Consider the following 71,755-nt stretch of genomic DNA (forward strand, 5'->3'; position numbering starts at 1 on the left):
GATAAAACTATACCTATGGCCGTTGGCCACAATGCTAAACAGAATGCTCATATTCAGAGTCGGATACTGACAGTCAGGTGTTGGAAATAAGTTTGTGGGTTCTGGATCCAGAAGTATCCAGTTGACAGGTTGGAGACAAGATACTGAATGATATACAGTCTGCATCGACAGGTGCTGTTTCTCCAAGGTGTCGGGTAGGAGTTGTTCCCACCTACCTGCTGATGGGACCTTTTCCAAGCATGGCATGTATTCTGCTATGGAAGACTTTCCCCACAAGCACATTTATATTTACTCTTCGCCACCTGTAGGTTAGGGTGACCAGGCCCAAGGCAACCTCCAAACTCGCCAGGCCTTACATGAACACTGGAATATGCACCTTTTTCAGTGACACAGGAAAATCAGGGATGTGCATAATTTGGGTGGGTCTGGCTATGTTGAAGGCAGCATGTGCAACCATTAACTTCAACTGGGAAGAAGACAACCTTGAGAATTGCAACTGATTTCATTTATGAATAATTTCCTAGGTGATTTACAATAGGGTTGGTCATAGGAAGCTGTCCTGTATAGAGTCAGGTCATGGGTGGATCTAGCTCAGATTTGTCTACAGCATCCTTTCTCAGACATTGCACTGCAGTAGCCATCATTCCTAGCCAGCATGGTGAGTGGTCAGGGATGATGAGAGTTGTAGTTCAAGAACATCTGAGAACCCAAAGTTGAGAACCTATGGCCTTCTAGCTGTTGGATTCCCAACTTAACAGAAGACCCAGCCAGTGTGACCAATGGTCTGTGAATATAGGAATGGGAGTCCAGCAGTAGCTGGAGGGCTTCAGGTCCCTCAGCCCTAGGCTACACTGAGAAAAGTCCTTATCAGCCTAATCTGGGGGAGCCAGAGAATAAATATGGGACAATCCACATGCATATCACCTTACCTAGCACTGTTGCACCTGACTGTCTCAAGAAGCAATGGAGTGCACCTCCGGGGTAAAGTTAAATCACTGTATTAGCAGCACCTAAGTGACCTCCCCAGGATGCAAGCCTGGGCATCATAATCGTAATTTTATTTATACACCGCCCATCTGGCCGGCTTTCCCCACTCTGGGCAGCTTGCAGCATATATAAAAACATAATAAAACATCAAACATTAAAAACCTCCCAATACAGGGCTGCCTTCAGATGTCTTCTAAAAGTTGTGTAGTCCTTTTATCTGCTTGATGTCTAAGGGAGGGTGTTCCACAGGGAGGGTGCCACTACCGAGAAGGCCCTTAGCCTTTAACTTTGCTTCTCACAGTGAGGGAACCAGCAGAAGACCCTTATAGGTGGACCTCAGTGGGCTGAGCAATAGAGGTGGAGACGTTCCTTCAGGTATACGGAGCTCCTGGGCTGCCCCGACGACAAGACTCCCCTCTCGACCTCCCTGATTTGGTCCAAAGGAAAGCAGAGCAATGCGTTTGGCACCAGCTCAGCTGCAGCAGTTTCCAGAATGAGACCTACAAGATGCCATGCAACCATCTTAGGGATCGACTCTGGATTTGTGTAGGGTTTACTCCTTGGCCTTTTCTTCTCCCAAAGATATTCTGCAAGGCAGCAGAGATTTAGGGTCAAGGAGAAGGATATTTTCTTTCTTCTAGATGGGCTACCCTCTCAGGTTGGTGAGCCCCATCTGACCATCACTTCCCTCTACTGTACGTGCAGAAACTGCCTTTTTGACCATAGGACCCACTATTGGTTCTCATCCACACAATCTGCTGGAGCCTGTCTTTGCAAGTCCCTAACTCACAGAGGGTTTGAGACCCATCAGGTGTCCTCAATAGAAAAAAGACACGTCACGGAACTGAGAAATGCACAAAACAAATGGAATTCTGTGAAAATCCCTGAAACAAGAAGTAATTGACTATAAATATTATCTTGTGGAAATCAACTAAATAATAAAACCAAAAAGCTTAAGGAAAAAATTAGAAAAACCTAAAATAGAACAAAGCCTTAATGGGATGCCGGCTACAAACCTCGTTCCACTGAACTATTCAGTTTCTTCAGAAGGAAATAGAAAAATCATAAACTTTAAATGACCGAAATTCAAACAAGGGTAGAACCCCCAAAATTCTGACGTATTGTAATCCTAGCTCGACCTAGGAAAAGCAAAGCTCAGTAATAAAGGATTGAGGACTCAAAAGTACAGTTTCTAATACTGAATTTACAAAAAAGGTTTGAAAACCTAAACAACAAGTTTTAAGCAAAGCTCAGCTTGAAGAAAGCAAAGCACAAGAATAAAGGGTTAAGGACTCGACTGTGAAAATTCTAGTGCTGCTTTTACAAAAAGGTTTAAAAACCTAAGTGGCACAAATTCAAAGAAAGGAATACAAGATAAAGCTGTTTTAGATTTGAACAAACTCAAGAACAGGGCTGAAACGCTCCCGTGGTCTAGATGTTACTGCTGATGTTAAAGACTAGTTGATTCCCATAAGATAATATTTATAGTCAATTACTTCTTGTTTCAGGGATTTTCGTGGTATTTCATTTGTTTTGTGCAATCAATCAGGTGTCCTCAGCTGCTTTAGCCATCCAGTCGAAGCCATTTCCTGGGGTGTGGCTGGTGTTGCATGCTGACAGATCAACACACATTTGACTTATGCATGGGTACATTAATTTATCCAATTAAAGCCTGGAGCTCTCAAGAACCTTAATTTTGAATGTATTCCTGACAAGGCAGGAGAGTTTTCCTTTCTCCACCCGTTTCGTTTCTAAAAATCTACCTGTTTGACGAAGCCCACCTCTTCGTGACAGAACTCTACTGCTGTGGGGGCAGCTCAGGTACAGAAGAGGAGAAGCACGTTCACATGTGCCGTCTGCTTAGAACAAGCCGCCACAACGTGACGCTTTTGCCAAGCGTACATTATGCTATTTCTGAGCCTTGTCCCAGATACAGATAATTGTCCCGTCTACGGGGGACATGGGCCCTGCTCGTTCTGTAAGCAGCTTAGCTTTAAGACGGGGCAGGATACAATCAAATCCTCCTTGAGATAACTGGGCACACACCTGCTGCTGTGAAAAGCCCTTGGCAAGGCAGCGTGACATGAACACCGAAACCTTGTTGGCAGACCCACATTTGACACGGACCAAATCCTATTCCTGCCCAGCCAAAGGAGGACAGTCTGTGTGACTCGTGCCTGGAAGTGCCCAGCAGGAGGTTACGATTGGGGTCAGCCTCTTGTGACGGTCTAATGGAAGCTACATTTGCCGTGCTGAAGGGCACCTTTGGATTCGATGATAAATGAATTGGCCTGCTGTGTTTGGGGCAGAAAGTTGTGGGGGAGCCACAGAAACGGGACCGCCTCTCCTGGTATGCCCCATAGAGGAACTTACGGTCTTCAAATCAAAACATCTTGAAGGTCCCAGGCCACAGAGAGGTTAGGCTGGCCTCAACTAGAGCCAGGGCTTTTTCGGCTGCGGCTCCAACCTGGTGGAACACTCTGTCACAAGAGACCAGGGCCCTGAGGGACTTGACATCTTTCCGCAGGGCCTGCAAGACAGAGCTGTTCCACCAGGCCTTTGGTCAGGGCGCAGCCTGACTCCCTCCTCTGGCAATCTTTACAAAACTTTAGTTTATGGTTGCCATCAATTTTGATTTTAATTAATTTTTATAATGGTTTTATAATGTTGCACTACTTTAGAGTTGTTAGCCACCCTGAGCCCGGCTTCGGCTGGGGAGGGCAGGATATAAATAAAATTTATTATAAATTTATTAAAGTACTGCCTTACTTGCTTTTAACAACTCCCCATTGCTGGATCAGTCAGAGCAGGGCAAGTGGGGGAGATCCAGAGTTTATATAGCTATACCTTGGATCCCGAATTCCGTTTGAATTGAGCGTTTTGGCTCCAGAATGCCACTAATTCAGAAGTGAGTGTTCTGGTTTGCAAACATTATTTGGAACCCGAATGTTCCACACAACTTCCACAGCTTCCAATTAGTGTTCCCTAAATAGAATGTCTTTTTGTGTTATTTTCACTATACTATGCATCATTACGTGCACTTTATCCTGATATAGACATTTCTGCACACACCGCTTGCCTGGAGAACCGCACCTTAAAATTTGCAGTAGTCCAGCACTTGTTGTTTCTGGAAGTGTGACTTAGGAAGACTTGCCTTTAAGGGCGACCTGAAATCCAATTTCTGTAGCTGCCTGTCCCATTCATTTCCAAAACCCCGTTTAGCCTGAGACACAAGGAAAGCACGAAAGAGCTCTGTGCAACATGGGAATAAATGATCCTTCTCAACAACCACTTTGAACCCTCTCGCAAACCATTGTCTGTCTCCAACCTCCTTTTGAGGGAGGCATTTCCCACTTAACCCAATCCTGGCCTCCTCAACGTTTTCCCCTTTTCTGTACCATCTCACCTTGGGAGCATTGTTTGCAGTGCAGATTTCTGAAGAGGCGCTTTGTTCTTCTGGGCCGCTCGTAGCTGCCCATTGCACAATGTGATCGTCATGCGCCATCTCACAATAGGGACTTTCAGAACTCAATGAATAGGGACTGCGCCCTGCCTGGGCAACGCTTTGTTGAGAAGCCTGTGTAGCATGAGATAATTGTGGTGCCTCTTCTGCTGCCAGACTCTCCTCAGATCACAGGCTGTTCCATCCCTTAAACGCAATTCTCCAGCCACTGGAATATTCCCGCATCATCTCTTGATTGTATAGTTTGGTTTCCCTACACCTGACCAGAGCACTTTGGGCTGAATCTGTTCCCTAAGAGAAGGCCAAGCCCACAGAAGTTTTGCACATTGTTTAGGCACCGGTGTCTCCAGTTTAAAAGCTCTTGGGTAAGAACATAACCTGATTCTGCTGGATCAAGCCAATGGCCCATTTAGTCCAGTGCCCTGTTCTCACAGTGGCCAAACACATGCGTGTAAGAAGCAGTGACTACATTATTACATGAGCAACGTTCCACAGCATTTGATATTTTCGTTGACATACATTCATTTGAAATAAGATGGGTTTCTGAAGCAATTCTATATCCTCCCACCACGCTGATGAAGAATTCTACGAAACAGTAGTCAATATCCGGAATCACTGTTCAGTGTTGGACATCATATTTGCTGAATACACAAAGCTTCACAGCTTGTCTTTCATTGTACAAAGTCTGGTAAAGGTAAAAGGACCCCTGACGATTAGGTCCAGTCATGGCTGACTCTGGGGTTGTGGCACTCATCTCGCTTTATTGGCCGAGGGAGCCAGTGTACAGCTTCTGGGTCATGTGGCCAGCATGACTAAGCCGCTTCTGGTGAACCAGAGCAGCGCACGGAAACGCTGTTTACCTTCCCGCCGGAGTGGTACCTATTTATCTACTTGCACTTTGATGTGCTTTCGAACTGCTAGGTTGGCAGGTACCTCGGTTCATTTAAAGATTTTCAGAGACTTTGGGACTAAAGATTTCATTTTGTACTTGTTATGGTTTGAAGGAATTCTTAAAGATTGTCTATTGCATATGTACATGGTCATCGTGTTGCCTGGACATGGCTGACTTTCTCTTTGCAACACAGGGGTTGGTTTGGTTACTTATTGCTGTACCTGGGATTCTCAGCAAAGGCATGATGCAGAGGAAGAGGATGGGGTATGGCCTAGTACGCAAGAGTAGGAACATTTCTCCCAAATAAATGACTGTGCATTGGCTGCACTATGAAGGAACTGTTTGCAAAGGTCCCCAGTTCCCTCACTAGTTGCTCTGTACACGCTCAGAGGCCATATATTATGTGTTTGCCTACTTTAGGAATGGGACGCGGGTGGTTAAACCACAGATCCTAGGACTTGCCAATCAGAAGGTCAGCGGTTCGAATCCCCGCGATGGGGTGAGCTCCCATTGCTCAGTCCCTGCTCCTGCCAACCTAGCAGTTTGAAAGCACCTCAAAGTGCAAGTAGATAAATAGGTACCTCTCTGGCAGGAAGGTAAACGGCGTTTCCGTGCGCTGCTCTGGTTTGTTTAGTCATGCTGGCCGCATGACCCAGAAGCTGTACGCTGGCTCCCTCGGCCAATAAAGAGAGATGAGCGCAGCAACCCTAGAGTCGTCCACGACTGGACCTAATGGTCAGGGGTCCCTTTACCTTTACCTTTACTTTAGGAATGGAACCTGCTGCTTGAAAACTCCCACACCCATCCTCTCCAACATTTTCACCCCCCAAATCGGGATGTCAGGAGCAGCACATCTGCCAGTCCAGAGCATCTTCCAATCCAGGGCTCATCAGCAGACTTGCAGCAGAGTGAGTGCTGGAACAAAAAACAGGGCATTCCAGGATCCCAACTGAAGCCAGGATTGGCTTCTGTGATCTAGGATGGCCACTCGAGGGGTATGCATACTCCCACAACAACGACAGTCGTACCTCGGCTCCCAAACGCCCTGGAACTCGGAAGTTTTGGCTCTCGAAAATCGAAACCCGGAAGTGACTGTTCTGGTTTCTGAACGTTCTTTTGGAAGCCAAACGTCCGATGGGGCTTCCAATCAGAAGCCATGATTTAGAAGTCAAATGCTTTGGAAGTCAATAGGACTACCAGAACGGATTCCATTCGACTTCCAAGATATGACTGCGCTTCCCAGTAGTGCAATTGCATGATATTTGGAGCACAAGTGACTTAAAGCAGCCACCTGTATGAAATCATTCTTCTTTAACAGGATAGGAAAAACCGGCGCACAGCCCCCACCCCCTCCAACATCCCGCTGTGCATGGGAACCAGAGCTAAAGTGTGGGTCTGAGGATGTTGCAACAGATGTAGAAAGCCATCCCAATCCAGTGGTGATTTGGACTTGCTTCTACTGAGCTGAGCAGGTGTTTCACATGAGCAGCATGCCCTGTAAGCTCAAAAAGAGAGTAGGCCCAAGTCACTGGGGAAGTGCTACCCAACTTGTGGTAAGTGCAAGGAATCGACCCTTCACTGTGGTTGCAAGTATGCTCTGGAACTCCCTGCCCATTGATACTAGACGGGCGATTTTCTGTACTGGTTTCAGCACCTGCTAAAAGCATTGTTGTTTCATAGAATCATAGAATCATAGAGTTGGAAGATACCACAAGAGCCATCGAGTCCAGCCCCCTGCCAAGCAGGAAACACCATCAGAGCACTCCTGACATATGGTTGTCAAGCCTCTGCTTAAAGACCTCCAAAGAAGGAGACTCCACCACACTCCTTGGCAGCAAATTCCACTGTCAAACAGCTCTTACTGTCAGGAAGTTCTTCCTAATGTTTAGGTGGAATCTTCTTTCTTGTAGTTTGGAGCCATTGCTCCGTGTCCGCTTCTCTGGAGCAGCAGAAAACAACCTTTCTCCCTCCTCTATGTGACATCCTTTTATATATTTGAACATGGCTATCATATCACCCCTTAACCTCCTCTTCTCCAGGCTAAACATGCCCAGCTCCCTTAGCCGTTCCTCATAAGGCATCATTTCCAGGCCTTTGACCATTTTGGTTGCCCTCCTCTAGACACGTTCCAGTTTGTCAGTGTCCTTCTTGAACTGTGGTGCCCAGAACTGGATACAGTACTCCAGGTGAGGTCTGGCCAGAGCAGAATACAGTGGCACTATTACTTCCCTTGATCTAGATGCTATACTCCTATTGATGCAGCCCAGAATTGCATTGGCTTTTTTAGCTGCTGCGTCACACTGTTGGCTCATGTCAAGTTTGTGGTCAAGTTTGTGGTTGGCGAGCCAACCCACACATGCAAATTTGGCATGCCGTTTAATATGTATTTTTTTTTAAAAAAAGTTTGTGTGAAAAATGGCTGATCTTATTTATATTTATAAGCCAACTTGTTTTTAACATCTGATTTAATTGGTACGTTTTAATCTCTATATAATGTGAAGCATTTTGAGGATTAAGCAGTATAGAAATCCTGTTTAAAGAAAATACAGTGGTACCTTGGTTTGCATACGTTTTGGATTACAAACACTTCAAACCAGGAAGTGTGTGTTCCGGTTTGCAACCTTTTTTTGGATTACAACCCAATTTTTTTGGATAATGAACAAAAAATTTTTGGAGGCCCCATTGGTGAAAGTGTGCCTTGGGTTACAACCTGTTTTGGTTTACAAATGGACCTCCGGAACAGATTATGGTTGGAAACCAAGGTACCCCTGTAAACGGGCAAGAAGTGTTTTATGTAGATGAAGCCCTGCACTTTAAAAAGAGTAATGGAATCTTAGAGTTGGAAGGGACCCTGGGGTCATCTAGTCCACCCCCTGCAATGCAGGAATCTCAGCTAAAGCATCCATGACAGATGGCCATCCAACCTCTGCTTCAAAGGAAATAATAATTCAAAAGGTCTACACTGCAGCCCGGAGAACAGAAAATATTTGAGAACCAGGGCATTCTGCAGAAAATCCTGTTGTTAAAAAAGCATTTAAAACGACAGGATGGATCAATGCAGACTTAGGCCAGGATGGTTAAAAGGAAAGGGGGAAAAAAGGATTTAAATCAACAAATGGTTTTGCTTTCACATACAGCAGACGGAAGATTCTCTTTTATTTTCAACCCTCTGTAAAATCAGAGCAATAAAACGTAGTACTCCCCTCTCGCTCGCCTCCCTCCCTCCCTCCCTCCCTGCGCATGCCATCATACCCAGCTAACTTAATTAGCAACTTCGGAGTAATCGTGATAATGAGCTAAGTCAGCGAAAATGTCGTTGGGGCTCTTGCAGCTCAGGTTGCAAAAACAGGCGTTGATCCACATGACTTTCTTGGAGAACCCGGTCCCATCCGGGCACTCGAAGCTCACGTCGATGGTCTTCGACTTGTACGGAGTACAGCAGCGATTGTCCACACAGACGCCGCAGTATTTCGGCCGGTAAGCTGCCTTGCTCACGCATCCAGAAAGAGTATAGTTCATCAGCTCCTGCCTCCTGTACACTGCTAAGCATTTCTTTCCAGGCTAGAAACAACATGAGAGAAAGCGAGATGATAGCAATCAACTTGATCGATTAAACATTTTTATTTACGCTTCCAGTAATAATAATACTCATAATAATTTATTATTCCTACCTCGCCCATCTGGCTGGGTTTCCCCAGCCACTCTGGGCGGCTTTCAACAGAACATTAAAAACAGAACAAAACTTTGAAAACAGAATAAAACTTCTCCGAGAACTATGAAGAGGCTAGAAAGTGCTAGAAACTCTCAGCTCTCTTCATCGCTGACCATTGGCCATGCTGGCAAGTGTCCAACAACATCTAGAGGTTTACAGGTAGACTATCCCTGGGTTATGCAGTCTTCATTCCCAGTTGCAAAACCCCTTGATTAAAACCACAACTCCCAGAAGCCTCTGTGCCTCCATGTCAGGGACCGTGCTGAGGAGGGCTGCACTGAGGAGGAATGGTGGGAGCCTCTCCCTCCTCCTGCTCCTGCTCCGGATCCTGAATCTTCCCACAGTATAGATTTGGAACAGCGGTTTGCAGAGGGACATAGTTCAGAAGGCAGAAGCTGGGAAATACTGAATGGGGAACAGCTAGGAGGAGAAGCACTGGGAGAGCATTCACCGCTCAGCACAATGTCAAGAAGAGCAGATAATGTGGCGGCACAGAAAGCACAGTGGTTGTGAGATCAGGTTACAAGATGCGGTAGTGACGTGGGTGACTAGGGAGGAAGTGGGTGAAACCCTTAATTAGGAGCACCGTCATTCCTAGCAATGGATTCCTTGTTCTCTCTCTGTGATCATCAAAGTTTCTAACTGGTAAGAGACTCCTTTCTCTTTGTTTTGCTTATCTACTGCCAAAGAGGGGGGGGAGGAAGCTGATTCCCTGAAGCCTCATACCCCATCATGTTGTCCATCTCTTTGGACAGGACAGAGCTGCAATTGGATAGCCTAAGTAAATAAGGGATGCAGGTGGCACTGTGGGTTAAACCACAGAGCCTAGGACTTGCCGATCAGAAGGTCGGCGGTTCAAATCCCCGTGATGGGGTGAGCTCCCGTTGCTCGGTCCCTGCTCCTGCTAACCTAGCAGTTTGAAAACACGTCAAAGTGCAAGTAGATAAATAGGTACCACTCCGGCGGGAAGGTAAACGGTGTTTCTGTGTGCTGCTCTGGTTCACCAGCAGCGGCTTAGTCATGCTGGCCACATGACCCAGTAGCTGTATGCTGGCTCCCTTGGCCAATAAAGCGAGATGAGCGCCACAACCCCAGAGTCAGCCATGACTGGACCTAACGGTCAGGGGTCTCTTTACCTTTAAGTAAATAAGGAAGTGACCACACCTGGGAAGGGGAATGCGGAAAAACACTAGAAGCCAAGGACTTACTATAGAAATGACATCATCTGGAGATGCCATAAAAAGCTAGTGGCTGTTGCGGAGAAATTGTGGGAGCTTCTTGTGGGTGGATGGGGAAACAAGAGCAATCCTACAAGCAGTACCTTAGTGTGCTTAATGTGGTGAAGCAAGAGCAACAAGGAGGATTTCTGCCTGTATTATCCCATACCTTAATGTGCTTGGCGATGTCCTCTTCACATGGGCGCATGTTACAGAGCCGGCTCTCTTTTGTCAGACGGCACTGGTCATTCTCGTTCGTGATTCTTTGGGACGTGCCCATCCCGCAGGTCTTCGAGCAGGGACTCCAGGAAGAGGTGTGGAGGATGCAGTTTTTCTGCCACGACTCAATTTCCCCTTCGTAAACTGTAAAAAAGAGAGGAAAGGAACACATGGCATTAGTTCAGCTTAGGCGCCAGCCTCAGGAATTCCCTGTGAAGAGGAATTGGTTGTTAAACCACTCTAATTTAAAAAAACACACATAAATATAATAGGCCATATAGTAACAATTGCAAAGCTATTTACTAGAAACTACTTCTCAAAAGGGGATGCTGGTGGCACTCTGGGCACTCCACAGAGCCTAGGACTTGCTGATCAGAAGGTCAGCGGTTTGAATCCCTGCAACGGGGTGAGCTCCCGTTGCTCAGTCCCTGCTCCCGCCAGAAGCGGCTTAGTCATGCTGGCCACATGACTCAGAAGCTGTACCTTGGCCAGTAAAGCAAGATGATCGCCGCAACCCCAGAGTCGGTCACGACTGGATCTAATGGTCAGGGGTCCCTTTACCTTTACTTCTCAAAAATTAGATACAGCTTCTTATAATGTCAAAATCAACATTGTGACATAATATATTAAAATGTAGCTTTCCAGTTGACCACCAAGTCCAGTATGTACAAAATACAAGTCCTATATTGTCAGTGCTGTAGTACATTCTTTTCTAATTTTTTTCATCTTCTCTTGTATTTTTCTGTCTGTCGTATTGCTTAGAAGAGTGGCATGAAATAATCTTCTAAGTGTCTAATGAAGATGATTGGGTTGGCAGACAAAAGAACCTGGCACTAATGGATGCTGGCACAGGCAGACGAGACAAGGATTCCTAGATATTCCCCTGTTTCGCCCGAAGGGGCTTCATCAGCTGTGCGTGGTTCTAAATCATATAGACACTTTGTAATATACATGAGGAGATTTCACCCCTCCCATACCCAAGAATCTCCTGAGAATCTCCTGAGGTCTCTGCTGACTCTACAGAGAGGAGGAGCAATGTACTGCTCTCTACTTAATTAGTCAAGTGAGTGAGTCTCTGTGTGAGAGAGAGAGTCAGTCAGTGTGTCGGGGAGAGAGTGCAAGAGATCGTGTTTATAGATAAGATTGCTGCTAAGAGCAGCTGCAGGCACTCAGAGTATAGCATTGATTTATGCTCAGAATATTTAGCTCTGTATATAGTTTGTATCATAGCTATAGTTATAGAATAAAGGAGGATATTTTACAGAGCTGCTCTCCGAGTGGTTTATACTCTGCAAGACTCTGCAAAACGCTGCTGCGCAACGACTGTATAATTGTGGAAGCGAATCCGGTGCTCTCAGCTCCAAGCTGTGAGTCCACAGCACTGTGACCTGTTCCTGTGGGAAAGGAGGTCTCTGGCAGTGCTACCCAGCTCGCCTAGCCCAGTCGGGGCTGTAGTGCATGAGTCCAGTTGGTACACTGGCTCAAGGGCGATGCTGACATCGGTTATGGGCCCAGTCGTCTGACCAGTCGTTGTTCCAGTCATCCCAGTCGTCCCAGTCGCCAGAGGTGTCTGTTGCTGATCGCTGGACGGCGGAACGGAGGCTGCATGCTGGACTGATTTGTGGTGCCTAGAAGCAGAGCTGTGTGGGAGCAGAGTGCTCAAGCTGCCGCTGTTGCTGTTGCTGCTGCTTGAGGTATGTTGCTGACTGCCAATTAAAGAAGATAGCATCCCTGTTTGCCTGTTAATTGCGCTCTGAGTGGGAGAGAGAGTGGCTGAAGAAGTCCAAGGCAAAAATTACAAAAATTCCAAAGTAACATACAAAGATAGAAAAAATGTACATACCGATATTATGTATATGTAGGCATTCTGGTGGTTTTTGGTTTTTCTTTTTTCTTTTTGTTAAACCACTCTGGCAATTGTAGCTCTGTGAGGGGACTTGGGGTCTCCTAACAACTCGCAGCACCCTTAAAAAACTACCGATCCCAGGATTCTTGGGGGGGGGGGAGCCATGTCTGCTTGAAGTGGTACGATGCTTGTTTAAATGTAAAGTGGATTCTTGGGTTGTGAACGTGATCCATGTGGGATGCACGTTCGCAACCCGCAGCTTTTGCAACCCGCGTCTGTGCACGCACGGGTTGCGATTCGGCACTTCTGCTCATGCACAAAGCGTGGTTTAGCGTTTCTGCGCATGCACAACACCAAAACCTGGAAGTAATCCGTTCCAGTACTTCTGGGTTTTGGCAGTCCGTAACCCGAAAAAACACAACCTATAGCATCTGTAACCCGAGGTATGACTATATAGTGCGAATGTGGCTTAAATGTGAGCTAGATGAAGCAGTGGTCTGCCCTTGTATAATACAGTGGTACCTCGCAAGACGAATGCCTCGCAAGACGAAAAACGCGCAAGACGAAAGAGTTTTCCGTTTTTTGAGTCGTTCTGCAAGACGAATTTCCCTACGGGCTTGCTTCGCAAGACGAAACGTCTTGCGAGTTCTTACGAGTTTGTTTCCTTTTTCTTAAAGCTGCTAAGCCGTTAATAGCCGCTAAGCCGCTAATAGCCGCTAAGCCGCTAATAGCCGTGCTTCGCAAGACAAAAAAACCGCAAGACGAAGAGACTCGCGGAACGGATTAATTTCGTCTTGCGAGGCACCACTGTACAGCTTTTCTACCATTTTCCCTGCTGGAGGAAAACCACCTTGGAAGGGTAAATGTTGAGCTGGGAAAGGGCCAGCAGGTAAAAAATTCAGCACCTCTTCTCAATTCCCTCCAAGCCCAGCCCTCAAGTGGCTGTTGGTTTCAATTTGTTTTCTTTTTGTTGTAGAGAAAGGTTGGAACAAGTTATACCTGGGACTCCATGCTGCAGGGAGTTTGCCCCTAAAAGCTGTGGGGAGCTTCCTTCCTCCAAAGTCTTAGAAAGTTGCCCCTCCTCACGTGCTCCACACACACACACACACACACACACACACCCCGCCAATACCTGCAGAGGAGATGTGCCGTGGGGAAGTCTTTCTGATTTTCTTGGAGTCGTCGCAGACCCACTGTTCGCAGCATTGCCCCTTCAGCTTAATCTGTTTGGGGTTGGGGCACCAAACGAGGGGTGGCTTGGAGTCTCTGCAGGTGGGGACACAGCCCACTGCTCCTCCGATACAGGTGCAATTGTACTTGCAATTGGGCTGGAAGGACTGTCCGTTCTTGTACCTGACCCCATCGAGGATGCAGTCGAGGCCGACAATTTCTACAAAAGGAAGAGGGGAAATGCATAAAGAGAGAGAGAGAGAGAGTTTCAAAAGCCCAGGCTCACATGACATCTGATATCACAGCAGCTAGCAGGTTTTTAAATACACAGATTTTCCCTCTTTCTTTCTTTCTTTCTTTCTTTCTTTCTTTCTTTCTTTCTTTCTTTCTTTCTTTCTTTCTTTCTTTCTTTCCTTCCTTCCTTCCTTCCTTCCTTCCTTCCTTCCTTCCTTCCTTCCTTCCTTCCTTCCTTCAGCACCAGACAAGGCCAGGTTATCTATTTACTTATAAGGGACGCGGGTAGCTCTGTGGTCTAACCCACAGAGCCTAGGGCTTGCCGATCAGAAGGTCGGCAGTTCAAATCCCCATGGCGGGGTGAGCTCCCGTTGCTTGGTCCCTGCTCCTGCCAACCTAGCAGTTCGAAAGCACATTAAGTGCAAGTAGATAAATAGGTACTGCTCCAGCGGGAAGGTAAACGGTGTTTCCGTGCGCTGCTCTGGTTCGCTTAGTCATGCTGGCCCCATGACCCGGAAGCTGTACGCTGGCTCCCTCGGCCAATAAAGCGAGATGAGCGCCGCAACCCCAGAGTCGTCTGCGACTGGACCTAATGGTCAGGGGTCCCTTTACCTTTACCTTTACTTTTGTAAACTGCCCACTCCTTAAATTATCAAGGCGGGATACAATAAATTAAGAAACTTGCAATGTAAAATTGTAAAAATGCAGAAATAACATAAATTAGTCAAATTTTATGTTGTGAAGCTCCCTGAGACCTACGGGTATAGGGCCTCATAATAATAATAGCAACAATACAGTCAAACCTTAGTTGTCAAACCTAATCTGTTCGGCTTCCGAAACGTTCGACAACTGAGGCACGGCTTCCGATTGGCTGAAAGAACTTCCTGCACTCAAGGGGAAATTGGGTCAGATGTTCGGCTTCTGAAAAATGTTCAAAAACCGGAACGCTTACAGTAAGGGGGGAAAGTATTTGATCCCCTGCTAAATTTGCCCGTTTGCCCTCTGATGAAGAAATGACCAGTCCATAATTTTAACGGTAGGTTTGTTGTAGCTGTGAGAGACAGAATAACAACAGGAATAACAACAGAATAACAACTGGTCATTTCTTCATCAGAGGGCAAACGGGCAAATTTAGCAGGGGATCAAATACTTTCCCCCCTCACTGTACTTCCAGGTTTTTGATATTTGGGAGCCAAAAAGTATGATAACGGAAGCGTTCAGGAACTGAGGTTTGACTGTAATAATAATAGCCAGTTAAATTTTCTAATTAAAACTTGGTGAAACAATGACGTTTTCAGAAGGCAGTGAGATATATGGATTGTAATGTTAGAATTCCTGCTCCATGGTTGCAGTCATAGGATTATTGTCTGTCACATGACGATGTATGTTTTGACTCCACAGAGTGGGAAGTGATGGAGACAGGATGTTTGTGTTACTGTGTTCTGTGAAGTGGGACTATTGTCCTTTGTTCTTTCTTTCTTTGCTGTCTGATGCTAGAGAGAGAGGGAGCCATGTTGCAGTGCTCCGTGTGCGTTTATATGTAAATAAAGTAGATTAGCCAGAATGCTGAGTTGCTGAAGTCTGTCACGCAAGGTGTGCAAACTCTGCAGATCCCTAAGTGTGCCGGTGTCTGTTGGCATCGGTTGCTGTGATGTTTGGGCTGAAGAAAGCTTTTGAAGCTCCCGAATGATTGACCAGGAGGGAACATGCCAGTCGGGCATGTGTCTCTGCCAGGGTCCTACTCGAGTGTAGGCTGAGCTCCTGACATGTAAGTACCCATCTGATTTACACAGATTTCTTTCTTCCCTGGAGAAAAGGAACTTCTTTACATAAGAACTGCCAGATTAAACCAAAGCCCTATGTGGTTCATCACCTTCCTTCCTTCCTCAACAGCCAACCAGATGCCTATGGGAAGCCCAACAGGCAGAGCACGAGGGCAGTAGTTCTTTCTCTCTGTTGTTTCCCAGTTTGCAACTGGTACCCAGAGACATGCTACCCCTGATCATGTAAGGAGCATCTAATCATTGTGACTAGGAGCCAACGGCATTATCCTCTAGGAATCTTAAAGCCAGCTCCATTGGCAATAATAATAATAATAACAATAACAATAACAACAACAACAACAACAACAACAATAATAATAATAAAAATAAAAATACATTATTTATACCCCGCCACTCTGGGCAGCTCCCAACAGAGTTAAAAACACAACAGAACATCAAACATTAAAAACTTCCCTAAACAGGGCTGCCTTCAGACGTCTTCTGAAAGTCAGATAGTTGCTCATTTCCTTGACATCTGGTGGGAGGGCGTTCTACAGGGAGGGCGGGCGCCACTACCAAGAAGGACCTCTGTCTGGTTCCCTGTAATCTCACTTCCTGCAGTGGAGGAACCACCAGAAGGCCCTCAGAGCTGTACCTCAGTGTCCGGGTTGAATGATGCTACAATGCTACATCTCCAACCTTTCAGTTTCATAGTTGGACCCCAGCTTCCAATATTATGAGGAAGGGAGAAATCCACATTCATGTGCTGTTAGTACTTGCCTGGTGAGATTCATGTGTTTTACATGCAGTACCATGCAGTACAACGTGGCTTAGTTAAAGTGGTGAAAATTCCTAAATTATTGGTACAGGAACACAATAATGGCTTGTAAAGGCCATGCAGTCTGAGCTTGGAGCAACCAGCCCAGACCTCTTTACATGCAGGAGTTCACATGGTAGACCGAAGGAACAATATCTTGGCTTCCTTTCTCCCAAGGTGAGGGGAACTGATCTAGCTAAGCCTGGCAGGACAGCTTATTCTATGGCATTAACCCCTTCATGAATTAATTAGACTTAAGTATGTTGGTTATTCCACACTTTTGAGCAACTCATTCAGAGTGAATGGCAATCTACTGGCAACCCAAATTTCCCTTTGTTCCGATTTGGCATTAAAGAGTGGGTTTTCCTGGGGTAAGGGGTGGGGGGTGGGGAACCTCCAAAAAGTGCTCAGACGCAGAGCTTTAAAAGTGAGGACTGTTATGTACTGAAGTTCTCACCCTGGGCCAGCAGGGGGATACTGTAGATAGTTCAGGTCCACATATGCAAATAAGGGATCAAAAGTGACGTTCAGTGATTGGATAGTTACAGAAAATGGTTACTGCTGCGTTCTAGTGGAGCTCTATATAAGCAGGCTGGCTGAACCATAGAATCATAGAATAGAATCATAGAATCATAGAGTTGGAAGAGACCACAAGGGCCATCGAGTCCAACCCCCTGCCAAGCAGGAAACACCATCAGAGCACTCCTGACATATGGTTGTCAAGCCTCTGCTTAAAGACCTCCAAAGAAGGAGACTCCACCACACTCCTTGGCAGCAAATTCCACTGTCAAACAGCTCTTACTGTCAGGAAGTTCTTCCTAATGTTTAGGTGGAATCTTCTTTCTTGTAGTTTGGAACCACTGCTCCGTGTCCGCTTCTCTGGAGCAGCAGAAAACAACCTTTCTCCCTCCTCTATGTGACATCCTTTTATATATTTGAACATGGCTATCATATCACCCCTTAACCTCCTCTTCTCCAGGCTAAACATGCCCAGCTCCCTTAGCCGTTCCTCATAAGGCATCGTTTCCAGGCCTTTGACCATTTTGGTTGCCCTCCTCTGGACATGTTCCAGTTTGTCAGTGTCCTTCTTGAACTGTGGTGCCCAGAACTGGACACAGTACTCCAGGTGAGGTCTGACCAGAGCAGAATACAGTGGCACTATTACTTCCCTTGATCTAGATGCTATACTCCTATTGATGCAGCCCAGAATTGCATTGGCTTTTTTAGCTGCCGCGTCACACTGTTGGCTCATGTCAAGTTTGTGGTTAACCAAGACTCCTAGATCCTTTTCACATGTACTGCTCTCAAGCCAGGTGTCACCCATCTTGTATTTGTGCCTCTCATTTTTTTTGCCCAAGTGCAATACTTTACATTTCTCCCTGTTAAAATTCATCTTGTTTGTTTTGGCCCAGTTCTCTAATCTGTCAAGGTCATTCCCTTCAGTTCAGTTCTGTTCTGGCCTGTGAATAAACAAGAGCTGTTTGAAGAATCGCTGTGTCGTCTGATATGTTCACCCACAACTTAACAAGGACTATGCCTATAAAGTGTGGGGCAAAAGGTAACTGTGGGTGAGCCCTTATACCGAGCCGAAGAATTGATCCTTCTAGCTCAGTATGGTCTACACTGAAGGACTGTGGTTCTCTCCAGGATTTCAGAAAGGGGACATTTTCAATCCTACCTCAAGAGGCCAGAGATCGATTGAAGCAGGGACATTTCATAAGCAAATGAGATGTTCCAAAGGTGAAATACAGCCCTTTTTAAGGTAATGTGAAATCCACGGTGCAGGTTATGGCTTGTGCCACCGCAGCCTTTCAAAACCAACGCCTTTTGTCTTGAGTTCACAGGTGTTTGTACAAATGCTTACAGTATAGAACTAGTAGTTTGTTTTGCTTTATTTCTCTCCCACAGGAACACGCACAGCTCCTGTGGTTTTAATAGAATATCCTGTTTCAACTGCAGACAAAAATGGGACTGAGCCATTGAGTCTCTGTTTTTTCCATTTTTACAACAATGATCCTGCCCATTTGGGAGTGTGGGTGTGTGAGGGAGGTGCTGTGCTTGTAGGATTTTGTTTTAAATAGAGGGGGAAATTCCCAAACTTGAGATCGAGTTGTAAGCAGATCTGCATGTTTCCTCCCCACTCCTGGGTTTGCCAATGTTTTGCGCTGCTTCAAAGCCAAACCAGGTTTTCAATACCCCAGCGATCCTGTTCTGACATTTGGAGTGTTTACTGTGTAACCTCAAACCTTACAAATTGGTTGGGAACTTGAATTTTCTGGAACAGCGTACAATAAATATTTTGGTCTGAATTTAACCGAGAGCTGGACCACCCAAAGAAGCAAAGAAATGATGCTAAGAAGAAAAAGAAGAAGCGTGAAAAGATGAAAATATACCAACAGAAGAGCGATGGTTGTACAAATTGATAGATCTCACAGAATTAGCAAACACTACAGGCAAAATAAGGAACTGGGACGAGAGGAAGACAAGGGCAGGGGGAGAGTGGGAATACCTTACAGAATATCTAAAAAGAAATGACATTACAGTAAACCTGCAAGTAGGGATAATTCTTTGAACAACAGTAAGAAAGGACGGGAATTAAAAAAGGGTGGAGAAATTAATGGAGATGCAGCAAATTAAGGCTTTGTTAGAATGCCACTGAAGTTCAGGTTGGAAAATCTGCGCAGAAACAATGTCAGATGAAATATGTATGGTGTACAATGAAAATTGGAAAATGCATAAATCAGTGGTTTTCAACCAGTGTCTTGAACTGGGGTGCCTTGAATGATGGTCAGGGATGCTGCAGGCAACACTGACCTCTGTTTCTCTTTCCTTCCTTCCCTCCCTTCTTCTGATGCCCTCTTGCATCTCTGGCTCCCAAAGGCTTGCACAGCTGTTTGTTGCAGCAGCCCTGGCTACAAGCTCGCCAGGCGAATGAGGCCTCTGGAGCTGGCCAGGGGGTGCTTCCCAGGGCCCCGTGGGGCAGTGTGAGGAGGCACCTCTTCTTTGGGGTGGGGAGGGGCAGCTGAGAGACAAGGGTCGGCAGTTGCAGCTGCCTAGAAGACTCCCGCCTAGGACTTGCTGATCAGAAGGTTGGCGGTTTGAATCCCCGCGACGGGGCGAGCTCCCATTGCTTGGTCCCTGCTCCTGCCAACCTAGCAGTTTGAAAGCACGTCCAGGTGCAAGTAGATAAATAGGTACCGCTCTGGCAGGAAGGTAAACAGCGTTTCCATGTGCTGCTCTGGTTCGCCAGAAGTGGCTTAGGCGTGCTGGCCACATGACCTGGAAGCTGTACGCCGGCTCCCTTGGCCAATAAAGCGAGATGAGCGCCGCAACCCCAGAGTCAGTCACGACTGGACCTAATGGTCAGGGGCTCCTTTACCTTTACCTTTAAAAGACTCCCAAGGATAGGGGGCTGAGGGAACACTCCACAAGGGAGGGTGTTCGAAAAAGGGTGAGAGGCTGCTGGCTCTGCAGGCAAGAGATGACATAACTGGGCTCCTGAGCCCCACAAGTGTGCCACAGGAAGAATGTAGTTGGTTAAGGGAGTCGGGGACTCAAAAAGGTTGAAAACCTCTAGCATAAAGAAAAAGAAAAAGAAGCAACATTGCCAGATGTTGCTAGAGTGGAACAAGGCAAATCCAGAAGCAAAGGATCAAAAAGTGGTGGCCCAGCTAGAGGAAGAAAACTGAACGTTGCTTCACAACATCATTGTTGTGGTTATTCCTATTTTATTTATTGCATTTACAGTGGCACCTTGGTTTTTGAACACAGTCTGTTCCGGAAGACCGAGTTCTGAAACGTTTGCAAACCGAAAACTCAATAGCCGACAGCTAGGCCTCAGGATCCTGCACTCAGCAGAAGTCGCGTGGCATGTTCGACTTCCAAGGCGTGCTTGAAAACCGAAGCGTTTACTTTCGGGTTTATGGCGTTCGAAAACCGAAATGTTCGTTAATGGAGACATTAAAAAATGGAGGTATAATAATAATAATAATAATAATAATAATAATAATAATAATAATTTATTTATACCCCGCCCATCTGGCTGGCTGGGTTTCCCCAGCCACTCTGGGTGGCTTCCAACACAATACTAAAATACAGTAATGCATCAAACATTAAAAGCTTCCCTAAAGAGGGCTGCCTTCAGATGTTGTCTAAAAGTCTGGTAGTTGTTCTCTTTGACATCTGGTGGGAGGGCGTTCCACAGGGCAGGTGCCACCATCGAGAAGGCCCTCTGCCTGGTTCCCTGTAACTTGGCTTCTCACAGTGAGGGAACCACCAGAAGGCCCTTGGAGCTGGACCGAGGCTGTTTAGGGCTTTAAAGGTCAGCACCAACACTTTGAATTGTGCTTAGAAACGTACTGGAGGCCAATGTAGGTCTTTCAAGACCGGTACCACTGAATATCCGGCCTTTCTCAGTCTACTTTAAGAGAAGAAACAGCCTGGGATACGTTCAGACCGACAGGAAGCCCCATGACCCGTATCTCGGGCAAAAAGAAAGAGGTACATCACTTACGTGAACACACTCCTATTTCGTACCTAGGTCTGTCTCTGCTGTAGTCACAGTACAGCCCCCTGTGGACGTCGCAAGTGTCTGCCTCTGTGCAGTTCTCCCCCAACTGCTTGGCACACGTCTTGCAGCACTCACAGCCGTCGGTCATCAGGCTGATGCCCGCCGGGCAAACGGGTGGCGTCTTCGGACATTCGCACGGCCACTTACAGTACTGTGTCCGCACGTAAGCCTCGGTCGCGGAGGAGGTGACAGGGGGTGACATGGTAGTCGTGGTCGTGGTGATGTTCTGGGCAAAGACCTGGGTCAGAAAAGAAGAAAAAGCTTAGCAGGGAAACTCATGAAGTCTTCAGGAATCCAGCGACAGGTTCACTAATCTCTCCTGCTTCACAGATCTACCCGGTGCTGATACTGACTGGTATGGAGAACATAGAAACCTAGGACTTGTACAGTCAGGCAATTGGCCTACCTTGTATTGTCTACACTGACTGACAGCAGCTCTCCACGGTTTCAGGCAGGAGTCTTTCTCAGCCACACCTGGTGATGCCAGGAGTTGAACTCAGGACCATCTGCTTGCAATGCATATGATATGCCACTGAGCTATGGTTCTTCTCTGCCATGTCTTTTCCCCACTGCCCATGACAGCCATTTTGTGCTGGCACCCACGGCACTATTATCAAGGTATTTCCACAAGGGCAGGGGAGGGAAATAGTACAGATATTAATATTGCAGAGCTTGAGGCAGCTAAAACAGCTAAAAACGAACCTAAAAAACTGCCTAAAAACTGACTCTTTATACAGTGGTACCTGGGGTTACAAACGCTTCGGGTTACAAACACTTCAGGTTACAAACTCCGCTAACCTGGAAGTAGTACCTCAGGTTGAGAACTTTGCCCCAGGATGAGAACGAAAATTGCACGCCGGTGGTGTGCTGGCAGCGGGAGGCCCCATTAGTGAAAGCATGCCTCAGGTTAAGAACAGTTTTGGGTTAAGAACAGACCTCCGGAACGAATTAAGTTCGTAACCCGAGGTACCACTATATGCCCCAAAACTGACTCTTATTGGGGTAAAAATTGTCCAGACCCATAAATATGATACAAAAGCTTCACTCATATGCTTGTCCAAGCATAGGCTCATCTTCTTAGAAATACTCCCAACAGGCCTAGAATCAGAGGTCTGTCTCTCTCCACACAGACTCCATTAGCCTGTTTTCTCTTCAGGAGAGAGACCTCATAAGCACATCCTCTGTTCTCTGTGACTCCCAGACAAAGACTCAAGGACCAATTCCCCAAGATGGCAATTTGCAACTGAACACTTCTCTCACAAGACCTAAGGTTAAACACCACATGAGAGCTAACAGAGAACACCAACAGTTTATTATCAACCCATCTAGGTGCTTAGAGAGCCCTTCTTAGCTTTAGGATATATATACCCCAATGGAATTTTCCAGTTAAACTTTCAACAATACACATTCTAACACGCAGAGAGTTATTTCCATTTCAGTGTCAACTAAACAATTACGCTTAACAGGGAAGCACTGCTTCTATCCAATATTATGATGCTGAGCAGGACAGATCAATAGGCTGACCCAGTTTAAGGATGCTTCCTATGTTCCAGCCTGAAATTTGGTAGTATCCATCAATTCGGTAGCAACATCAGGATGCAATGCATTGCAATTCATACTTTTGTTTGTTTTGCATGATGGCCTGGAAATTTCATCACTTCGCGATGGGAAGGGGTGCAATGCCACAATTGTTTGCCGTTGGGTAGATTGCCCTGAGCACATGTTCCCCAGGTCATTGGGCGGTTCCGGAGGGATCAGTCCAAGGCCTGACCTATATCCTCTGCTTATTCCTGTGAGAAGATTACTCCTGACCTGTGAGTTTGGACGGCTCCCAAGAGGAATAGCTTCTTGCACCTGTCAGGGAAAGCAGTGCCTTTCTGCTGAACAATTACCCCAGGAGTGAGTTCTCAGGAGATAGAACTGGAATGGACGTCACTGTAGGAATTGAATATAGCTTGGCGTTCTCGCAGGCAATTTTCGGTCCCTTCCCCCTATTCATTGGTCTGTCTTGCATGCTAGCTATGGGTTTTGTTCACTGTCCTGGGATCTAAAGTTACTAAAGTGTTCTGCTTTTGCTTTTTCACCCTTAAAAGGTCCGGCCTTTAATGCCAAAATTAAAGCTTCAATTGCAAAGTTAATCATGTCACTTTCATAGGGACTAGAAAGGACATTTCATTCCCATTGCTTAAAAAGCAGGAGTTCCCACAACCACAGCCATGGAATTTGTTGGTTCCCTTTGTTAACAGCATTTAGTTAATCGTTTTCAGGTTCTCTTGAAGCTTTTCACCCAGTCTTCTGAAGACCATAAGTGAATCCAAGGTCACGTAGAACATGCCATTCATTTTGATCCCCATTGATTACCAAATAATACTTTCAAATAATAGTTCTCCGCTTTTTCTTACTTAAACAAAAGCAAAGTATTCTATCCTTCCTCCAAGGAGCTCATGTGATGTAAGAATAAAACAGGTTATATCCACTTACAACAACCCTGCATGGTGATAATTTAGAAATTATTTATAATTCACAAATAATTTACAATTTACTCAGTGTTAAACCACAGAGCCTAGGACTTTCCGATCAGAAGGTCGGCGGTTCGAATCCCCGTGACTGGTTGCTCGGTCCTTGCTCCTGCCAACCTAGCAGTTTGAAAGCATGTCAAAGTGCAAGTAGATAAATAGGTACCGCTCCAGCGGGAAGGTAAACAGCATTTCCATGTGCTGCTCTGGTTCACCAGAAGCGGCTTAGTCATGCTGTACACCGGCTCCCTCAGCCAATAAAGCGAGATGAGCGCCGCAACTCCAGAGTCAGCCACGACTGGACCTAATGGTCAGGGGTCCCTTTACCTTTAAGTATATAGAGGGACCTTAATTAAGAAGAAGCCTGCAACAGAATCATTCCTCAACCACCCCATACGCAGACAAGTAACACTGGGGATGTTGATAACTAGCTATGAGAAAGCTGTGTGTAGATCTTAATTAACAATAATAACCAGCATCTGATCTTGCTCAATGTATTTTGCTGCCTGAGGTCAGAGGCAGCCCAAGATATAATGCTGTCTGATGCAAAGGACAAGATGGCAGCCTCTGATTCCTCATAGAAAACCCAACTGGGCTGACAAGGATTCATCCTCCACAAATCTGAGAGTATTAGACTGTGATAGGGGTTGCAGGGCAGGTGAGTTTAGGGGAATAGTAGGGGAAGCCCCCTATCTCTCAGTATCTGCCAATGGTGGTGGCTGCCCCAACCTGCCTAATGGTAGAGCTGGTAGTGCTTGAGATAACAGACAAGATGGCGACCTCCCCAATTCCCTCAACCGTTCCTCATCAGGCTTGGTTTCCAGACCCTTGATAATCTTGCTTGCCTTCTTCTGCGCACGTTCCAGCTTGTCAATATCCTTCTTAAATTGTGGCACCCAGAGCTGGACACAGTATTCCAGGTGTGGTTTCACCAAAGCATGAATAGAGCAGTACTATTACTTCCTCTGATGTGAACACTGTGTTTTTGTGGATTAGAAGGAAAGCACAGTTGCCATCTCTTAAAACTGACTCCCTTCTTGTGCCACTAGAAAGCAAGCTACATTTAGCAAATGACCCATTTTTGTTGCAAAGGGACAAAGCAAAGGGAAAACTTATTTTGTTGTTCACTATTGTGCAAAGCACTGGAATGGGACAGTTGAAAATAATTGGCAATGATTACCCAGTAGTAAATAGTAGTATGACAAAGAGATACTTGCTGCAGGCTCCGTTGCCTTTTCTTGAGGCTCCACCTAGTGGTGCAAATATTTTCTGAGCCTGCAATTGCAAGTTTCACTAGCGGTGATGTCTGCAACCCTCCTTTTAGCAACCAAAATTATAATAGAAAAGTATGACCATCACCTAACAGCAGCAGATGCAACCCCCCCCCCAAAAAAAAGCATGAACCAGCCAAGCTAAAATCAGAATTACAAAATGTTATACTTCTGGAGGAATAAGACACCGTTCAATGTATCAGGGATGGGGAACCAACAGGTATCCTGATCTTGTACTCCCAGCTCCCATCACCTTTGCTATAGGCTTACTCACACATTACACTGAACACAGGAACAAGCTGTCTGGATGAATGCACATGTGTTTGTAACACTTGTTGATTTGTACAACTCTGTACATTTTCAAATGCCTGAGAAACAAGTCTAGATCTAGTCCAGAGATCAACTGGGATAAAAGCAGTGCTTTTTTGCAGCCAGAACTCACCAGAACTCAGTTTTGGCACCTCTCATTTGGTTGTCATTGCCATTATAAGAAAACAAGGGAGGCGTTCGTGGTGAGTTCCGGCACCTCTTTTTCTAGAAAAAAATTGCACTGGATAAAAGAAGGCTTGCAGGGAGAGAAAGGTCTTCAACAGGCACCGAAAAGGCAATAGATAAAGGTAAAGGGACCCCTGACAGTTAGGTTCAGTTGTGGACGACTCTAGGGTTGCGGCGCTCATCTCGCTTTATTGGTCGAGGGAGCCGGCGTACAGCTTCCGGGTCATGTGGCCAGCATGACTAAGCCGCTTCTGGCGAACCAGAGCAGCGCACAGAAACGCCTTTTACCTTCCCGCCAGAGCGGTACCTATTTATCTACTTGCACTTTGACGTGCTTTCGAACTGCTAGGTTGGCAGGAGGAGGGACCGAGCAATGGGAGCTCACCCCATCAGGAGAATTCGAACTGCCGACCTTCTGATCGGCAAGCCCTAGGCTCTGTGGTTTAGACCACAGCGCCACCCGCATCCTGGAAAGGCAATAGAGACTTCCTAATATGTAGTGGGACTAACTAATAAGTCCTGGGACTCAGCTACATTAGTAAAGAAACAATGATTTGAAGGCACTATAAACATGCAACACCAGATGGCGCCAGAGAGCAGGACATTTTTATACACCTTTTTCCATAGGGGTTTTTGTTATTATTGTTATAACAATCTAATGTCTGACTTATTTATAGAGTTCCCGCCCCCCTGTGTGTACATCCATCCCTGGATTACTTAAACTAAACGGCTAAAACTATCCTATCTAAGCTTCCCTTTCAAGCTACAAAGGGATGTATCCTGCTGAACTCACAAATGTGGGGAAGAAAGGATAATACCTAATAAATATATCATCTCCTAGCATGTATTCACATCCCAACAGCCAGCCTAATTGGTCCAGATGCATAATCTGGAGGATTGTAGGATCCTCAGGAGCAATTTTTGGGACCACCCAGCGAGGCTGTAAGAAGGACAAGTGAAACGAGAGAGAGAGAGAGAGAGAGCTTTTTATTTCTTTAAAAAGCTACATTTGTTGATGCAATATATAGACTGGCCTATAGAGACTTATGGCTGGATTAGCCCAAGCTGCTATTTTTAACTGAGATGCAAGATGGTTTCTAGTTGCATTGTGCGGTAAAGATGTCTGTGGGAAGCATGTGGGAAAGTCTTTTTTGAGTTCCAGATTCCCACATACATCTAATTAAAATGAGTAATGAAGGACCACATACATTCTTCTTGGTCGAAAAGTTGCTTGGGTTGGCAGAAGCACTTAGTGCTTAGCATTCTTGTACGTTTTCCCAGAAGAGTCACCAAACTTATTTTCTTCTTTCTCTGTTTGGTCAGGGAGAAGGAATTCAGCGTTACGGGCAGGGGGAGACGGGAAGAGTTTGCTGTTGATTCTCCTTCCATTTGGGGTTTCTTCGCCAACAGTATTTGATTTATGTAGGAACTGGGGAATACCTGGTTCACTTTCCCACGTTGACAATTTGCAGCCCTCATACCCCACAAACATCCCGAAGAAAAAGGGACATCCATTTTCCCCCAACGGGAGCACAGCGGCCATTTTGGTTACCGTGATCTCTCCTCCCAAAAAGCACTTTGGGGGGACATGGTATTGTGTGCCACCCCAAAATATACATTTTGGGGCACCATGAGAGCACAACACTGAAAAAAAGTGTATTTTTTGGGCTCCGTGATCTTGTGTGGATGACTCACACGGGAAGACTTGCATCCTAGTTTTGGGACTCAACAGATTGGCCCTCCAACCTCTGCATGAAAACCTCCAAGGGACTAGAGTCCATAATCTCCTGAGGGAGGCCATTCCACTGTCAAACAGCTCTTTCTGTCAGAAAGTTTTTCCTGACGTTTAGTCGGAATCTACTTCCTTTTAACTTGAAGCCATGGGTTCAAGTTCTACCCTCTAGGGCAGGAGAAGGTGAAGTGTAGGTGGGTCCCCATGAGGCAACACACAGTGGTAACAGCAAGAGCCTTTATTGAACTACATAACTGGGAAACACGGGCAAAGCAACCGCTTATATACGTTCCTGAAAGCCTGGGCTGCTCCCACTCCCAGCGTGATTGGCTGTCTAAACTTCCAAGCTGCGAATCACGACTCAGAGTTCAAGGGCCAATGGCAGTGGCCCAAATCCTGAAATGTTCTGTGATTGGACATCTTGTATCGAATCAGGAGCTCAGAATCCTTAGTGCAGACTCAGGCTCAGGCAAACACAGACCACTGAATACATAACAGAAGGCAAGTTTATTCCCTCTTCCAGGTGACAGCCCTTGAGATATTTGAAGATGGCTAGCATATCTCCTCTCAGTCCCCTTTTACAGGCTAAATGTCGGAGGGTATGGGTCAATAATAATAATTAATAATAATTAATTATTATTATTGTTGTTGTTGTTGTTAATAATAATAATAATAATAATAATAATAATAATAAGTAGTAGTAGTAATAGGCCCTTGAAAGCCTTTCCAGGTTACACCCCCAGCCCAAGGCAAACCCTTCGCTGGTCCTACTTTGAACCTTCCTGCCTCCTCCTCTGGCTGTGGGATGACCCTGAATTCCCATGATTCCTCTTGCTTCCCTGGTTGGAGAGCAGAAAGGGCTGTTTGAGCATGTGCAAGAATCACCCTAATGTAGAAAAGCAAGCTTTACGTCCATTGCTCCATCTCCTCCTTTTTTGACAGTCTGTTGCATGCAATAAGCATCACCCTATACAGCCATTTCCCCTACCTGTTCAGATTCTTCTTCTGTTGAATTTCCCTGAAGATATGTGACTGGGGTAAGTATTTCCTTAACTTAAGTGTTCCCTCAAAGCTCAACGACTTGATTACATGGTTGTCTGCAAAAAGTCAGGGGCTGCAAGGAACGAAGGACGTTGCCAGGGTTTCAGAGTTGAATTTTGTGATGCCGTTCCTCATAGCCCATTACCAACTATTTTTACTACGTATTTTGCGGTTTCTGTATTGTGATTTTATGTTGTGAACTGTCCTGAGCCCTCTCAAAGTTGCCCAGAAGGAAATGTAGCCCTCCGGCTGAGAAAGGTCACCTACCCTTTGTACAAGGCTTAAATATCTACCAACTCAAAATCAATGGGAAGGTTGGACGCAATGAATTTTGACTGCATCTCACCCAGCATTAGGGCAGAAGGTTTAAGAAACGTTCTCCACTTTTAATGCCCTGTTTCTAGTCGAACTGTTTATCTAGGTAGAACACATGCAGCTGTATCAACAAGAAAGTGCAAGCTGAAAGCAAACAGTACATTTTTTTTATTTTTATTTTTGTAATTCTCCTTTTCTTCACCTTGTAAAGAGCACTGAGATCTGTGCAGAAATAGCCCCGGCTGGAAATTTAGTCAACAAGGCTGCCTTGGCGGACTCTGGAAAAGGGCTCAGAATTGTGGCTTTTGGATTTTGCTTATTAGTTCTGGACTCCGTGTTTGAAAGAGAAACAGTGGGCAGAATTCTGGCATACCCAGAGGGCTGTGGAGTAACTTGGTTTTTATCGCATCTCAGTTCCTTTTGCAAATGGAAACATTGCACTGGTTGCGAGGAACACAGAGTTTCTCTTTCGCTCCCACCCAGGAAGTGAGAGGCTGGGAGAAGAGAGGGACAAAAGTTAAGATGTATCTGTGAGATAGGATTCTGTGCTTATCCATCTCTTCTATCTTTTCTCTATTCTTTTTTTTCTCCTTCATTTTTACTTTTGTGTGTGTGTGTGTGTAATTAGTTTGCCTTTTAATGAGGGTGAAAGAGGAGAGCGCAAAATATGGCCCGAAGCTCAACATCAACACTGGGCCCATCACCTCCTGGCAAATAGAAGGGGAAGAAATGGAGGCAGTGATAGATTTTACTTTCTTGGGCTCTGTGATCACTGCGGATGGTGACCAGCAGTCACGAAATTGAAAGACGCCAGGTTCTTGGGAGAAAAGCAATGACAAACCTAGACAGCATCTTAAAACACAGAGACATCACCTTGCCGACAAAGGTCCGTATAGTAAAAGCTATGGTTTTCCCTGTAGTGATGTATGGAAGTGAGAGCTGGACCATCAAGAAGGCTGATCGACGAAGAATTGATGCTTTTGAATTATGGTGCTGGAGGAGACTCTTGAGAATCCCATGGACTGCAAGAAGATCAAACCTCTCCGTTCTAAAGGAAATCAGCCCTGAGTGCTCACTGGAACGACAGATCCTGAAACTGAGGCTCCAATACTTTGGCCGCCTCATGAGAAGAGAAGACTCCCTGGAAAAGACCCTGATGCTGGGAATGATGGAGGGCACAAGGAGAAGGGGACGACGGAGGACGAGATGGCTGGGCAGTGTTCTCAAAGCTACTAACATGAGTTTGATCAAACTGCGGGAGGCAGTGGAAGACAGGAGTGCCTGGCGTGCTCTGGTCCATGGGGTCACGAAGAGTCGGACACGACTAAACAACTAATCAACAACAAAGTTTGCCTTTTATTGTGATGCGAGAAGTGTCATAAAAAGCAAGGGTAGGCAAACTAAGGCCTGGGGGCCAGATCCGGCCCAATCACCTTCTAAATCTGGTCTGCGGACGGTCCTGGAATCAGCATGTTTTTACATGAGTAGAATGTGTCCTTTTATTTAAAATGCATCCCCGGGTTATTTGTGGGGCATAGGAATTTGTTCATTCCTCCCCTCCCCCAAAAATACATTTCTGCTGCCCCCACAAGGTCTGAGGGACAGTGGACCGGCCCCCTGCTGAAAAAGTTTGCTGACCCCTGATAAAAAGAAAGAAAGAAAGAAAAAGAAACATTTAAACATAAGGGGGCAGCATTGAGGCAAAACTGAGGCCACGCTTTACTTGAAAGACTAGACTGAGAATGAAGGAGGGCAGGGTTGCAGGTGAAAACTTTTTGCTGGGGTATCTAGTTGCTTTGGTTCTTCTTTAAAAATAAAAATTCACAGGCCACATCTTCCTTGAGTTTCACTTGAGAGCATAGCAGGATATGGTGCTGCTAATGTATTCTGGTCCAAAACCGGCAAGATGCTAGCTTGATATTTGTGCTCTAAAGTGCAGGAGTTATTTTGGCACACAGGCTGCAAGCTCAGATATGGATCAGGATAGTAGCAAGAGCAGGAGAGTTTCAATCTGCATAGGAAATTGAAGCAAATAGGGGCATTGATCCATAGTGGGAGACAAAGCGTTATATCCCCCTAACCCTCTTCTCCCCACATAATATATCCCGCCTTTCCCCCAGAACCAGGACTCAAAGTGGCTCACAATTCAAACTCCCCTCCTAGCTACAAGCATATAAAAAGTGGCATTAAAAAAAATAATGAATTGCTTGTGCAATTAAAAAGCCCATATATACATGGCTCTCAGTCCAGATCAGTCCCAATTGCACTGGTGACCTTGAGGCAAGAGGACAACGATTAAGGCTATAGATACAGAAATTACAGAACCACAGAGTTGTAGAGTTGGGCTGGCCTCTTTTGAGCGAAGTGGGAGCTCCTCCACAGCAGCAGGGGGCGCCACAGCAATGCTGTAGAATGGAGAGTGAGAGCTGGGGGGGGGGTGCACCATGTTTTAGCATCGCACAGGGCACCACTGAAATTTGAGAGCTCCAAAATCCTGACCACTGCTTTACCTAATGGTAGGGCAAGAGATGGATATTCATCATGGTGTTCCATTGCACCAGAAGTGGTTTAGTCATGCTGGCCACATGAGCCAAAAAACTGTCTGTGGACAAACGCCTGCTTCCTCGGCCTGAAAAGCAAGATGAGCACCACATCTCATAGTCACCTTTGACTGGACTTCAACATCCAGAGGCCCTTTAGTTTTTTTTTTACCTTTACACTAGACAGAATCTTGGGTATAGACTAGGGCTGGGCAATATTTGGTTTTCAGCACCGTAATATATCAGCAGCGGATGCCTGATTGTTGTCTTCCAAAGCAACGACTCTATTCTGAATTTAAAAATGGAAAGTGTAATTCTGGTGGTCAACAAAAGAAGTTTAAAGACTGTCTCAAGGCAAATCTAAAAAAAAATGTAGTATAAACACTGGCAACTGGGAAACACTGGCCTGTGAGTGCTCCAGTTGGAGAACAGCCTTTTACCAAAGGTGTCATGGTCCTTGAAGACGCTCAAACTCAGGATGAAAGGGAGAAACATGCTAAGAGGAAGGCACGCTTGGCAAATCCACACCATGATCAACTTATCCCTGGAAACCTATGTCCCCACAGTGGAAGGACGTGTGGATCCAGAATTGGCCTCCACAGTCACTTACGGACTCACTTTTAAAACCATGTTTATGGAAGACAATCTGACTCGGCTATGAGTGATCGCCAAAGAAGATGTTGTTGTTTAGTCGTTTAGTCGTGTCCGACTCTTTGTGACCCCATGGACCAACCAAAGAAAATATCAGCATCTAATTACCACAATATGCTGATAAATCACGATGTCTGGAATGCAGCTCAGCTGCTCCGGATATAATTTATCAATATCACCCAACTCTAGTATACACCAGCGGATCCAAGTTCAGATTCCACACTCAGATTCCACACGCTGCTCAAGACACTACCAACCCTTTCTGAATGGTTGTGTGGATAATGAAACAACTCTCCTTTCTTTCTCTTAGAAGAAAGGACTGGATCCAGCTTCGATTAACACCAAGTGACCTTTCCCGCTGTTTGAATGTGGGATGTTTCAGCGGAGCTGAGGTTACGTACAGGGGAAATTTGGCACAGAATGAAAGGAGATTAGCAAGCATGTTTGAAGTCCGCGGAGTGGGAGGTGCTGCCTTACGCTTGGGTAAAAATAAAAATAATGCCACATATTTACTCCGTCCCCCCTCCCACTCACCGGCAGGATGTCTAGAGTATTTTCTGCTGAAATTGTTTAGTCTGCTAGATCGCAGACGTCCCGGAAGCGAGACATGTTTCGTTGCAAGAGTCAGCATGCTCCTCTGCCTCATTGGGCAAATAATTATCTATAAAAGAGAATAAACATTGTGTACCTAATAGCTACATGTGTGTAGATTGGAGCCCAGCTGAATTCCTAAGTCCACTCCCCTTATTACGTTAGCAGGGCATATCGCTCTTTTCGCCGCTTGGTTTCCATTTAATAGTTTGGGTGCAATCAAATGCATGTCTACTCAGAAATAACCCCTGTTTAATTCCCCTGCATTTGTTTCATGATGAGCATGTATCGCAGAAACAGCCAGTTTGAGGTCCTCCAGATCACTGGCCATCATCCCTAACCATTGGCCATGCTGGCTGGATTCATGGGAGTTGTAGTCCCTTGACATCTGTTGGCTACTTCTGAGATTTCTGCTCGCGAATGTGTTTTATGTCTATATATTTTTACGCAGAAAGCTGATTTGGATGCTTTACGTGAGTCACATACTCAAGTCATGCCACACACCATTAAGGAATTAAGTATATTCTGAGGGGAGGGAAAGTACCCATTTTACAGGTGGGGAGGTTTGTACTTGAACTAGTCTCCAGAGCCTCTAACATTTCCCCAATGAAAGTAAGGACATTCTATTCCATACCCTCCAACATTTCTACATTGGAAATTGGGGTGTCCTAAGGAAAACCGGGACCTTCCGGGATCAAATCAGAAACCTGGGCAGCTTCTGTAAATCCGGGACTGTCCCTGGAAAATAGGGACACTTGGAAGGTCTGTAGTCTCTGCATCAGCCTGTGATATCCACGGCAGAGAAATCAATGGCACGTCCAAAACTCAAGGAAGTGAGCCAAGCCCAAGGCTGTGGGGTCTTGCTTTGCTACTGTTCCCCCTGAAGAAAGAGGAAAGATGCTGGACCACCTCTGGGGGACAATGGACCCCCCCACCCACTGAGTTGCAACAGCTGGCCTTGACATCAGACTTCTGGGTGGGGAGTTTAAAGGGGGGAGATTGTTGGCTTGGGGTGAATGATTTTTGGACTAGGGAGGATGAGGTTTTGTTTATGTTTGTTCATTTGTAAATTAGTGGTTCTCAGTATTGTAATAATAATAATAATAATAATAATAATAATAATAATAATAATAATAATTTATATCCTGCCCTCGCCAGCTGAAGCCGAGCTCAGAGTGGCTAACAACAGTAAAAGTAACAGTTTACATAAAATCACAATCAATTAATTGAAATGCATTCTAGAATCAATTCATTCTAAAATCAATTCAGAATTAAATTAATGGCACCCATTGGGCTAGAGTTCTATGAGGATTACCAAAGGAGGGGGTCAGACTGTGCCTTGGCCAAAGGCCTGGTGGAACAGCTCTGTCTTGCAGGCCATGCGGAAAGATATCAAATCCCGCAGGGCCCTAGTCTCTTGTGAGAGAATGTTCCACCAGATCGGGGCCACAGCCGAAAAAGCCCTGGCTCTGGTTGAGGCCAGCCTAACCTACCTGTGGCCCAAGACCTCCAAGAAGTTTTTGTTTGAAGACCGTAAGGTCTTCCATGGGACATACCAGGAGAGGCGGTCCCGTAGGTACGAGGGTCCTAGGCCGTATAGGGCTTTAAATGTTAAAACCAGCACCTTAAACCTGATCCTGTACTCCACCGGGAGCCAGTGCAACTGGTATAGTTCCCATGAGTCCAGCCAGCACGGCCAATGGTTAGGGATGATGGCCAGTGATCTAGAGGACCCCACCCTGGCTGTTTCTGCTATACATGCTTATCATGAAATAAATGCAGGGGAATTAAACAGGGGTTATTTCTTTGTTTGTTATTTGAGTTTTATGGTTCTTATATTATATGAACTACTAATGTATTCCCCCTGCTTTCCTCCTCTATGGTAATATATATTGAATATCCTTTCCCCACCTCACCCCTTTTTCCTTTTTTTGATGCAAGTCGCTTGGAGACCTTTGGGAGACAGGCGACGAATAAGTCTAATCAATGAAGTGAAATGAAAAATGAGGAAGGGTGAAGTTGAGTCTGTAAAAATAGCTTGGCGTCAGGACTTGTCCCAGCTTTGGGATTCTCAGTCTATAAAGAAGGTAATATGCAGGGGCGCCGACTTATAAAAAATATTGGGGGGGCCCATACCGGGGTCCTGCCCCAGGAAGTTTTCTAAGAGCCGCTCCCGGCCTGTTGCTGCTGCTGCCGCCGGCCTCGTGGCCCCCTCGCCAGCTGAGGGAGGGAGAGAGACCGAGAAGGAGAGAGATGCGTGGTGGGCAAGGCAAGTGCCCGCCGCGCCTCGCCTCCCACTGCCCCTCGTGCCGGCCGCCCCCTCCCCTCCCTTCCCCGCGCGCGCGCGCTCGCTCACTTGCCCTCCTCACCCCAGCTCTTGGCCGTTCGCCCCAGGAACTCACTGCTGTTGGGGTTGTAGATGAACCTCCGCCACTCGGCCATAGACTGGCTGAAGGGCTTCTTCTCCTCCTTGGCCATAGCGAGAGAGAGAGAGAGAGAGGCTGGAAAGAGAGAGGGAGCTCAGCGGTTCGCGGGCGGCGGTTTTTCCCCTGCCGAAACAACAACGGCTCCTCAGAACCGCTAAGTAACTCTCCCTCAGGCGCCCGGCGGGAGAGCAGAAGAGAGGAAAAGGAAAGCGGGGCTGGGCCAGTCGCACGCACCGAGCAAAACTACTCGCGCCGCCTCTTTTACTACCGTAATAATTATTTGTTTTAACTCATTACTGAATGTATTTTAAAAGGTAACTATCGTCAAACAAGGAAAATAAAAAATACCAACATAATTTTGTGATTTTACAAAGCATAATATAACTAATAATTTTCTTAAATTATTGGGGGGGCAGAGCCCCCCCAAACGAATTTTTGAGGGGGCTCGGGCCCCCTCAGGCCCCATGGAGTCGGCGCCTATGGAAATATGTGAATCCGCAGACATCTTGAACACAGAGCAATGCCTCTCTCTCTCTCTCTCTCTCTCTCTCTCTCTCTCTCTTACACACACACACACACACACACACACACATGATGAGCCACAGGAGTGGAAGAACACTTGCTTCTATGCAAAACCAGGGTTGTAAAGACTGCGGAGAGAATAATTGGTTGCACTCTTCCCACCTTGGATCAAATTTATGCTGCTAGGTGCCATAAGAAAGCTGCAGAGATAGCGCAGGATAGTGCGCACCCCTGAAATGATCTCTTTCAGCTTCTGCCTTCTGGAAGAAGGTACAGGGTTATAAAGACTAGGACTAGCTGCCTGGGAAACAGTTTCTACCCAAATGCGATTTTGGTTTTAAATGCAGTGTAAGAAGTCTCTGTGGGAGCATATTGTATTTAATTATGGGGTATCAGAGTTTTTAGGGGGTTAACCAGGCTGGGATAGCTGGGATAGCAGGCTTATTGGTTTCCGAATGTCTGGTGTAGATTTTCAATTTCGTTGCTCTATATGGGACAATGACAATAAAGATTATCGTATCGTAACCCTGGAGAGCCACACCCAGTCAGGGGAACATTCTCAGCCCGAGATCCACATTCCATCCTGGGCAACTTGCCAAGGGCCACATGCCTGTGGTACGGGGGCCAGGGGTGAAAGAGGGCAGAGAAATGGATGCAACTCTCTCTTTCGTTCACTAGGGTGCATTCCAGCCAAGTAAAAGCCAGAGGTTTCTACTCTCCATCGATCCCAGAAAGAGACGTGATCGCAATTCAAGGACACAGCCCACTCAGGCAAAGGAGCTGACAGAGAGTGCAGAACAGAGCCTATGGAGGGCTAAGGATTGGGTGTGGTGGTAGAGAGAGTCCCAGGGGCCAAACACACCCAAAGGACCACATTTGTCCCACTGGTCTGAGGTTCTCCATCCTTGGGGTGGATGATGCAGAGCAAGAAGGACCATTGGTCTGATTGCACAAGGCAACTTCCTAGGTGGCCTTGCAAGAAACTTCGTTCTAAGAAAGCACCGGCAGGATGCATGCCACTTCTCCAACCGCAAAGCACTGAGCCCAGAGCAGCTTGCCAAGGTATTAAAAACAGGCAAGCCACAATTCCATCAATAGAGAATCCTGTCAAAAATCACAATGGCATGAAAGCAAACACTGAGAATTCAATAGCAAGTGATGCAGTTCTATACGTGATTGCATGGGACACAGGTGGCGCTGTGGTCTAAACCACTGAGCCTCTTGGGCTTGCCGATCAGAAGGTTAGCGGTTCAAATCCCCACGACAGAGTGTGCGCCCGTTGCTTGGTCCCAGCTCCTGCCAACCTCGCAGTTCGAAAGCATGCCAGTGCAAGTAGATAAATAGGTACCACTGCAGTGGGAAGATAAATGGCATTTCCATGCGTTCTGGCTTCTGTCACGGTGTTCCATTGCACCAGAAGCGGTTTAGTCCTGCTGGCCACATGACCCGGAAAGCTGTCTGTGGACAAACGCCAGCTCCCTTGGCCTGAAAGTGAGATGAGTGCCACAACCCCATAGTCACCTTTGACTGGACTTAGCCGTCCAAGGGTCCTTTACCTTTACCTCTATAGGTACTCATCTTGATTCAAAAGTAATTGATCAACGAGCACCAGGTGGACTTAACAACTCTGGGAGAAGCCTTCTTAGAAACCATAGAAGTGTAGAGTTGGAAGGGACCTTTGAGGAATGCAGGAATCTCAGCTAGATCCTACATGGCAGGGGGCCATGCAGGCTCTGCTGAAAAACCTCCAAGGAGGGTCTTCACCTAGTGCTCGGCCTCGGCCCAGTATATCTGAAGGAGCATCTCCACCCCCATCGTTTTGCCTGGAAGCTGAGGTCCAGCACCGAGGGCTTTCTGGCGGTTCCCTCACTGTGAGAAGCCAAGTTACAGGGAACCAGGCAGAAGGCCTTCTCGGTAGTGGCACCCGCCCTGTGGAACGCCCTCCCACCAGATGTCAAAGAGAAAAACTACCAGACTTTTAGAAGACATCTGAAGGCAGCCCTGTTTAGGGAAGCTTTTAATGTTTAATAGGTTATTGTATTTTGGTGCTCTGTTGGAAGCCGCCCAGAGTGGCTGGGGAAACCCAGCCAGATGGGCGGGGTATAAATAAATAAATAAATAAATAAATAGTGCAGCAAGACAATCTCAGGGGATCACAGCTCCAGCCACAATGGAGGGAGGTCTGGTCGCAGCCCCGGATGAAAGACAGGCTCCCTTGCAAACATTCTATGGCCCATTTAGAATAATAGAGTCATAGAAATGTAGAGTTAGAAGGGACCCTGAGGATCATCTAGTCCAACCCCCTGCAATGCAGGAATTTGCAGCTTTCCCATATGGGGATCGAACCTGCGACCTTGGTGTGATCAGCACCACACTCTAACCAACTGAGCTACGCAAGGATACACCATAATAAGCACTACAAATAAGCTTAACCACACAACAACCTCTGGTTGTCAAAGTGGACTGCTAAGCACTTGAAGACATCATTAGAGTATTTCCCTTAATGGGAATTCAGTTTATTCTAAAACCGGACTGCCTTCCATTCGGAAATTTTGTGTGTGTTTCAGAATGAACTCTTACGTTTTGAGAATAAACTTAGTGGGGCTGAATTGATGGCCAGGCTAGAAGCATCTCTCGAATGGCACAGAAGAGAGGTGCTAAAAACAGTGACCCCTGAATATAGATATAGTTTACCTATGAGATGGCCTTACCCCACATGTGCCCACTCGACCTCTTCAGCTGGAGGAATCGGGTCTACTACTGTTACCACATAATACCTGCTCTGCATTTGTAAGAACTCAATCGTTTGCTGCTGCAGCACCTGAACTTTGGAACTCCCTGCCTCTTGATCTAAAGCAGGCATCTTCACTGTGGTTTTTTGGGCACCTGCTAAAAGCATGCTTGTTTAGGCAACCACTGAGCCTAGAGCTTGCCGATCGGAAGGTCGGCGGTTGGAATCCCCGCGACAGGGTGAGCTCCCGTTGCTCGGTCCCTGCTCCTGCCAACCTAGCAGTTCAAAAGCACGTCAAAGTGCAAGTAGATAAATAGGTACCGCTCCGGCGGGAAGGTAAACGGCATTTCCGTGCACTGTTCTGGTTCGCCAGAAGCGGCTTAGTCATGCTGACCACATGGCCTGGAAGCTGTACGCTGGCTCCCTCGGCCAGTAAAGCGAGATGAGTGCCACAACCCCAGAGTTAGTCGTGACTGAACCTAATGGTCAGGGGTCCCTTTAACTTTACCTTTATCTTTTTGCAAACAGCTTTGAGGGTGTTTTGGGTTGTTTTCTTAACACTCAAGCAGTGTATACATTTAATGAAATGAATTTTATACACGGACACAACTGTTTTTGCCATTTAAAGGGATATTTCTAGAAATAAAGGGTAGAAGCAACGAGGGAGAAAAGCAGAGTGGCTCACGATGACTCCGCCCACAGAGCCAGCTCAACCATAGAGAACAAGTGGAGGGGCAGCTGTAGGGGAAGGGCCATAGCTCAGTGGTAGAACATCTGCTTTGAATGCAGACGGTCCCGGGTCTGACCCCTAGTGGTAGGACCAGCGAAAAACAGCTTCCTGGTAAAACTGGAGGGCTGAGGTGGATGGACTGAATATAAGGCATCGTCCCAGGTTGATGCTCTTTTTGATCAGTGCCCAGGAGGGAGAAGGAGAGAGGCTGTGCCATTGATAGAGGGGCTGCAAAAACAGCTTTGCAGAGGCTGCTTTCATTGGGTCAGTGTTGCTTATGTCCCTCAAATCACAACTGAGAGCCTTTTCGGTCTCTGCCGGCTGCAGGTGGGAATCGGGAATCCCTGATGCTTATGGAGAAAAGCTTGCACTGGGGATTTTCATCAAGATTGTGGCTGGCATGAAGGATTAAACCTCCTCTGTCCGTGCACTGCAGTCTCAGTGCAAATGGCACTCTCCCATGCCTGCATAGCTGTCAACGTTTCCCTTTTCTTGCAAGAAATCCTATTCAGAATAAGGGAATTTTCCTTTAAAAAAGGGGAAAGTTGACAGCTATGCATGCCTGTCATTAAACAAGGTAGCAATGACAGCCTGTTTGCAAGTACAGCCGTACCTTGGAAGTCAAACAGAATCTGTTCTGGAAGCCCGTTCGACTTCCAAAATGTTTGGAAACCTCCTGCAGGAAGCTCCTGCAGCCAATCGGAAGCCACGGAAGCCCCGTTCAATGTTCGGCTTCCAAAAGAATGTTCAAAAACCAGAACACTCAGTTCCAGGTTTCAATCGTTCAGGAGTCGATTTGTTCAAGGTGTTTGAGATCCAAGGTACGACTGTAATGCAATTAGGGCCATTGATAGGATGCAGAAAGGACCTTAGTTCCCTTGTTCCTGGGACTGTGCCATCATTCATCATCATTCCTATGATTTTGAAAGCTCCAATTTCTTTTTTTAAAAAAATCAAAGGTCTCCAGGAGCTATTCTTGGATTGGCCCTTGTAAAGAGTTTCCGTTTTTCTCGCTCCTAAGATAGACTCTTCCTGCTGCTTGCTGCTCCACAATGGGTCAGTTTAGGAATGGCGGTATAAAGAACTTACTGGTGGCTGCTGTTCTTGTTCCTTAAGTAAAATCTGTCTAGTAGTAGTACACATCCCTAGCCCTCTCTTGCTTGCCAATGATGGACGGCGACTGAATGTGCTTTGCAGAGCCCCAGAGGACCTGCAAGGCTGACACTCTGCCTTGCCAGCTGGCCTGCCTGAGCATCCCAGGAAACTGATATATCACCTCCCACTGCAAAAGCATATTCCAAGCATAAAAGAAAACTCCACGTTACTCAACATTATTTTCAGTAACACGTTGCATGCCCAGTGTCCAGACTGCATGTCATGCAACAGTTTCTCCTATATCCCTACCTGGTTTTGACACTGCCCTGGGATGGGCATCTGAAAAAGCTTGCTGTCCGGTATAAATCTTCACGATGAACAAAAACACCGCCTGCTGCTTGGAACCGCTTCACTCTCTCCTGCAAGCTCTTTGGCCAGATCTCTTTTGCACCGCTTTTTTTCCAGTGCTCCCACCAGATGCAAAGCATTTGCAGTTTTGCTGACCCCTCTTTGCTTTCATTTCCCGGCGCTGCATCATCCCCACAGCTGCTGCCACGTGTGGTGTGTCTGGGGGCTCACTCACCCCCTCGCTCAGCAGCCAAACAATATTCTCCGTCTCCTCCTTTAGGCTCTGCTGAGCTTTCCCCCTGAATATCACTTCTTGCATCTCCTGTTCTTTTTCTCAATTTTTTATTTTTGAGGACACCAGGGCACTCTCAAAAGTCACCCTGGCATCTCAAGACCACCCCAGTGGCACAGGGCGAGATCTGCACAGAAATTAGATCTGTCCCTGAAGCAGCGTCTGAGTTCTTCCTTCCCACATCACTCAATCATCATTTGAGCTGTCAAGAAAACCTCAACATATTCCCTCTGGGGCACAATGCATTTTGAAGAGGGCTTTGCTTCCTCACCAAACCAGACATCTCCCCCTCTTTTCATCTGCTTCTTTCCCCAAACTCTATTGCTGGTAAGATACGCAAGGTTTCTGTTCTTGCATTCTCCGCCACCCATCCTGTAGAAAACAGCCTTTGGAATTCCTTTCATCCAGGTTGCAAAAAACAAACATTTGGGAAACAAGAGGAAAAAGGAGGAGACCCACCTGCAGAATGCTGTTGGTTGCTAGAATCCAGGGCAAAAGCCACCTCATCACTGGAAGCCAGGATGAAAGACATTGATTGAACCCAGATCTTTTAAAAAGGAAAAAAAATAAAACTCCTTTTGGAACAAATTAGGCACCTCTTTGAGGGAATGCGGAGCGCAGCCGAGGTTGACAGTGGGTCTGACTTTTCCCTTTGGGCTCCAAGGGAGGTTTTATTGAAGACAGATCTGACGTCAGGGTAAAGGACGAGCCCTGCATTTTTCTTCGGGAGTAACTTTCCCTGCCTTTTATTTTTTTTCTTTTCCCTTCCCCTTCCTTTGAGTGATTCGTCCCACACCTCCTCCTTCGCACTGTATTGCCGTCAGCCAGAAGATCCTTAAAGAAAAACTCGCTGCACATCGGCGAGAGAAGCTGTAATTTCCACACCATGCTCAAATGCTCAGAGTTCACCCGTAATTATGGTTATTTATGGCAGCCCTTGGCAGCCAAGGTAGGTTTGGCTGTGTGGGATTAAATAATTTTTTTTGGGGGGGGGAGACAAGAGCTCTGTAGCTCTATCTGCACTGTATATTTACAGCACTTTTATACCACTTTATTTTATTTTATTTTCAAAAAAATAAATTGGTTTTCATAAAATTATAAACAAACAAACAAACAAACAAACAAAAATCCTAACCTTATTAAAATTGCACTTATTAGCATTGTTAAGTGACTTCCTCGCTTCCCCTTGGTTGAATTTGAATGCATATCCTTTTAACGGTTTTCCAAATCAGCATTCTTATAAACTTAACTTAATCACTAATTATCATTCTATCTTTTCAGTTCAGGATTGAACATATTAATTCATCACTTAACTTAAAATCCTAAGCCAATCTAGTGCTTGCAAGCTATTTCCAGTTAGTTTAACTTAACGTATTTAACTAAATAGTCATAAAATTTCATCCATTCTTCCTGATACTCCTCCTCATTCTGGTCGCGGACTCATTCTGGTCGGCTAGCTCTGAAAAATCCATCATCTTTATCTGCCATTCTTCTACAGTTGGTAGTTCTTGCATTTTCCACTTCTTAGCTAGTACTTTTATGCCACTTTAAACAATTACGGCTTCCCCCAAAGTATCCTGGGGACTGAAATTTGTTATGGGTGCTGAGAGTTGTTAGGGGACCCTGGTTTCTATCACAGAACTAGAAATTCCAGAATAATTTAGCTCTAAATCCTTCGTGCTAGGTCTGTGCTTCCCAATTAGCCAGGAGCTGCGGACCCCCTGTTTTTCAAAAGCCAAGCCATGAACTCCTGGCTTTTGAATATTCTGTTATCTCTGTGGTAGTTTTTGTTGTGTGAATGGTGCCACAGACCCCCTGGTGGGTTATGTGGACCACCAATTGGGAAGCAGTGTCCTAGGGAACTTTGGGAATTGCAGTTCTATGGAAGGCAGTTGTTGTTTAGTCGTTTAGTCGGGTCCGACTCTTCATCACCCCATGGACCAGAGTACGCCAGGCACTCCTGTCTTCCACTGCTTCCCACAGTTTGTCAAACTCATGCTGGTAGCTTCAAGAACACTGTCCAGCCATCTTGTCCTCTGCCATCCCCTTCTCCTTGTGCCCTCAATATTTCCCAACATCAGGGTCTTTTCCAGGGAGTCTTCTCTTCTCATGAGGTGGCCAAACTATTGGAGCCTCAGCTTCAGGATTTGTCCTTCTGGTGAGCACTCAGGGCTGATTTCCTTCAGAATAGAAAAGGTTAGATCTTCTTGCAGTCCATGGGACTCTCAAGCGTCTCCTCCAGCACCATAATTCAGAAGCATCCATTCTTCAGCAATCAGCCTTCTTTATGGTCCAGCTCTCACTTCCATGCATCACTACTGGGAAAACCATAGCTTTAACTATACGGACCTTTGTTGGCAAGGTGATGTTGATAACCCTGCTCAACTCTGCATTCCAGCGGGCCACCACATTCCAAGTGGCACAGCTTTACCTGCTCAGTGAAAATGAGGCCTTAGTCCTGAGAGAAGGCTTGAGGTTGTGGTGCAAGATGGGACCTAAGCTGTCATGCGCTTTATTTATCTGTCTGAAATGAAAGCTCAGTGCTCTGCGACAAATGGAAAATTTTGACAATGCCAGAAAACTTGAAACCAGCATGGCCTGAGCCAGGCGGGGAGTGCCAAACCACTGTGGAGTCACCCTGTCCTCTCCTCGGGAAACGGGATCTTAGTCAAGGTTCTGTTCAAATATGACTTCACACACATTAAGTAAAGCATCCTCCTTGGTTTCGGCAAACTCCAAGAACATACATTTGCTCGGCCAGTAACCACAGGAGTCATTAATAACAGTTTCCCCCCTCAACTTGCAGTATGAGGAAACTGTTTACTTAAACTAAGTGTAGAGAAGTGTTTTTATCTGAAAGAGTTCATGTACCAAGATGCCAATATTAATCTTAAATATCACCGCAGAAGCTTACAAAAAGCTTGGCCTATCACTCAACATCCAAAAAACCAAAGTGCTGCACCCACAAGCACAAAATAACCCCTCTGCAGCACCACAAATCCAACTCAATGGTGTAACGTCGGAAAATGTCAATCACTTCTCCTACCTGGGCAGTTATCTTTCCACAAGGGCTGACATTTATGCCAAAATTCAGCATCGCCTGAGCTCTGCAAGTACGGCTTTCTCCTGATTGAAGTGCAGAGTGTTTGAGGACCAGGACATTCACAGGGAAATCAAAATGCTTGTTTACAAAGCTATTGTACTACCAACCTTACTGTATGCTTGTGAAACATGGACCACTTATAAATGCCATCTCCAACTCCTCGAAAGATTCCATCAAAAGTGTCTCTGAAAATTTTTACACATCACTTGGGAAGACAGGCAAACAAATACCAGTGTACTGGAAGAAGCAAAGATCACCAGTGTTGAAGCAATGATTCTTCAACATCAACTTCATTGGACTGGTCATGTTTTGCGGATGCCTGATTATCTTCCAAAGCTACTACTCTATTCCGAACTTAAAAATGGAAAGTGTAATGCTGGTGGTCAACAAAAGAGGTTTAAAGACTGTCTCAAGGCAAATCTTTAAAAATGTAGTACAAACACCAACAATTGGGAAACATTTGCCTGCGAGTGCTCCAGTTGGAGAACAGCCTTTACCAAAGGTGTCATGGGCTTTGAAGACACTCGAACTCAGGACACAAGGGAGAAACATGCTAAGAGGAAAGCATGCTTGGCAAATGCACACTGTGATCAACTCCCACCCGGAAACCAATGTCCCCACTGTGGAAGGATGTGTGGATCCAGAATTGGCCTCCACAGTCACTTACGGATTCATTGTTAAAACTGTGTTTATGGAAGACATTCTTACACTGCTATGAGTGATCAGCAAATAAGAAGATGATTAATCTGTACATCACAGGCATGTGGACTTCCACGTAATTTGCCGGACCAATAGATGTGAGAACTTGTAGTGGCAGGAGGTGCTACATTTTCCCTGTCATCCAGCTCATTTTGAAATTATTAATATCCCGGCAAAGTACCGCCAAAGTGGAGATGGCAGAGTCTGTTGATTTTGGTTCTCTTGCTTTCTCATTTTTCCAGTCTTAAATTTAGTTCTCCACATTTCTTCAGGGGGTGTTGGTTGGTTTATTTTTTGGGAGAAAAAGCAAGTGAGAGACGACATGACAGAAATTTATAGCATCATGCATGGGGGGAGAAAGTGGATAGAGAAAAGTTTTGCTCCCTCTCCTATAACACTAGAATTCGATATATACGATATACGATATCTTTATTGTCATTGTCCCATGCAGAACAATGAAACTGAAAAACTACATAAAACATTCAAAAACCCCTAAAAACTCCGAAACCCCATTTTAAAATACAATATACTCCTATGGAGACTCCTTATACTGCATTTAGAACCAAAATTGCATTTGAATAGAAACTGTTTCTCAGTCTTTATAACCCAGTACCTTCTTCCAGAAGGCAGAAGCTGAAAGAGATAATTTCCAGGGTGCGTTCTATCCTGCGCTATCTCTGCCGCTTTCTTATGGCACCTGGCAGCATAGATTTGATCTAAGATGGGAAGAGGGCACCCAATTATTCTCTCTGCAGTCTTTACAACCCTGGACAGCATTGTTTTCCCCCTGACCGTGCAGCTCCCAAACCACACACACAGGCCATAAGTCAATACACTCTCCACAGTGCAATGGTAAAATGCCACCAACAGGTCCTTTGAGAGATTGTTTTTCCGGAGGATTCTCAGAAAATATAACCTCTGCTGTGCTCTCTTCATAAGGTCTTTGCTGTTTTCTCCCCAGGTTAGGTCGTCTCTCAACTCCATTGCCAGAAATCGAAACACCGTGGACATCCGTGAATGTTGGGAAGTTCAAGACAGAGAAAAGGAAGCAAGTTTTCATGCAGCACCATGTGGCACTCACTCCCCCAGGACGTGGATGCTTTTAAAAGAAGACTGGACAAATTTAGGGTTAGCACATGTCTGGAATTTCCAGGACATAGCCAGGATTCGGCCATCGGAAACAGTGTCCGGTCGGAAATTGCTTAAATGTCCAGGGAAATCCGGACGTATGGCAACCCATGGCTACCGATCCACTGTTGGAGGCGATATGCTTCTGAATAACTGTTGCTGAAAGCTGCAGAAGAGGCAAGTGCTGTTGTTCTCAGGTCTTGCTTGTGGGAATCTCAGAGATATCTGTGAGGGAAGGATAAATAATAAATAAATATTTTTTTATTTATACCCCGCCCTTCCTGGTTCAGAAAATGGGCCTCAGGGTGGCTAATAACAAATTTAAAACACTTTGATGCAACAAAAAACATAATAAAATACAGTATGAAACGTGAATAACAATAAATTCAGAATTAAAAAATCAATTTAGGGGGGAAGTCCATCCAATAAACTTTAGATGATCACCAGGGCTAGCTGGCTAAATCAGTCCCACTTGGGCCAGCGAGGAGACCAGGGGAGAATTAGCTGTGGGTAATCTTCATAAAAAGGGGAGGGGGAGGGAAGGAAGGAAGGGGAATAAAAGATCAGGCTAACTTCAAATTGAAAGCCAAGCAGAATAGCTCTGTCTTACAGGCCCTGCGGAAGGAAGTTAAATCCTGCAGGGCCCTGGTCTCATGGGACAGAGCATTCCACCAGGTTGGAACCATCACTGAAAAGACCCTGGCCCTGGTGGAGGATAATCTGACTTCCTCAGGGCCCGGGACCTCTAAACTATGATTATTCATGGACCTTAAGGTCCTCTGCGGGGTATACCAGGAGAGGTGGTCCTGTAAATACAGATGCTGGACTTGATGTGCAAATGACTTGATCCTGAGGGTACTTCATGTATTTATTTATTTTTGTACATGAAGGGCTAGGGAAGCCAATCTCAGGTCCTCTCCAAGGAAGGGCTGGTGAGCTGTCTCTCACTGGAGGTCTTCAGCCAGGGACTGGACACCTATTCTGTTGGGGACACCCTAGTTCTGAACTTCCTGTATGAAGCATGGCATTGGGCTAAACGTCCAAAATGTCCCGGCCAAATTGCAGTTCTGTGGTTTAGTGTGGTACTGAGTGTACCAGATAAAGGGGCATGCATTCATTCAGGGAAAGAGACTCCATCATCGATCTGTGAAGTTAATCTGAGGGTTTGGACAGCTCCCAAATATTTGAGCCCCAGTAGATTCCTGGCAAATTGGCCAGTCCTAGTAAATTACTGGCATTGCTTTTCAAGGTTGCACCCTACCGGATCATCTAGAACCACAGCTCTCATCATCACTGTCTCCTGGCTAAGTTAGTTGGAGATTAAAGGTCCGTATAGTTAAAAGTATGGTTTTCCCAGTAGTGATGTATGGAAGTGAGAGCTGGACCATAAAGAAGGCTGATCGCCGAAGAATTGATACTTTTGAATTATGGTGCTGGAGGAGACTCTTGAAAGTCCCATGGACTGCAAGAAGATCACACCTATCCATTCTTAAGGAAATCAGCCCTGAGTGCTCACTGGGAGGACAAATCCTGAAGCTGAGGCTCCAATACTTTGGTCACCTCATGAGAAGAGAAGACTCCCTGGAAAAGACCCTGATGTTGGGAAAGATGGAGGGCACAAGGATAAGGGGACGACAGAGGATGAGATGGTTGGACAATGCTCTTGAAGCTACCAGCATGAGTTTGACTAAACTGCGGGAGGCAGTGGAAAACAGAAGTGCCTGGTATACTCTGGTCCATGGGGTCACGAAGAGTCGGACACAACTAAATGACTAAACAACAAAGTTCAACAATATCTGGGGATCCAAGGTCCATTATCCTGAACCATGGTCACCCAACAAGAAAGCCAAATTTAAGCTACAAAGCATGAACAGTGCTTGCCCTCAAGCACAGCTGTTTTCTCTGTACGTACTCCGTATGTGAAAACACTCCCTGTTCTGTGGATCCTCTCGTCGGAAGCAGCCTAACAAACATTTCCCTTCCAAATAATTATTCTCTTCAGTAAATTTGTCCCTGGTATGCGAAGCAAATAACACGGTAACAAAGGAGCCTCTTTTCATGCTCTGACTATGTAGGGAAATAATTTTTAACAGGCTAAAATGCACCCTACCAACACAAACAACTCTCCAAGCAGAATATAACTTGGCAACGCAGGTATAGTCTCCAGTGCTGGTTTGTCCTTAAAAGACTGTTTTCTTAGTACACTCTGTTTGCAGAGTAAGACCATGGCTGCTTAATGCCCTGACTTTATAATTCTAGGGCTGTCTGATAACAGATTCTCATTGACTGTTGCAAGTGACGTACAGTGGTACCTCGGGTTACATACGCTTCAGGTTACAGACTCCACTAACCCAGAAATATTACCTCGGGTTAAGAACTTTGCTTCAGGATGAGAACAGAAATTGTGTGGCGGCGGCGCTGCAGCAGCAGGAGGCCCCATTAGCTAAAGTGGTGTTTCAGGTTAAGAACGGACCTTCGGAACGTATTAAGTACGTAACCAGAGGTACCACTGTATCTATGAATGTGAATGTATGGGGGATCAGGGTTGCATCTATTTGCCTGCCCTGACACCTACTCATTGATCTAAAGCCTGTGTAGGCTGTGATCACACTTTGGGAGAAACATGGAGAAATCAACGGCAGGATCCAGACACAATCCCAATGTCCACACATTCCACACATATAGAAATCGAATAAATATAAATGTGTAAGGTAGGGGTTGTTGTTTTCGTTTGTTTCTATGTTATGCATTTTTGTGTTTTTTATATTGTGAGATGCCTTGTGATCCTTGGATGAAGGGCTGTATTGAAAATTAATAAATAACTAATAATAATAATAATAATTAATAATACAGTGGTACCTCTGGTTGCGAACGGGATCCATTCTGGAGGCCCATTCGCAACATGAAAAGAGCGCAACCTGAAGCACCATATCTACACTGGTGCGTGGTGCAATTTGGCGCTTGTGCGCATGCACGAGTGGTGAAACCCGGAAGTAACCCTTTCCAGTATTTCCGGGTCACCGCAGGACGTAACCTGAAAGAACGTAACATGAAGCAAACATAACATGAGATATGACTGTAATAGTAATAATAATAATAATAATAATAATAATAATAATAATAATAATAATAATAAAAACAAACAAACAAACAAACAAACAAACATATAAGCATCCATATCCATGGCTCTCCTACTGAGCTATAGCCCTTTACTCAGAAATAAGTGTCACATGTTTGGTTAAATGCCTTTGCGGTCGTTTTGAAGAGGAGCCACAATGAATATTTTGCAAATTTCTGAATGTTCATGGCCTGGCTTGCACATAACACTAAGCCATGGTTTGCTTAGTCAAAGTTTGGTTTGCTGGGGCATCTGAAGCCTGTCCACTGAGCTTGCATTTCTTTACCTTTACCTAGAAATTAAGGATGTCGAGGGAGAGATTTAGTTTGGTTTGGTTTGCATTTTAGTTCAAACCTATCTCATTTGCACTTCCTGATAACGATAAGTGAACTAAAGCACAGCTATCCTTCAAAATCCCCACACTTCTGAGTTTTATGATGCAGGTCTGCGACCAAAGAATGTGCATAAAACAGGTGTGTATTGGGTGTAAGTGTACATAAAAAAGTGAAATAACATACAGAAATGCATCAGTTTAGAGACAACTGCACACAGAAATGCGTGTGTGTGTTTGTGTGCGTGTGGAGAGAGAGAGAGAGAGAAATGCACAGTAAATGCTCACTGAATTTTTGTGAGGACTTCTTTTTTAAAAAAATCACAAACTGATGGGAGCTATAGTACGAAACATCTGGAGGGTGCCAGCTCTTGTACCCAAAGTAGCACCAAGTCTTTTGCTCTGCTGGCGCAAAGGGCTCCATTATTGCATGTGTGTATATGTCAGTAGCATAGTTTCTGCTAGGCTTCTCTCCTCCTTGCAAGACATTTTCTTTTTCATTCATCCTCCTCTCCAGTGCTGTATGGAGAAAGGTGGCTTTTTGCGGAAGTAGCTCTCTGATGAAGACCCATGAAAATGCTCATCAAAACTCTCTCTCTCTCTCTCTCTCTCTCTCTCTCTCTCTCTGTGTGTGTGTGTGTGTGTACAGTCTTGACCCTGAAAGCCAAGCTGAGCATTTTTAATTGTCCTGGATCCAGGTCAGCTTGGCTGGCCCTGTTTCTTCTCAGTCCTCTCCTTCTCTTCCCCCTTTTAAGCCTCTAATGTGTTTCCCTGGCATCGTAGCCTCTCCTTGGTCCTTGAAGTTGGACTCCAAAGAAGATGCTGGCTGCACTCCCAGCCTCTCTCGGCTCCTTCGTTAAAGAAGAAAGTAATTGACACAGCAGCGTTATTTGCAGAGAGAGGAGGAACTGCAGATCCACAGAAGTGATACCAAGCCACCCTAAGACTGTGCGAGACTTTCATTCCTGGCATTGGGTTACTTCTTGATAACACTCAGCTATCTTGATGGGCATAAGACGTATGGAGGCTGATGGAGAACCCAATCTCCATCTGACTAGACCAGTAACCCTCACCAGCTCCAGCTAGATCATTAGTCTGGGGTGCTGCTGAGTTATACTCCGAAATATCTGAAGGTCACCATGGGAAGAAGGCCTGGTCACGCCTCCCCTTCTCCAGTCCTGACCATGAGGAGCAAAAGAACTTTGGGTTGACTCGAACATTCTCATTGTGTGAGTGGAACAATTTCTGCTCGGAATATTCAAGGATGGTGTGCGCTCCAATCCAATAACAGGCAGAGGGTTCCCATCTCTTCTATAAATGGTCCACACAGTAATGTTTACGGCAGCCTGCTGCATCAGGCAAGCATCAAGTGGGAAGCCCATAGGCAGGACCTGAGCATCATCATCATCATCAATTTTAATTATACCCCGCCCTCCCCACCCAAGACCGGGCTCAGGGCGGCTAACACCAAATATAAAAACAATTGATTAAATTGATTAAAATACGGGGCTAAAAACGTCAGGTCTTCACCAAGGCTAACTATCCAGACTGGTCCTACATGGGCCAGAAAAAAGCCAGGGAAGTCCCCAAATAGGAGTTCCAACAGAGAAGTAGAAAGGGAAAAAGAAAGAGGGGAGGGAATGGAATCAAATTGATTCCAAGCCAAAGGCCAGGAGGAACAGCTCTGTCTTACAGGCCCTGCGGAAAGAAATCCGATCCTGCAGGGCCCTGGTCTCATGAGACAGAGCGTTCCACCAGGCCAGTGTTGAAAAGGCCCTGGCTCTGGTTAAAGCTAATTTGACTTCCTTAGGGCACGGGACCTCTAGGGTGTTGCTATTTATGGACCTTAAGGTCCTCCATGGGGCATATTGGGAGAGGCAGTCCCGTAGATACGAGGGTCCCAGGCTGTGAAGGGCTTTAAAGGTCAAAACCAGCACCTTAAATCTGACCCTGTACTCTCCTCCTGTGGTTTCCAGAAACTGGTATTCAGAAGCATTACTGTCTACAACAGTAGAGGCAGAACATATCTCTCAGGGTCCAAAGCCATTGCAACCTCATCCCCCGTGAACAGACGTAGGGCAAGGTGAGGTAGATGGAGCCTTTGTCCCCAAAACTCTTTTTATGTGGGCTGGTAAGTTGGCGCTTATAAGGCTGAGCCTACAACGAGCTTCTCCCTGAATGTCCCCAGACTCACAGCCTTTCCCCCCAGGCTAAACGGCTTGTGTAGGTGAGTCATAGATCGTCTCCTTCTGGCTAATGTCCTTTATAGCACATAAGGTGTTTGTTGCTCACCTTGCAGACCAAACGGTGCCGCATTTCAGTCTCGGCTCTTAACACCTTGTCCAAGAGGTCCTCAACATACCATTGCTAATGGTTTGAGGACAACCCTGGCTCCCTGCCCACCCCTTCCCCTCCTCAGTTTTTTAGCTTCCTGCTGCTGTTCCCCCAAAGCCAGCCAAGGTCACATGCCCTCTGTGCTTTCTCCATCTCTCCGCTAATGGAAAACACCTGCTCATTTCTCCGCACACAGCAAGGAGCACTGCACTGGAGGCCTTGCCAACAGGTCCTGGCTGGATTGGAACAACAATATTTCTTTTCTCTTTTTTTGCAAGCGAGTGATACAAATCTCATGCAAAATGCTTGTCAAGATGGGGGCTGTGCAGCCCAAGGCTCCCAGAAAGAGGGGCAACAGAAGGAAGGAGTCCACGAGAACAGCATGACAACTATCACATCAGGAGAGGTCAACCAGAGCTCCTCGCGATGTGACATTTGCGCACCAGGCCACACTGGTCAGCGCGGGTCAACTTCCCGCCAGGCCAAGCCATGTCAAGGTGACATCCCACCAGGCCTCCTCTGCCCTCTCAAGATTGGGGGAGGCTGAGCCCCCTTCCAGCAGAAATTGGAAGGGCTGTAGAGGCCTCAGCCCCATAGAGTTGGCACGTCCGGCTTCCCCCAAAGAATTCTGAGAGCTGTGGCTTGTTAAGGGTGCTGAGAGTTGTTAACAGGTCTCCTTTCCCCCTCACTAGAGCTGCAATTCCCAGAGTGGTTTGACAATCAGTCGCTCTTCCCAAAGGAACTCTGGCAACTGTGGTTCTGCGAGGGAAATACCCCAAGACTATTGTTGCTACAGGGACATGGGTGGTGCTGTGGGTTAAACCACAGAGCCTAGGGCTTGCCGATCAGAAGGTTGGCGGTTCGAATCCCCGTGACGGGGTGAGCTCCCATTGTTCGGTCCCTGCTCCTGCCCACCTAGCAGTTCAAAAGCACATCAAAGTGCAAGTAGATAAATAGCTAAACGGCGTTTTCGTGCACTGCTCTGGTTCGCCAGAAGCGGCTTAGTCATGCTGGCCACATGATCCAGAAGCTGTACGCCAGCTCCCTCAGCAAATAAAGCGAGATGAGCACCACAACCCCAGAGTCGGTCATGACTGGACCTAATGGTCAGAGGCCCCTTTACCTATTGTTGCTGCAAAAAATAAAGGAAGTGAAAAAGCAAATTCTGAAATGATAGTATTAAATTATAAAAACAGACGCATCTCAGAAACCTGTAAGCAGGACATCAGTGCAATAGCTGCCCTTCTGTCTGGTTCCCTGGCAACTGGAATTCAGAGATATACCAATTCTGAATATTCTCAAAATCAGTTATCATTACTAATCCTGATGGATATTCTCAGTGAATTTGCCTAGCCCTTAGTAAAGCCGTCAGTGACCATCACCACACCCTGTAGCAGCAGATTCTCTAAACTGTGTATTTTATGAGAAATTTGCACCAAAATGTTGGCGCATTTTCATGAGGACTTTTTTCAAAAAACTCACAAACTTGTGTGGAAATGCATGGAAGTGGATGTAAGACTTCAAAAAATGAGAAACAAAGGGAAACCAAAATTGACAGATTCATCCATCTCTAAGTGAGCTCCATTTTGTCTTTCACCTCAGTCAGCAAAAGGGGAAAGGCGGCCTGTAGCTCACTGGCAGAACAGCCACGCTGTGTCAGAAGGTCCCAGGTTTTGGTACAAGGAAAAAATAGGTATAAAAAGATAATTCCTTTGGATGCCAAGATCCATTTTGGGACAAGTACTCTTTGGTAAGAGAACCCTTGTGAATTCTAAAATGTCCCTTTCCCCCCAGTATAGGGCGGAAAGTCCACACGTCTGGTGAGTTAAAAATTGGTTTTCTTACAAACTCTTCAAAGGTCGGCTTCATGTGCTTTTCCATACATCAGCCAGAAAAGTTGCAAAGGTAGTAAAATTTGGTTTCATTGCAAAGTGGTGAAAGTTCCTAGCACAAGAGTGGCTTGTGAGAGCCATGCGGTTTGAGCTTGGAGCAACCAGCTGAGACCTCCTCACATGCTGGGCTTCTCAAGTAGACTAAAAGCTTTTTACTCTTCCTCCCAAGATGAGGGGGAGTGAGCTAGGTTAAGCCTGACAAGACAGCTTACTCTATGGTCTTAACCCTTTCATGTATCAGTTAGACTTAAGCATCTTGGTTATATGAGGTTGGTTATCTCTCACCAGGTTCAGTCCCCAGCATCTCCAAGCAGGCTGTGAAAAGTCTCCTGCCTGAAATCCTGGACAGCTGCTACCAGTCAGTGCCAAATGGGTCAACAGCCTGGCATCAGTGGACAGCAACTTTCAGTGCCTTGGGCCAGCCCTGGTTGTTAATAGAGAAGAGAAAGTTGTGAGCTGGCCTTGGTGATGCAAGTGAGCATTCTGGCCTCTGTAGATCTGACAGCCAGATTGAAGGGAAGGACTGGTGTGAAGCCTTGTATGAGAAACACCCAAGGAATCAACAACAACAAACAGCAGAGTTTCGCTTGGACCGGCAAGTAAAATAATTATTTGTTTTAGAGTCAGGCAAGCATCCCATTTGGAGAGAGTACAGCTTGGCCGTTCTAAAACCACCCCAAAATAATTCCTCTAAATCAATCTCTACTTGATAGTTGGAGAGCTAAATTCTGGAATGTTCTTTTGGAAACTGTTAGAAAGAGAGGGCTTTTTTTAGCACTTTTTTTAGCACTTTAGCTGGCTTGCGTCAAAGGTGCATAGTATATGCGTAAACAGGGATCACACACAAACACACACACACACAAACACACACTCCACAGCCCCAAAATGAAATATGCACCATGGATGCTGTCCAGTAGCTTCAGCCAATAAGTCATCTGCTTACAATCTCTTGGCCTTATTTCTGATTTACAAAGAGGTCGCTTCATTCTTTATATGCTGTGACACACTTGAGTATCTCTTGGGAACATGCCCAGGACCACGCTGAGGAAGAACTAGGCTGCCACGTGGCTTCTGAACATTCAAATCTGTGTGCAGCAGCAATTCCTCTTTTGCAAAAGTCACCCGCTGTCATTTTTCGTTCCCTAACTGACTTAGTGGTCTAATGTATTTTGCATTTTTGGTCTCCTCTCTGTTTCTCTCCTTACTGCCTTCTCTGTCCATCCTTCAGACTCCTGCTTGTTCTTGACAGCTGTGTATCAACAGCAAATGGCTTTCCCCCAAAGCATCCTGGGAACTGCATTTTCTTACGGGTGCTTAGGCACCTTAACTCTGTGAGGGGCAAACTACATTTCCCAAGATTCTTTGGGGCAAAGCCACGTGCTGTAAATGCGTGGCGCGTACACATCCAAAGTCAAATCGCAAAGAGTATCTGGTCTGCATCGCTGATGTCTTTGCCTGGTTTCTGCCTGTCAATGGAGACCAGGAAGCAAATAGATTAAGAGGCTCTCGCAACCTCTGCTTTTCCAGTCACACAATGTTTTGAAGTCAGACTTCCAGCTATTCTTAAATCTCCTGAATGCCAAGAGCCTGCTGTTTCTCTGGACTCCACGAGGCTCCAACGAAGTCTCGACCTCTGCCTTCTAAGTAAATTAGTTCAGTGGCCTCTCTGCTCGCGACATAGATAGGTTCATGGTGGTTCTGTTATTAAGCCTCTGATTAACCGTTTTGACCTCTTATGGAGGAAGGAGAGAGAGAGATTTCTCCAGGGTGTTAGAGTAAGGTTACCAGATTTTTTTTCAATGAATCCGGGGACACTTTTCAACTTCAATGGATTTTGTATGGGGACTGATTTGTAAATCCGGGGATTTCCCCCAGGAAACGGGGACATCTGGTAACCTTATGTTAGAGCACCCATGTGAGGGAATCCTTTTCATAATGGGACTTCCCTCCATGATTTTGCCCCACAAGATACCCTGGCAGATATAAAAATGGTTGTTACTGCCAGACCTGGGTTTGTTTGTTTTTTAAATTATTGTTTATTCCGAAACATGTGTTTAGTAATTTAATTCACTGGAATTGTAAATGCTTGTAGGCGTTACTACGTATTTAAATTTGGTTGGTTGGTGACTGAATTCTAGAGAGTTCTCTAGTAGTTCTCATGGGATTGGCTAACGTTGGTCACATGGGAAGTATCTAGTGGATAAGAGGCTCCATTTTATCTGAAGCAAGATGGCTGCATTTTAGAATCCACTGTGAACACTGCAGGGTTGAGTAGAGTGTTGGGAGTGCTTCTTCTTTACTTGAAAGGAAAAAGAGAGAGAAAAACTGCAGAAGAAGGTAAAAGTGGGCATCTTTCATAGCAGTTGCAAGGCATGGCCTATTGAGATACAAAAGGCTGAGTACTGAGCTCTGGAAAGAGAGGAAAATACAGTTGTTTGGGAATTAGAAAAGGAGAAGGTAAGTCCATGCTTGAAAAAGCATATGACTGAAAATAATCTGTTTTAATTTGTCTATAGCTATAAGTTTCTGCAAGTACAGTTTTTTTGAATGTTGAAGTCTGGACCTTAGTTTAATTTCCAAAGAAGAGTGTCAGTCATATATATGATTTCAGCTTCTTAGCTCCAGTTTCGTTTCTCTTGACTTCAACAACATGCCATTGGGGCAATTAGTGGTGAATTTCTGCTGGACTGTCCACACATAACGCCATTCCGCTTTCCGCAGACGTTTCTCAAAGTTACTTCCATATTGGCTTCTGGAGGGGCACTCCTTGCACTACAGCACAACAAAAGCGAGACATCCACAAAAAAACACCTGACCTAGAACATTGGCGGTATGAAAAGTTACAGGGTTTCAGCAAGGAAGTTATGGAGTGGGCATCAGCTGGAGAGCATTGCGCATAATTACCCCGATATCACCATGAGTCCAGATAATCATGGTTATACAATAAAAAGGGTATCTGAAGGTGGTCCACAAAATATTCTTGGATATGTGTATAATTATCATAGAACTGTAGAGTTGGAAGGGGAAACTGGGGGAGGGTACTAGCTTGTCTTCAAGTTTAGAGAGTGAAAGAGGAACTAGGGGAATAAAATCTATGTGGATAAGCAGGAGATCAAGATTTTTTTAATAAGAAAGTTCCATTCTTAGACTTGGCAGTTTATGGGATCTTCTCATATGTGAAGCCCAAACAATGCAAAAGGTGTCTAAAAGATTCGGGATCGAATTTTGCTAAGGAAAATTCATGCCCAGAATTAGGAATGCGTATTTTGAATTTGAAATGCCTCATTCAAAAACAAAATCTGTCAAATCTGCCTGAATGCTCAATGTCAACTTGGGAGACCTAGCGTCAGCCAGAGCTGTAAACAGTTTTTGGTGCGTGCATTTTTTTACATCCAAATATCAAATTCCTCTGCTACTGCAAACATTTTTTCCTGGAAACACACTTACATAATATTGATCTCTGGTTTCTGGTTTGGAAGAGAAATGCTTTTAATGAATTTATTTCTTTCGTAACAAACAACCATTGGAATGGCTGGCAAAGCAATGGAACTGGTTTGCAAACTATTCCAGTAATCTACTCAAAGAACACACAGCCTTTTTTATTATTGTTATTATTACTATTAGAAGAGGGAGTGTAAAGAAAAGCAGACATTTCTCCGTTTTGCACGTGGCATGTCAGAATGCAATTCTCGAATCTCGAACATTTCGCAATTGCCTGATGGAGTTTTACACCCACTCTATAGCAAAAGCGGTCTTCATGGCTTCAAAGGCAATGATGGGAAAGTAATTTTTCCTGCAAAAAGCAGGCAGATGCCTCTGTGCAATTGCTGACCAGGGTTGCCTCCACTGGAAGCCAGTTCTCATAATAACGGATGGAATCTGATTTTTGCTAGCTGAGTTACGAGCAGAGGAAGACAGCTGGAAATGAACTGCTCCTGTACATCCCTGATTTTGAACTGCTCTGAACCACATATTTCTGTTTATACTTTACACTCAGACTTTTAAAGGAATTTTTATAGCAATTCCAGGAAATGTGCAAGGAGGAACAGGCAGCCTTGTCAAATTTACAGCTAATTGATCATGTCTCTTCTGTGCCTCCTTTTATATCTCGTTTGTCTATAGCAAAACTGGCTGCTGGGAGCCATGTGCCCAGACCTTCATGGGTAGCATTTCAAATTATGTACTGTGTTTCTTCATTGTTGTTGTTGTTGTTTAGTTGTTTAGTCGTGTCCGACTCTTCATGACCCCATGGACCAGAGCACGCCAGGCACTCCTGTCTTCCACTGCCTCCCGCAGTTTGGTCAAACTCATGCTGGTAGCTTCGAGAACACTGTCCAACCATCTTGTCCTCTGTTGTCCCCTTCTTGTGATGGCATGGGAATCTGATTCAGAAGCTGAATCTGAGGAGTCCCAGCCTGCACAGGAGTCCCCGCCTCCAGGGCCGGCTGAGCCAGGGCAGGGCTTGAATCTGAAGGGCCTGCACCTGTGCCGGATCCTCAGGAGCAGACACCAGATGAATCCACTCTGGGTCCGGAGGTGATTGAGGACCCATTGCCTGCAAGTGCACCTCTCCCAGCCCTGTCAGGGGAAGGTGAGCCTCCCCCTGGGTCCAGTAACGCTCCAGCCTCTCCTGAGCTGCAGAGGCTCAGGGCAGAGAGGCGGAGGGAACTGGGTTCTCTCAGGAGGAGTGCTCGCCTTAAGGCCAGGAGAGGCGGGTCACCTGTGGGCCGGGACCACCCTGGCCTCAGAGAAGATAAAGGCCAGTCAGCCTAGGCCCAGGTTGCGGGAGCAACGTCGTTGGAAACCTGTTTCTGCCAACACCCTGACCTGTTCTTCTGGAGTTCCCAACCATGCCTGGCTTCTTGCTTTGGACCCCGCTTCGCCCTTGGTGGACCGGACTCTGACCACGCCTCATGGTAAACCCCCCCCCCCCGGATCAGCACACTTCTCCTTGTGCCCTCCATCTTTCCCAACATCAGGGTCTTTTCCAGGGAGTCTTCTCTTCTCATGAGGTGGCCAAAGTACTGGAGCCTCAGCTTCACAATCTGTCCTTCCAGTGAGCACTCAGGGCTGATTTCCTTCTTCTTGCAGTTCATGGGACTCTCAAGAGTCTCCTCCAGCACCATAATTCAAAAGCATCAATTCTTCTTGTTTCTTCACACAGATGCCCAATACATACTGTATCTTGACTGTGCAGAATAAAACAGAAAGACAACTACAGTGGAACCTCGACTTGTGGACATAATCCATCCTAGACACATGTCTGCAACTCGAAGCCTTCACATCCAGAAGCGCTGCATCTGCACACACGCACGGCGTGATTTGGCGCTTCTGCTCATGCGCAAGCAGCGAAACCCAGAAGTAACACAACTTGAAAAGACATAGCCTGAAGCAGACGCAACATGAGGTATGACTGTATTCTCTCAACACTGTTGGTGGCTCTGATCCGATATTCCAAAAAACTTCAGAGTCAAATCAAAAACGATTTGCTAGAAGCAGATGTGCTGTTCTATGATTGTTCTGTGGCATTTTAAGACACCCCACAAATGTATATTTACATTTTTTTTTCATTCACAATACTCAACCTCAGCGTAATGACAGAGTGTGTATCTTTTCCTTCCTTGATCATTTTAAAAAAGAGTAGAGAGGATGCACTAGAGGCTATTTAGTTTAAGATGCTCCTTAGAGTGAAGAATGAGGAAAGTGTCCATTTCGCAAGGGTTGCTTTGTGCACAGCTGTTTTCCTGTTTGATACAATTTCCCTATTATTTAATGTTTACAACGCATCATGGGCCTGACGGGCCCTCACTGTATGTAAAATGATGGTTTCCAATTAAAAACATGCTCTTAAAAGTTTTCAACATCTGCATTGTGAAAAACAAAACAGACCAGTGGGAACTGCAACAAAATGTTGCAACATATTCACCTCTTCCAACAGGAATGCTCTTGTCCAGGCTTCCAGCCAACCAGCCAGCCATGCTCTACTCAAAGGATATTTCTCAGTTGTGAGAGGTCAAGAAAACTCTTCCATTCCTAACTCATCTTCTGTTTTGCCTCCCCCCCACCCTAAATGTGAGGGCTCGGCCACACTTAGAAAGCACCTAGAAAACCCTGCTCCAAGAATTTCCCCTTTCCCCCCAGTGTTTTCCCAGGGCAAACCTGCTCTATAATGCTAAATTGGAGCAAACATCAGCCTGGAGAAAACCTGAATGGCTGTTTGCTCCGACTGAGCGCTAAAGAGCAGTTTTTCCAAGGGGCAAAGTGATAGGACGTGGGAAATTGTGAATAAACCCACAGTCAACATTCTGTGGTTACTGAGCATGCCCAGTCTTCATCAGGACTGGGCATGCTCCCTAGGTTTCATGTTCATTTCAAATTGCATTTCTGCAAATCCCATTGTTCTCCCCAGCATGCCGGCCCACTCCCCTTGTTTTTAGTGGGCAATCAATTCCTGTCGGCACTCAATGCCTGTGTTTGCTGTCAGAGCGCCATCAAAACAAAACAAACCAATCAAACTAGAAGAGCCCTCCTGAATTGCATCACACATGCACATATATATATGGCGTGCCCCTAAACTGCATCAGACAATTGGCCCAGTGGAGTCTGTTATGACTGGAAGCAGTCCAAAGTCTCAGGCAAACAGCCTTCTTGGAACAGCTGCACGAGTTCCTATTCCACTGAAACCCGAATGTGGGAACTTCTGCATGTCGTGCAACGAAGGACGTGCGCTAACTCAGAACTTCCTCAAAAGTGCACCTAACCTTTCGTTATGTTTCCAGCAGAGGACAGACACACATTAAGTGAAAACAAAGAATTAAGGCAGCCTTGGGCCAATCCAAGAGTAGCCAGTGCCTCCCAGATGTTGCTGGATCAAAGCCACCACAAGCCCTTACCACTGGGCATGCTGGCCTGGCTGGGGCTGATGGGAGTTGGAATCCAGCAACAATCAGGAGATTGCCAGTTTGGGAAAGGCTAAATTAACCTCTTTCTCCTTGGCAAGTACATTTCTTCTTTAATAGTTCCAATTGTTGATTGTGCTGCGATTAAGACATTTTGCCTGGCAAGAAAGGCTCACATTTATTAATTTTTTTCCTAACCAACCTGATCAAATGGCATCATTCTGAACCCCGTGTCTGATTTCTTTTCTTGGAACCTGAATACAGTTTTCTTTTGTTTTCCATCCAACTGTGTGTGTGTGTGTGTGTGTGTGTGTGTGTGTGTGTGTGTGTATATATATATATATATATATTTGCTTTCGTAGATTTTCACGGGTACAGGAATGCAGGTTTTGGTGTCCTCGGGTGTCTTCCCGTGTAAAAGTTGGGGTGTCTAGGCGACGTTTCGACGAGGTCTCACTCGTCATCTTCAGGCTGGTGCTTTCGGCTTCTTGTTACTGGAACAGAGCAGGATCTCAGTGTTTGAGTTCCTATAAATACTGTAGAGGGGGTGTGGTGTATAGCCTCCAATGTTCTGGGCAGAGAGGAAGTTCCCAGGCTAGTGTGCCTTTTCTTCTTTTGTTCCTTAATTACTTGAGAGATATCTTGAGTGATTTCTTGAGTGATATCCTGAGTACCACTTAGGTGGGTCATTAGGTGTGGATTAGTTGTTAAAGTCTTTGTGTCTTGACCTCTTGAACTTTGTGAAGAGTTTTCCTGAGAAGATGGCTCAGGAAACTTACAAGCAAGAAGGTGATAGCCCAATCATCATCATCATCATCATCATCATAATCATAAAAATATATTTCTACCCCACCCATCTCGCTGGGTTTCCCCAGCCACTCTGTGCATCTTCCAACAAAAGCTTAAAAATACATTAAATCATCAGTCATTAAAATCTTCCCTAAACAGGGCTGCCTTTAGATATCTTCTAAATGTCATATAGTTGTTCTTCTCTTTGACATCTGATGGGAGGGTGTTCCACAGGGCGGGTGCCAATAACCAGACGGCCTTCTGCCTGGTTCCCTGTAACCTCACTTCTCACAGGGATGGAACCACCAGAAGGCCCTCGGAGCTGGACCTCAGTGTCCAGGTTGGACGATGGTGGTGGAGACGCTGCCACCCAGTGATTGATAAATAGAGGTACATTGCCTCTGGGCAAGCAAGCTCCATATAAGGACGGTCAAATCTGTCAATTTCAGTTTCTCTCAATTTCTCATTTTCCCAGACTTAAGTTTAGTTCTGTCTTTCCGCACTAGTTTACAAAATTTTGAAAGCAGGGGACTTGTGAAAATTCATCATAATTTCAGTACAGATTTTGGCTAAAATACACCTGTCCGTATGCAACATACACATTTTCTTAAAGTCACTTCCTCCAATATGCATCATTGAAAATTATTTTCACGAATATATCTACACTTTGCCCTGGTATGTGCATTTTTTAACACATCACTTGACTGGAGAACTGCGTTGCAAAATTCGGAGCAGCACAAATTTCAAAGGACGGATTGTTCCTGAACTGTTTCAGAAAGTGAGAATCAGGAAGGTTTGCCTTTAAATGGGAACTGAATCTAATTTCTTAGTTCCCTAAAATCAGCAGCAGCTATTAGCCAATGCCAGGCCTATTCTATATGAATTGGTCAAAGTTCATAGAATCATAGAATTGTAGAGTTGGAAGGGACCCAAGGGGTCTGTCAGCATCTGGGGGTCCTAAGGCCAGCTGGCTAGGCCCCAGGTGGATCATCTCCATCTCAGCCTTCACGCTGTGGAGATTCATTGACCTCTGGCTCCGACGTAAATCAGCGACTCAAGCTTGCTGCCTTGAGCACAATATACAGTGGTACCTCACAAGACGAATGCCTCGGAAGACGAAAAACTCGCAAAACGAAAGGGTTTTTCGTTTTTTGAGTTGCTTCGCAAGACGGATTTCCCTATGGGCTTGCTTCGCAAGACGGAAACGTCTTGCAAGTTTGTTTCCTTTGTCTTGCAAGTTTGTTTCCTTTTTCTTAAAACTGTGCATTCACTTCGAGGAGCAACTCATAGCACGTAGTGTGGTAGCCTTTTTTGAGGTTTTTGAAGACTTTGGTGCTTTTTGAAGCTTTTCCAAAGTCCATGCTTCGCAAGACGAAAAAATCGCAAGACGAAAAAACTCATGGAACGAATTAATTTCGTCTTGCGAGGCACCACTGTATGTAGCAGAGTAAACTGCACAACAGAAGGGGCTGGAGGCTGTGTGGATACATACTAAAACTACGGATTTATTTTACATAAATCAGAACAAAGAAACATGTCGCCTCTCCTTGCCGTCTTCTCGGAGAGAGACTCAAAAACAAAAGCAATACACAGAGCGGAAGTTCCACTCACAAGACCCAGCAGTCTGTGCTGGAATGTAAACAGACATGTGACGCACAACAATGCCATGTCTGCAACAAAAGGTGGAAAGGAATCTCGAACAGGGTCCTCTAGTCACATGCAATGGTCACCTCCAGGCTTGACTACTGTAATTCGCTCTATGCGGGGCTGCCCTTGAAACTGTCCCAGAAACTCCAGCAGGTGCAGAATGCTGTAGTGAGGCTCCTCATGGGGTCTCTGCCATGGGAGCATATTCACCCAGTGCTTTTCTAGCTACACTGGCCCCCGGTGGAGTACAGGGTCAGATTTAAGGTGCTGGTTTTGACCTTTAAAGCCCTTCACAGCCTAGGACCCTCGTACCTACGGGACCGCTTCTCCTGGTATGCCCCACGGAGGACCTTAAGGTCCATATATAGTAACACCCCAGAGTTAGATTAGCCAGAGCCAGGGCCTTTTCAACACTGGCTCCGGCCTGGTGGAACGCTCTGTCTCATGAGACCAGGGCCCTGCGGGATCTGATTTCTTTCCACAGGGCCTGTAAGACAGAGCTGTTCCACCTGGCCTTTGGCTTAGAATCAGTTTGATTCCCTCCCCCTCTTTCTTTTTTCTTTCTCCTCCTGTGAAGAGGCTGCATCCTAATGTTTTAATGTTGTATCTTAATCTTTTAAATTGTATTTTAATCAACTTGTTTTTATTATTGGTTATTAGCTGCCCTGAGCCCAGTACTGGCTAGGGAGGGCGGGGTATAAATAAAAATTTATTATTATTATTAGTCCAACCCCCTGCAATGCAGGAATCTCAGCTAAAGCATACATGACAGATGGCCATCAAACCTCTGCTTAAAAACTTCCAAGGAAGGAGAGTCCACAACCTCCCAAGGGAGTCTGTTTCATTGTCAAACAGCTCTTACTGTCAGAAAGTTCTTCCTGATGTTTAGTCGCAATCTCCTTTCTTGTCACTTGAAGCCATTGGTTTGAGTCCTACCCTCCAGAGCAGGAGAAAACAACCTTGTTCCCTCTTCCATGAAGTATCTCCTTCAAATCTCCTTGAGATATCGTATCTCCTCTCTTTTCCAGGCTAAACATACCCAGCTCTTTCAAATGTTCCTCATAGGGCTTGGTTTGCAGGTCATCAAGACCAGGGAAGGCTGAGAAAAACTCTTGCGTGAAAAGCCCTGGATAGCTGCTCCCAGTCAGTGTAGACAATAATGAGCCAGATGGACCAACAGCCTGACTCGGGATAAGGCAGCTTCATGCGCTGATCTCCTTAGCCAGACTAGGCAGCCAGTCTTTTGCTCTTCTGGCTCCATAACAAAAATGCGAAGTCTGCTTTGCCATAATGGAAAGTCCAGTGCACTCACCCCATTCAGGAAACAAACACCAGCGCTTACCTTCAGCGAGCTGGCTTGCTCTTCGATCGTGAGCACAGGATGCCAACAATTTATTCTGGACCATCAGCAGGCCCCAAGGCTTTGGGGTGTTACCTAAGGAGTATTCATTAAAAGCAAAACTGTTCCAGTGTGTACAACGTAACCTGGAAACCTGGAACCTGCAGCGTTTCTTCAGTCCAAAATTATCTGGCCAGTTGCAGTTAACTTTGTCTTTCATGTATATTTCCTTCTCTGAGACTGAATCCATGGCTTCTTGCATGTGTTTGGCCTGGTGGAATAAACCATCTGAAAAAGCAATAGAACACTGGGGAGATTGTTCAGTTTCTGCCCAATACCTCAGATTAAAGGGGCAGCCACAATATAATCATTATAGTAAAGGTAAAGGGACCCCTGACCATTAGGTCCAGTCGTGGCCAACTCTGCGGTTGCGGTGCTCATCTCACTTTATTGGCCGAGGGAGCCGGCATACAGCTTCCGGGTCATGTGGACAGCATGACTAAGCCGCTTCTAGCGAACCAGAGCAGCGCACGGAAACGCCGTTTACCTTCCCGCTGGAGTGGTACCTATTTATCTACTTGCACTTTGACGTACTTTCGAACTGCTAGGTTGGCAGGAGCAGGGACCGAGCAACGGAAGCTCACCCCGTTGCGGGGATTCGAACCGCCGACCTTCTGATCGGCAAGTCCTAGGCTCTGTGGTTTAACCCACAGCACCACCCGCGTCCCTCATCATTATAGTATAGACAGATAAATCCAGAACATAAACTCTATGGACAATCAACCATGTGGGTTAGAGTGCCCATTCGCACTTGTTGAAATGGTTGGGTTGCATTTCAAAATCACCCATGATCACCCAGTTAGCTCCCATTATCAGTCTATATCCAAACTATGTAAAAGGCCACATCTCCGTTATCTAAACAAGCTTTGGAAAACATACTTCTGCTGCATTGAATGTGTGAGAGGCATAGTGGATCAGACTATAGGGCAATGGTGGTGTCATAGACCAGATGGATGCAGAGGAGTGGTGTGAGGAACCAGCTGGGGAACCACCAAGGGAAGAAGGCTTAGAGCCCAGGGACTGGTGGTGGGACAATGATGAGTGGTCAGAAGGAGAAGAGGGAGAACACTGGGAAGAGGAGGTGTTGGAAGCTGAAGAGCTAACAGGGCTTAGTGAGAAGGAAGAACCAGAGGCAGAAACTGAAGCAGGAGAGGAGGGAGGCGAAGAGTCAGGCTGCTGAAGAATCACAGGTATCTCTCTCTCCTCCTGCAAGAAGCTTGTCTCCATCTCCTAGAACCAGGAGAGGGGTGAAATGGGCAGAGGAGAGGTTGGCTTTACATAGGCATAGTCTCTGATTGCTTGGGGGAAAACTCTGGAGAGGAGGTGACTTAGACAGCTGTGGGGAGGCGGGAACTTTCAGTGTCACCTACTGGGGATGAGAGGCTGCACTCATTAGGCCTGACAAACCTATTGCCCTCCTCCTTGAGGAATGTCCCAAGGGGTGTGTGGTTACGCTTCTCTGGCATAGAGGAGGTCATGTGGCTACAACACCCACAGCCCAGTTTTTTTGTACTTTGTTTCTAATTTTCACTCATTCCTCCTCCCACCCATTGGTTTGCATGACGTTTTGCTTGGTGAAGGGTTCCAAAGAACTCAAAAGCTGGCTGCATTTTGGTTGGCTCTGGCAAATGTATCGCCCACTGTTGGTATTTGGAGTTGTTCTTCTTTTCTTATGGTCCAACATGGTTCCATTTGCTTTTTCTGTTCCTGGAAGTAATATTTGCATGCCTCTCTGTAGAATGGTGTATTGTTCCTGCATGCAATGGGGAAGAAGAAGACGAAGATGAAGATGAAGACGAAGACGAAGATGAAGACGAAGAAGAAGAAGAAGAAGACGAAGAAGAAGAAGAAGAAGAAGAAGAAGAAGAAGAAGAAGAAGAAGAAGAAGAAGAGTTTGGACTTGATATCCCGCTTTATCACTACCCGAAGGAGTCCCAAAGCGGCTAACATTCTCCTTTCCCTTCCTCCCCCACAACAAACACTCTGTGAGGTGAGTGGGGCTGAGAGACTTCAAAGAAGTGTGACTGGCCCAAGGTCACCCAGCAGCTGCATGTGGAGGAGCGGAGACATGAACCCAGTTCCCCAGATTATGAGTCTATTGTTCTTAACCACTACACCACACTGGCTCTGGGTAAGTGCTGAGGTGGGAGATAACGGTCTCCATGCTTGATGCCACACGACGTCAGTGACCGACAGGTAGGTGTGGTTTGCCCCCAATGGCCTCATGGTCCAAAGTCAAGGGACTGGCAAACATAAATCCCTGCAGAAGTCTGTCTGGCATCTTCATTATACAGCTTCCAAGGAACCTCCTTCCCTGGAGGTTTCTAAGCAGAGGTTGGGTGGCCATCTGTCATGGATGCTTTAGTTGATATTCCAGCATTGCAAGGGGTTGGACTAGATGGCTCTTGGTGTCCCTTCCAACTCTACACTTCTATGATTCTATGCCTCTTTACCCTGACTTTTGATGCTTGAAGTGTATATTTTTAGGATCTAACTTATGTTTACAATTATAAGCTGTTTCAGACTGTGAATAATACTGGGTTTTGATGTTGTAAATTGCCCTGGGACCCTAGGGTGAAGGGCAGGCAAATAATGGACTATGCAGAATTGGACAACATGACAGGAAGGATTTGAAACCTGCAGAGGACCAGAGATTTACAGAAGATTGGAAGAAGTATATGAACTCTTTGAAGAACAATTGTAACCAACAAATTACGCTAGTAGGACTACAAGAAGTTTTGTAAGGAGAAATATATGAAGTGTTACAAAGTAGAAAAAGAGATATTGGTTATGAGTCTTAAATGTAATAGGTAAAATAAGAAATGCATACTAAGAGACTAGATTAGAAAATTTTCAGACAGGATTGATGGAAGTCAAAAAAATGAATAAGATGTAAAAGTATGTTTAATTACTGTTGAAAATGGTATGTTAAAAAACTAATAAAAATTATATATAAATAATAATAATAATACCACCACCCTATTGGTTTTAAAAAAGGGTTAGGCAAATTCATGGAGGGGAAGGCTATCAACAGAGTACGTGTCTCAGTTGCTGGGATTTGCAAGCAGGCAGAGGGCTGTTGCATTCATGTTCTGCTTGCAGGCTTTCCATAGGCATCTGGTTGGCCACTGTGAAAACAGAATTTTGGGTCGGATGGGTCTTTGGGCTGATCCATCAAAGCTCTCCTCACATACTTGTGGAATTGTTGAGCATGCACTCAGAGTGTGCTTCTCTTTGGCTAGACAGGCCCTCAGGCTTTGATTTCCTCCCCTGCCTAATTTATCACCTTGCTGTTCTGCTCTTCGATGGGCATGACATTAATGAGGAATGACTCCAATGAAAGAGCCCCAGCATTTTCAGACACTGAGATGTCTGGATTTCTTATGCAAAGGAGAGGGGGGGAAACACAACAACCGGAGGACGACTCTTATGACCAGGTCTTCATTTAAAGGCTCTGAGTCACCAGTTACTGGACCAGAATCAGGAAAGTTTTAAGTTCTCTCTCTTAAGTTTCATACATTCGGAATGGAGGGGGTGGGAGAGTTTGTAGAGCTGGATTTCGGCTGCCGTGTTGATCACTGGCTCTGGGCAGAAATTTGTGAATGATTTCAGATCCACTGGGAGGCTATGTTGCAAATCGTGAATGATACGTTCCATAGGGACCATGCAAGTCTAGAGAGTCATAAAAAGGTAAAGGTAAAGGGACCCCTGACCATTAGGTCCAGTCGTGGCCGACTCTGGGGTTATGGTGCTCATCTCGCTTCACTGGCCGAGGGAGCCGGTGTACAGCTTCTGGGTCACGTGGCCAGCATGACTAAGCCGTTTCTGGCGAACCAGAGCAGCACATGGAAATGCCGTTTACCTTCCCGCCTATTTATCTACTTGCACTTTGGCGTGCTTTCGAACTGCTAGGTTGGCAGGAGCAGGGACCGAACAATGGGAGCTCACCACGTTGTGGGGATTCAAACTGCCGACCTTCTGATCGGGAAGTCCTAGGCTCTGTGATTTAACCCACAGCACCACCTGCGTCCCTAGAGAGTCATAACTCTGCTCATTTGGAAGGAGCATTCAGGGACACAAGACCGGTTTTCCCTTTTTGCATGCAGAGGTGGAAATTAAATTTGATGGAGCTTGCATTTTTAAAGGTGGACCTACCCAATTTCCAAAGGAGTTCCATTCCCCAGCTATATAATGTGTCCATAAAAATAAATGTATTAGTGAAACTAACCTACAGCAATGCATCATATTAGAGAAAATTGCTTTGCAAAGGTGTTTATTTGGGAAGATTGCATACGAAGATGTGCAGATTACAGTGGTACCTTGGGTTAAGAACTTAATTTGTTCCGGAGGTCCGTTCTTAACCTGAAACTGTTCTTAACTGAGGTACCACTTTAGCTAATGGGGCCTCCTGTTGCCACTGCACTGCCGCTGCACGATTTCTGTTCTCATCCTGAAGCAAAGTTCTTAACCTGAGGTACTATTTCTGGGTTAGCAGAGTCTGTAACCTGAAGCATATATAACCTGAAGCGTATGTAACCCAAGGTACCACTGTAGTAGAAGAAATTCAATGTGCTCCTTGAATTCTCCTCTTTTTTAAACCTCTTACCTATTAATTGAATATTTTCAATTACATGTTGGTGGTCGGCAGGACTGAAGCCGGTGTGCGGAGCAGCCGGAACCCAAATGGGTAGGGTCACCCTTCTTGCATTGCGGGGGGGGGGGGGGGGGGTCAGATAAGATGACCCTCGGCATCCCTTCAAACTCTAAGATTCTGCGATTCTATTATTCTTTCTCCCACTTTCTGACACTCTCTCTTTCTCTCTGTTTATCAAGAAGTGGGTTAATTCTACTGCATCTTTTACTCTGATTCTTTGGAAAAGGGAAGTCTGTCTGTATACACTCTCGCTTTGTCTCAGGGGGTGGAGTGGGGTTGATTCAGAAGAGACAGAACTGATCCGAGGGGACGCTGCCCTTGGCACTTCAGTGAAAGACTCGGGTAGATTTGGTGTCGCCCCCCCCCAGCTTTTGCAGTGCCATCCTATAGATCAGTGATGTCCAACAGGTCGATCCCCGGGAGGCTCTGGTTGATCACTGCTGATCACGTGCTCCTTTTCCTTTGCTTTTGCCTAAAAGCAGCCGGCCCCACCCTCTCCCTGCCCCCCATTTTCGCATGATTTCTGGAACGGAAGACAGAGTGTGACATTCCTCCCTAAAACTATTCTGCCTGGCTTTCAATTTGAATTTAGCCTGATCTTTTATTCCCCTTCCTTCCTCCCCTCCCCCTCCCCTTTTTATGAAGATTTGCCCGCTCTGGGATCCCACAGCTAATTCTCCCCTGGTCTCCTCGCTGGCCCAAATAGGACAAATTTAGTCAGCTAGCCCTGGTGATCATCTAATGTTTATTGGATGGATTTCCCCCCTAAATTGATTTTTGATTTTATTGTTATTCACGTTTTATACCGTATTTTATGCTGTTTTTTGTAGCATCAATTAAGTGTTTTAAATTTGTTGTTAGCCACCATGAGCCCGGTTTTCTGAACCGGGAAGGGCGGGGTATAAATAAAATAAAATGTTGTTATTATTATTATTATTATTATTATTATTATTATTATTATTATTAAAGCTCATCAATTTTGGCCTGCCCCCCCCCAAAAAGGGGTACATCACTGCCAGTTTTCCCCCCTTTGAGTAGATCACAGTCTCTTGGGAGTTGGACGTCCCTGCTATAGGTGGATAAGGAGGCCCTGGCTCTAGCAAGGAGGTGAAAGGGCTCTGGCAGGGTCCTAGTGCTAACTATGTTTCGGGAAGGAGGCGGAAAAACTCTAGGGGAGCCATTTCAGAGCTTCATGCCTCCTCCCTAAAGCCCTGATGCTCACTTACTGGGCTTTGAGGTGGCACCCCCTCAGCTCAGTCCCCAGTGTGTGCTCACCACCGGCATAGCCCTAAATCCGTCCCTCAGTAATCCAAATGCGGTCAAAACCTTTAAAAAACTGGTGATCACTGCCTTAAGTGACCTGAAAACCCATGTGCTTTGTAGGTGCAAGTGTAAAAGTTCTTGCATATTAACTTCCTCCTCTGCGGACTACTTGACCAAACCACAAAGCCAAGCAGATGTTTGCGCCCTTCCAGGTTGGTCATTCAGTTATCTTAGGTCACATCCACACCAAAGACGGAACGTGTGCAGAGGAGGGCAACCAAGATGATCAAGAGTCTGGAAACCAAGCCTGATGATGAATGGTTGAAGGAGCTGAGTATGTTTAGCCTGGAAAAGAGGATACTGAGAGGAGATAGGAAAACCATCTTCAGATATCTCAAGGGCTGTCACATGGAAGAGGGAACAAGCTTGTTTTCTCCTGGTCTGAAGGGCAGGGCTTGGAACCAATGGCTTCAAGTGACAAGAAAGGAGATTACAACTAAACATCAGGAAGAACTTTTTGACAGTAAGAGCTGTGGACTCTCCTTCCTTGGAGGTTTTTAAGCTGAGGTTGGATGGCCATCTGTCAGGGATGAGATTCCTGCATTGCAGGGGGTTGGACCAGAGGTCCCTTTCAACTCTACAATTCTGTGATTGTATGGTCCTGCTTAAGTGTCCTGTCAGCTCAATAATTTCCGCTTGTGCAGCTGAACTTTCCCCAGCAACCATCATCCCACGTATGCCCTGCACTGTCCCCAAATTTGTTCTGAAGGGTTGGAGAGCCCCCAGAACAGATGTAGGGATGTCCAGGGGATGACGCAGGGATGGGAGTCCCATTGCAGCCGTGGACATCCTTGCACTGACAGCAGGCTGGCTGAGCACTATATTAGATACAACTCCATACATTTAAAGCATTTTACTTCCTCCAAACAATCTTGGAAACTGTAGTATCTCTCTCAAAGAGCTACACTTCTCAGCACCCTTCACAAACTACAGTTCCTAGGATTCCTTGGGAGAAGCCATGCATTTTAAATGTATGATGTGGGTGTTGGGAGATTCCATTCCAGCTTTTGTTGCAGACATGGGATTGTTGCGTGTCACATGTCTGTTTACATTCCAGCACAGATTGCTGGGTCCCGTGAGCGGAACTTCCGCTCTGTGTATTGCTCTTGTTTTGATTGTCTCTCCGAGAAGACGGCAAGGAGAGGCGACATGTTTCTTTGTCCTGATTTATGTATAATAAATCCGTAGTTTTAGTATGTAGCCACATAGCCTCCAGCCTCTTCCATTGTGCAGTTTACTCTGCTACGTATAGTGTACTCAATGCAGCAAGCTTGGGTCGCTGATTTACGTCGGGGCCAGAGGTCGATGAATCTCCACAGCGTGAAGGCTGAGAGGGAGATGATCCAGCTGGGGCCTAGCCAACTGGCCTTTTGACCCCCAGATGCTGACAGTGGGTGTGACCTTACCTTTTCCACAACTGTTTTATGTTGTTCTTGTTCTCCATTAATATCTAAACCCTCTCTTGGTTCCTTAGTGTACACCTGGTTGGGTAGTTGGGCAGTTGAATTTCTTTCTTTCTTTCTTTCTTTCTTTCTTTCTTTCTTTCTTTCTTTCTTCCTTCCTTCCTTCCTTCCTTCCTTCCTTCCTTCCTTCCTTCCTTCCTTCCTTCCTTCTCTCTCTCTCTCTCTCTCTCTCATCCCCACTGCTCTGGATTGGGCACAGGTGAGCGAAACCAAACTACCATTCACAGAGAGCAATATGACGACATTCATGTATGGTATCGTCAGTGTGCACGCATCAACTTTAGGACCTGGCGAAAACCTCTCAGATAAACAAATGGGTCCCCCCCCCCAAACAGTCCCTAAGGAAGACTGTAAACATAGAGCCAATTCCAAGTCAGCTGGGATAGCTCAATTGGTAGGGCATAGGATTCTTAATCTTATGTTCATGAGTTTGAGCCTCATGTTCGGCAAAAGATTGCTGCATTGCAGAAGAGGTAAAAGGTACAGGACCCCTGGATGGTTAAGTCTAGTCAAAGGTGACTATGGGGTGCGGCACTCATCTCACTTTCAGGCCGAGGAAGCCAGCGTTTGTCCACAGACAGCTTTCCGAGTCATGTGGCCAGCAGGACTAAACCACTTTTGGCGCAACGGGACACTATGACGGAAGCCAGAGCGCACGGAAACGCTGTTTACCTTTCCGCCACAGCAGTACCTATTTATCTACTTGCACTGGCACGCTTTTGAACCGCTAGGTTGGCAGGAGCTGGGGCAGAGCAACGGGAGCTCACCCAGTCGCGGTGATTCGAACTGC

At 45.8% G+C, this 71,755-nt stretch overlaps 1 protein-coding gene across 1 annotated transcript; it reads right to left on the reverse strand.

Moving 5' to 3' along the window:
• Positions 1-8,577: 8,577 nt before the first annotated feature.
• Positions 8,578-40,889, reverse strand: CCN4 (cellular communication network factor 4). The gene is made up of 5 exons (XM_081874575.1): positions 40,646-40,889; positions 20,834-21,128; positions 13,469-13,726; positions 10,441-10,634; positions 8,578-8,903 (listed from the first exon to the last, which is right to left on the reverse strand). The coding sequence occupies exons 1-5, from the start codon at positions 40,691-40,693 to the stop codon at positions 8,604-8,606; spliced, it is 1,095 nt and encodes a 364-aa protein (XP_081730701.1). The 5' UTR covers positions 40,694-40,889; the 3' UTR covers positions 8,578-8,603.
• Positions 40,890-71,755: the final 30,866 nt, after the last annotated feature.

This window comes from Podarcis erhardii (genome assembly GCF_964252035.2).
Source record: "Podarcis erhardii genome assembly, chromosome: 8".
Lineage (NCBI taxonomy): Eukaryota > Metazoa > Chordata > Lepidosauria > Squamata > Lacertidae > Podarcis > Podarcis erhardii.

Excerpts from the sequence above, each read along its gene's own strand:
- CCN4 (XM_081874575.1), bottom strand. The coding sequence starts at position 40,693 with ATGAGGTGGCTTTTGCCCTGGATTCTAGCAACCAACAGCATTCTGCAG. Across the intron at positions 21,129-40,645 it reads CAACCAACAGCATTCTGCAG|GTCTTTGCCCAGAACATCAC; the intron begins GTGGGTCTCCTC and ends TTTCTGACCCAG. Across the intron at positions 8,904-10,440 it reads ACATCGCCAAGCACATTAAG|CCTGGAAAGAAATGCTTAGC; the intron begins GTATGGGATAAT and ends TGTTGTTTCTAG.